At 37.5% G+C, this 57,795-nt stretch overlaps 1 protein-coding gene across 1 annotated transcript; it reads right to left on the reverse strand.

Annotated features, from left to right (window-relative positions):
- Positions 1-2,851: 2,851 nt before the first annotated feature.
- On the reverse strand, positions 2,852-17,061 carry AMTN (amelotin). The gene is made up of 8 exons (XM_034670947.1): positions 17,001-17,061; positions 16,830-16,898; positions 14,458-14,544; positions 12,628-12,693; positions 11,623-11,712; positions 7,736-7,771; positions 3,626-3,962; positions 2,852-2,931 (listed from the first exon to the last, which is right to left on the reverse strand). Exons 2-8 carry the CDS (start codon positions 16,881-16,883, stop codon positions 2,921-2,923), a joined length of 681 nt encoding a protein of 226 aa, XP_034526838.1. The 5' UTR covers positions 16,884-16,898; positions 17,001-17,061; the 3' UTR covers positions 2,852-2,920.
- Between the last annotated feature and the right edge of the window lie 40,734 nt (positions 17,062-57,795).

Genomic DNA, 57,795 nt, shown 5'->3' on the forward strand with positions numbered 1-57,795 from the left:
ACCCCGCCCCCCGTGACTCCACCCACCAAATGTTGGCACACCGAAGTGAAAGGCAAGAGTTGGTATTGAAATATGAACTTGTCTTGTGGTGCTTGGAAGCAGAAGTATGGGTAATGGGAGAGGAAAAGCTTCCATCGAATGTTTAAAGCCAGAAGCTGGTCTGTGGAAAATTCCACCAATCAGAGAGGAAAGTTGCAAGTGGAGGTTTCGGTTTTCATTGGTGCCTTGTTTAGAGGGAAGATCTCTTTTGCCAGGAATATATTTGATATTGCAGTGCATACAATTATACATTTACTATAGTTTTTCTTTTTTTTTTTTTGGTGGAAATTGAATGAAATTGATTGTGGCATAATTACTTTGTAGGGCACAGGCCATAGCAGTACAATAAGAACGAGAGGTCTTGTGTGTGAAGTCACACACATGTGACAGATCAGCATGTACTTTCAATGTATTTCCAGGGAAAAGATTTTAAAAACTGGATACGACATTGCTCAAAGTTGTTCTCAAAGTGTGGTGAGGATTCTTGGGAGGTCCCTGATATCATTTTGGTACATCAGTGGGTTAAACTACACTTAAAATAATATAAAGATCATATGTTGCCTTTTCATCCTCATTTCTCGAGAGTATACAGTGGAATTTTCCAGCAGCTACACATGTGATATTGTGACAAGTACAGATTGAATGCAGAAGCAGATATGAGAATCCTATCTTTTGTTAAGTCAGACATGAGAGAGATTTCAAAGATAAATCTATTCTTCTCACTAAATTTTGTTCATTATATTAAACACTCTCATTAAATTTTATAAAACAGTATTTTTAATGTAAAATATGTTATTCATATCATCTAATTTATTTATTATTGATATCTTTAAATGAATGAATAAACATTTTTAATTTTGTATTCTTAATTTCTAGCATCAAAAATGTTTTCAACGATTAAATACCTGATAATTCCATCAGGTCCTCATTTAATTTTGTTGAAAGCTAGGAAGGAGAAACTACTGAGTTGCAAAAGGTTATTTTCATTCTCAACACCAGCACCAATATTTGAAATTCTTCATTTGTTTTGTGTCTTTGAGATTTTCTATGACTGAACAATTTTCTTTTCTTTTTTTAAAAGATTATTTATTTATTTGACAGAGAGAGAGAGAGAGAAAGTGCAAGTAGGGGGAGCTGCAGAGAGGGAGAAGCAGGCTCCCCACTGAGAAGGGAGCCCAACGTGGGGCTCGATCCCAGCACCCTGGGATCATGACCTGAGCTGAAGGCAGACGCTTAACTGAGCCTCCCGGGTGCCGCAACTGAGCAATTTTCCACAGTGATATCTGTGGTAGGTGAGACATAGGCTTTTTTTTTTTTTTTTTTTTTTTTGGAAAAGAGGCTACATAAGGAGAGAAGGAAGAGGAGACATGTTCTTGGGCAAGGTCAGTCTTGGAAAGAACACATGTGGGGGTTAAGAATGAAGATTGTACCCTCAAAGCCATCTGTTTTCCTGTAGTTCTAGGAGGTCCCCAGGTTCCCTCAGGAGTAGCATGCTCCAGGAGGACACCTGGTCTAGATGGTCTAGCTGGTAATCATACACCTAAACTAATAATTAAAACACAGTGAGGAAGTATAGGGATGAAGGGTGAGGCTGGAAGGACAATAATTTCAGTTGGTTAGAAGGCTACCGAAAGTCAAAAAATGTCTCTAGTGGTGCGGAGTTTGCAGAGCACTTTCAAGCACTAGCTACTTTGATAATCATGTTAACTTGTGGGGCATTTATAACGGGGTTTTGCTCCCATTTTATAGATGAGAAAAATGAGTCTCAGAGAGAATTTTTTTGACAAAGGGTCATCTAGGAAATCTTTTGATAGCACTTTTAATTAGTATCATATGACACTAATGGAAAAATATTTTTGGAAAATTGAATCCTGATTTACCCTCATTTGGCCATGAAAACCTTGACAATTCATAAATATGTTATTCAGATTCAGCGAATCTGGAACACTGTGGCTAACAAATGTTTAACCATTAAGAGATCTTCAATACCTGAAAAACTTACATGGAATATATTTTGTGGGTATATATTTGGATTTGTTCCATACGTATGGAGCTGAGTCAAATATAGTGAGAAATGTTATTAAGTCCATCCATGTCTTTCCTTGGTGGGCGTTCTACTGGAGTTTGTGTCAATCCCTTCCACTCCCTCCCACTCTGATTGAACTGCAATTGTCTGAGTGATAAACTTAAATCAGATGAAATTCTACTTTTTAGACATGCTTTGAAGCAAGAGAATCACTTCTGGTGATTATTTCATGTCATTTCTCACTTTTAGATATACCTAAGTTAAACAATACATGCCCAAATCACTAATTCTGTACATGAGCAATCTAAGGAAAGGCAGTATGATTTATAATTCTTTGTTTCCACTTCATATTTTACATGTGCTTATAGAAAATTAAAGTTGTGGCTCTTATGGGAGAGAGTGGGTCATTAGTTGGGTGTGAGGAAATCAGAAATTATCCCTTCATCGTTGAACATCCACTCCATGACTGTAGTACTCCCTACTCCAAAGAAAGTCCTCCATCTGCAGCAAGATCTAAGTGTCCTGAGGGAATGTAGTTTCTGAAAGGGTCCCCCGTTCTATCCCCAAAGAAGAAAAAGGGTCAGTTTCAAAATACGTTTAATATGTATATCTTCCAGGTCCAAGGTGACATGGTGCTACATTTCGAAGGCAAATTTATCCATTTAATTATTTTTTTCAGAAGTCATTATTCTCTAGGAAGAGTATGTTTTCTGAAATTTCAAGAAAGTTAGGTAAACGAAGAGTTTTTTCTGATACTCTCTAGTGTGTCTCCAGCTAGTCCATGATGCGACCAGTGAAAAAGATTCGCATGGATCAGCCCGTGTGAGGCGGCTTAGTGGAAAAATTTGAAACAGCTTACTGAATTCCTGGAAGAAAATAAAACACTTTTAAAAAGTAGGTAAAAGCATATTGGATTTAAACATTTTTACTTGAGATGATCAAACTTCTTTTCTGGGAGCAAGAGTGTCAATATCATCAAATCATTCTTTTGTCATTTCCAAGGATGTTTGATTCTAGACATCCTTACATGTTAAATGATTATCTCTGCTTGTTGGTGCTTAAAGAGGTTAGTTTTGCAACATTTCTTAAGTCCCATCTTTAGAGAACAGCACATGTGTTCACCTATCGTGCTAACTCCCATCTACGACTAGTGGCTGCTTGCAACACTATGTTAAGAAGGTTCTCTGGCTCATCCATGATCAGTGAGTGGACAGGAGTATAATGATAGATTAACTGTGTCCTCTGTGGGCCTGTATATGTTTGGGGGTCAGAGGGAGATGAGAAAGGGAGAGCACAGTCTCTTTGCAAAGACTTCCAGATCCAACCTAAGATAGAAAATATGTTATGCCAGCAATGAAATGTCTACTTTCTGGGTTGATAAAAGTAGGATTGGTGGCCCAGTAAAAATATTCCCTCACATTGCAGGAATCAATTGTGAGTGTTAGGTAAAGGGGATCCCTGATTTTATTAGGAACTGTATTGGTCAAGACAAGAGAAAGAACTCTGTTTCCACTCTGCAGATGACTTTCCTGAGGCATTTTCCTGGCTCAGAGAATTTACCATTTGGAGGCCCAGCGGTGGTTTCCTGGGTAGTGTGCATGCCCCTTTGGATGCCAGCAGGGGCGGTCACTCCAAAGTCATCATCCGTGTCGCTGGGAGTTGGGGAGAAGCCCTCCGGAGTTCCCTGGATGGCAGGATTCGCTCCTGCTTGCCCTGCAGGAAGGATTCCATTCTGGGCATCTGGATTAGCTGGACTGGTGGGCAGGATGGCTCCCGGGAACAGTGGTTGAAAAAGGAGGCCTGTGAAGATTTGTGGGGCCACCGGCTGGAAGGAGGAAAGGAAAAGGCAAACAAAGTCAAAAGGACACATTTTAATGCTGGTCAACCAGCTTTTCTCCTTTGAGGGCAGCAAGCTGGGGCAGGAAAGACAGGATGGAAAGGTAGAGTCAGAGAAAATAATAAAGATTGGGCATTCCTCGGAAGAAATGCCTCCCTCTTCTGAGCAAGCCTGATGCTGGTTTCATGACTACAATTCGATGCTGTATTTTATTTTCCTCAGAAAGGGTAAGTCACAATCATGGGAGAAGGCATAATGAATAATTTGTTCATTTCAGGTATATTTGGAGGTAGAACTAAGGGAGGAAATCCACACAATTATGCTGGGTTATCGTTCTGCTATTGATTTAAATTATTGTCTCTCTTTTGCCCAGAATTTTTTAAAGTAATTTAAGAGACTAAAAATTAATGGAAAAATTAATTAGCCAATCAACCCTCATCTCATGATTTGCATCTCTTTGAGTTTCTTTTGATTTATTTTTTGAGGGCATTGGAATATTCAGTCCGAAATACTTCTCTCGTCAATTCAACAACTTGTATATTCCTTGAGGTTACTCAATGAACTCCTCTGTGTAGGTCTGTCAATGATTTGCATACAGGAAATAAATGTTGTTGCTGCCTACATTTATTTTTTTTCCCTAGAATAAATTACTGTAAGAAGTTCCTCCTAAGAAGAAATAATTTACACTGGATTTGGAGAAAGTTCAGGCAGGGACTTGTTTTCTGAAACCCCTCAGTTCTCATGATGTTGACAGAATAAAAAGGGTTGAGGGCTCCTAATTAAGATACAGGTCAGTTTCCTTGAGCATAGTTCCTAATTGTTAGTTTGCAAAAGAACCTCCTGAGAAGTTTGATTAAAAGGTAATTCCCAGGCTCCACTGTTAGAGAGATTCTGCCTGAGCTGATCTAGGGCAGGATCCAGAAATCTGCATTTTTTATCAACACCCTAAGTTGTCTTGATTTGCCGGTCCAAGACTGAAGTTTGGGAAACACTGACTTAGATTTGCCAGGTACCAAAGCCAGAATTAGACTTATGCCAGAAGATGTTTTCAAGCAGGGGGTCATGGCATTCATAGATTTGAAATAAAGAAGGTGGTAATGCCCATTATTAAAAAATAAGAACAAAGAATAGACTCTAAATTACCAAGGGCATTCTATACAGTAAAGGTAAATACTATTTTATGAAGTGTATGTGTGTGTATGTTAGCTGCATGAAAAATACAGCTGTTAATGTGTGTTTTACTTTAAAAAAAGCTTGAAAACCTCTGGTATAGCGGATAGAAAAATGACTTTCTATCTGAATCTACTATTTCTTGACCTTGGGGCCTAAGTAGCTTAAGTTCTCTGAGCCTCAGTTTCGTTATCTATAAAGCTGGGTTAAAAATCTATGCTTTTTGGTGGGGACTAAGGAGGGCACATGTTGTGATGAGCCCTGGGTGTTATATGAAACTAATGAATCATTGAACACTACATCAAAAACTAATGATGTACTATACAGTGGCTAACTGAACATAATAAGAAAAATTAAACAAATTAAAAAACCATCATTAAAGAGGAAAAAATATATTTGTTTTGCTTTAAAAAAAAATCTGTGCTTTGTGACTGGCAGACTCAGTCCACAGAGCATGCAACTTTTGATCTTGGAGTCATGAGTTCAAGCCCCACGTTGGGGTAGTTTACTTAAAAAAAATTGTAGTTCATAATTTGGTGAGGATTAAAGGCAATGTATGTAAAAGATCTACCAAGGTGCCTGTTACACAAAATTGGCTTAATAACTGGCAGATGTGGGTGTTCATGAACCATTGTTGCAAAACAGCCCCATTACTTGATTTTATTTGGGTACAATCTAGCAAATTTCTACCTTTTTCATAATAGAACGATTTAAAAGAAAACCTGTCTTCCCAGATATTGCCTCGACTCTTAACTTCAGTGTCATGTTTAGATACCACATTAATTCAAGTCATTGTTTCCTAAAAGTGACTTACGGGGAAATGTATAGAAGTGTCTAATAATGGTAAGATGAGTTTTATTTAAGTTCAGCCCTCTAGTTATTCATGTGTACAGGCAAGAGGTCATCCATCACTATAAGATGCTAGAAAAATAACATGTTTTCCTATAAAATTTAAAAATTCAAGCCAAGAAAATTAATCTTTCCTGCAATAAATACTAATATGTATATTATTCTACATTGCATGCTTTTTAATAATTTATAATCCTAGAATTTAATCATATACAGTTTAAAAATATTCATTGAATTTGTGGGTAGAACTGAATCTAATATCAATATGTGGAAAACAAAAGCTAAATCAAATTAATGGAAAAGTAGCTGGAGAAGGAGAGTGAAATCCTCAGCTAGACAAATGTATCTTAATGCAAGGATCTATAAAAAATGCTTAGTTTACAGTACAATGCTCCAGGTTTAGGGGTTGTGCTCAAAAGATATTGTGTGGGGACAGAAAGCAGGACTGTGATAGCAGTGAGAAGAATTTGAAATGCTAGTTAATTTTTTTTTTACCAATTCCTCTGAGCTTAGGATAGCACCCTAAAAGGAAAATAATAACACAAGTTATTAGACAAATTTTAATATATTTGAGGCAAAATGCGTATAACATAATTTAAAAACTTAAAACACTTGTAAAATTTGTAAAGAGAGATTTTAAATTTTTCGACAATATTTTAACTGCCTTTATGACTTGTTTCACGTATTTCAAGTCAGCATATGATATTGGACTGCTAATACCTAATATCTGAGTGATGTGAAGTCTTCCACATTTTAAAAGTTATACATTTTTCTATTATTAAGTAATACAAGCGCATTGGAGGAAACTTGGAAAATTCAGAAAGCAACAAAGAAAAAAAATGCCATCCCATCATACAGAGTTCGATGGATTTTCTTCCAGATGTTTTTGACACGTTTCTTTTTTACATAATGGAAGCTATTTATATAATTTATAGAAGTCATTTACATAATTTGGGTCTTACTTTTTCTTTTAATAATACACCCACAATCATTTAAACTTACTAGTGGCAAATTCAAATAAATGTACTTTTTGAATAGTCACAAAGGATTTGCTTTTACATTGCACCATCTACTCAATCATTTTCCTTTTGTTTAAATTTAAGTTGCCCCTGATTTTTTTCTCTACCACAAATATTATTATTTTGAGGAATATATTTGTAAATAGACGTTTGCTGCATTTCAGATTATTTCACTAGAATGTGTTTCCAGCTGTGGAATTAAGACCTGATATGAACTTTATATCTGAGTCTGCTTTCAGAAGTAAAAGCTACCACCTGATGCGTGTCCTATGTGACCTTGAACCTCGGTAATTTTATCAATGATCCCACAAAAGAAAATAGAGAGAGAGGAAAGTGTATCATTTTTAGGGAAAAGAACATAGTTAATAAATAAATTTGAGATTAAAAAAGAAATCCCGGAAATCATTAATCATTAGATCAGTCCCATTAATTTATTTTCTTCTTAGCTGTATGCTTTAAAGGATTGACTGGTTCACCTGTGACATTTCCTAAGTGGGTGATTGTAACTGAATAGCTATATCTCTAATTACTTGTCTTCAAATTAGAAATAAAAATATTACCTTCACATGTCGTTTTGAATACTGAGATTGTATATAACAAATAATACAACACAATACCTCAAAGAGTGCCTGGTGCATAGTAAATGTTCAGTCAGGGCTAGCTCATTGTTATCAGTGTTCATACAGTACCAAGTAAACAGGAAACTTGGCAACTATCTGGTAAACTGAGGCAGGATGACATATTTCACACAAAGATGATTTAAAATAAAAATCACATTTTACAAAATAATCTTACATGGGTTCCAAGGTGTGCTACAATAACTGGCAACATCTGAAAAAGAGTGAAAAATTCAATTAAAAATAAATTCAAAGGTAAGTTCTAGCACATGATACAAATACTGAGATTTTCTTAAAAGTATATCATATTCATTGAACATGTCTTTGTTACCAGTGTATCAACTGTAGTCATAGATAGAGACCCATAGAGTTGGTTGGGAATTGGAATTCATCTAATTTGTAAAAAGCAGATTAGACCCAGAGAAATTTAGAAACTAGTCCAAGGCAGCACATTCAGGAGGTAGAAATTACTGAATAAGATGAGGAAAAAATAATTTTGGTCTCAATTATCTCCAAACTGAAAGTTATTACAAGTGATGATAGTAAAATGCATGTTTCTTTTATATGGCATCTTAGAAGATTAAAAATGGATTTTTAAAATACAAAGGTTTATCAAAGAATATATGTTTAGTCTCATAATGATGACCTGGATATTTTGGGGTTAACATAGAGCACCAGTAGAAAATTATGGATGATATTCTATCATCTTGATACTGGCAGAGTTCTTAGACCTAAGTGAGAAACACTTCACTGGTCACTGACAGCCACATAAATGTTAGGAAGTTTAAGTTCAAAAGATTTGGGTGAGGTGCTGGCATGCTCTGATACTCTAGGAACTAACCTAGAATTTGTCCAAAAGAACTAGTGTTTTAAAGTTTATTTTATTTCTATAGAAATTCACATAATATCATAAAAGTCATCCAAATGGGAATTTTAACACTAACCAACCCAAAAGATGTGAAAGTCTTATGAAACAGACTCTTAACTTTATTATTTCCCAAGACAGTTTGTACAGTAATACCCATAATGCTGAAAGGTACATACATTTAAGTATATACATTTAATAAAAAGCCTTACCATCAGTCAGATCCTTGGATGCTGACAATAAAAAAACCGACTAATCTTCAGAATCGTGATTGGAAAGTAGGGTGAAGGGAAGGGGCACTCAGGATGTGGAAAAGAGCGTAATTGAGATTTCTTCTTTAAAGGCCAGTTAGAAGGAACAAAAAGATGTAAAGAGGAAACCACACATGTGTAAATAAAAAGTGTAATAAAAGATAATTTAGTTATTCACCAATGTAACAATAAGGAGAAAAATTTTTATTAGTTTTTGGTAGAGAAATTGTTTTGAAATAAAAATAGCGAACACTGAGTGCTTACTGTGTGGTAGGCACTGTTCTAAGTGTTCTATGTTTATTTGCTCATTTAATTCTCATAACAGCCCTAGAGGTAGGTTCTATTTTAATCCCTATTTTAAATCATGAGGAAAATGAGTCACGGAGTGGTAAGTAATTTGACCACACACGTAGTAACTAGAGAGCTGGGATTCGACCAGAGTTTTGCGGTTCTAGATTCACCCTTAACTACGTTGGCCTTGGTTTGATGAATGAGAGCTGTGGACAGGTGCCCAGGTTTCTGGCTGAGGATGTAGGCCACTCTGCCTAGGGAGACACAGGATTGGTGGGGCTGAGGCTGTATAGGAGGTCAGGTATGGGGACCCTTGGTGGGGGCATATCCTGGAGACACTGAAGAAACCCTACTGAGAAAGAGATTGATTTACATTATTGCATATTGGGGAGCATGCAATATCGAACTCTCTCTGCTGAACCTTCAGTGACATCTACCAATGCCTTTGACGTCAGTAGATATTCTTTTTTTTTTTTTTAAGATTTTATGTATTCATTTGAGAGCAAGAGAGAGTGAGAGAGAGAGCACAAGTAGGGTGAGGGGCAGAGGGAAAAGCAGACTCCCCACTGAGCTGGGAGCTCGATGAGGGGATCCCAGGACTCCAGGATCATGACCTGAGCTGAAGACAGATGCTTAACTGACTGAGCCCCCCAGGAGCCCCTCCAGGAGATATTCTTCGGTGAATATGAAGATGCACTAAACTGGGCTTCAAGGTTAGAGCAGGGCAACAATTGAGACTGAAGCTGAGGAATTAGCATAAGGATTATATCAGGGTCATGTGTTAAAGAGATTCTCATTTTATTTGCCTGTATCTCTAATCTTTTTCAGAGGATCACTTTCATTATTAAGATATAAATAAGCAGCAAATACTTTGAGTGAAGGCTCTAAAATATCTGTAAGAAATAAACACTGATAGACAAGTATACATCTCAATATTAAAAAAGAAATGTAAAAAGTAGTTACGTCACAGAATTTCACAAATATGAATAAGTGAAACAGTATAGAGTTTCTTGTGTTGCTACTTTGGACAAATGAAAGTACAAAGAGAAGTATTAGTTGCATATGATACAGAATTTAGATTGAGTATCTTCAAATTGTTTTGTCAGTTAAACTCAGCTTTGATTAGAATTACTAATTAGACAAGCTTGCTCTTATTAGACCTGGAGGTGTCCACAGTGGTAGGAAGATGGTAAGAATATATTGGTTCATTGCTGTATTCGTGTTCCATAATTTGGGAATGTGTATTAAAAGTCTTACACTTTCGTATGTCTTTGGACCCACAAATACTGTTCCTAAGAACCGATCCTGAGGAAATAATTATTGACATGGTCAAAGACTTATTTAAAGGATGTTCACTGTAATATTGTTTACAGAAGCAAAAAGTGATGAAAAAAGACCAATTTTTGCAATATGGTGGAATTTTAAGCAATAAATAAAAACAATTTTATAAGTGAATATTTCAAAATACAAAGACCATTCAAAATGCATTAAGTAAAAAAATTAGGTTATAGAACATTAGACATAGTAAGAACATAAATTTTCTTTAAAAAATATACTTACATGTGTAGAAAAAAGGACTGGAAGGACATACCCTAGAATGCTGACCCTGTTTAGTTCTGGCTGGTAGGATTATGGGTGAATTTTATTTTTCTTTTTGCTTTTCTGTATTTTCTTAATTCTCTATAATTAACACACAATATATGTAATACATAAAAAAGCTTCTACAAAAAATTAGACCATTGTGTGGGAATGATAGGGGCTGAGTTCATGTGTTAGAGAGAAAAAGTTATCTATAAACAACTTAGTCTGACTATAAAGAGATCATTGTGCTTTTCTCCAGTCTTTAAGCTATTTAGAGAAGTTTCAAGAAGGTAAAACTTGGGCTTTGTCTGTAGTTAAAATGCAACACTTCTGATAGGAATGATGCCCTACGTATACCATTTAAAACCTAGTGGGAGAGGGTTTTTCGGGTTTCTTCCTGAAAGCAAGTAATGATGGGAGGGGAGAAGGAACCAGAGAGTCGTTGGGGACTTGAGAGGAGGCACGAAGCAAGCGTACAAGAAAGGAGATTAGATTTGCTGGAAATAAACTTTACCCATCTCTTAGTTTTTTCTTTGGGATATTTCTGGTCATCCAGAAAGTCTTCTATCGATAATAGCAAGGTAGAAAAGAATCCTGCTACCTCTCAATTTTCCCCCTTATATTCTTAACTTTTTAATCTTTCCCAGCACCTCACATTTTCCTGTTACCCATTTCAAATGTATTCTAGAGAGGTTATGGGGTGGCGTGCTCAGCTTTCCCGGTGAGTTTTCATCAAGGACTAAATTACCAAAGATGTTCTATGTTCAGTTGAACATTCTTCTGTAAATTTCTGGGTAAAACTTTTTTTTTAAGATTTATTTCTTTATTTTAGAGAGAGAGAGAATCTCAAGCAGACTCCCCCCTGAGTATGAAGTCAGATGCCTAGCTTGATCCCAGGACCCCGAAAACATGACCTGAGCAGAAACCAAGAATGTGACACTCAACCCACTGAGCCACTCAGGCACCCCTCTGTGTAAAACTTCAAAGAACTTTAAAAAAATTCTTTCCTTCCCTTTAAGCTTCTACCTGAGAGAAAATGCTCCCCAATGTTAAACTGAACTCCCATCTTGAACTTACTTGGGGTTGCAGCTGCTGTTGTGCGTTCAGTGACCCCAGGCTCAGTGGGAGGGTCTGGATACCAGGTGCCATCCCTGCGGCCGGATTTAGCTGTAGGACAACAAAAAAGATTGTCATTGTGTTGTTTCAGGTTGAACATTCAAGAAACTAAAATGTATTTACCAAATGTAAAATATGTTTAAAGGGACGATTTGCTATGCGAATATGTACATTTACTATGCACACATAAAAAACAGTAAGTGATATACTATTGCATTAGGAATTAGGAATAGAGATGAAGTTCAGGGTCTCATTTAGTTTACTAGTACAACCGTGAGGTCCAAGAGTAACTTTTCCCATATGAATCCATTCTCTTGTGGATTACTTTGATGATTTTATCCTCACTTTCCCCTTTTGACCATAATAACTACAGTCCTTGAGATTTTTTTGATAGCTTTCTTATAAAGAAATTAATTTCTTCATAGGCTTCCCCATAAAAATGGTGAGGGTCACAATGAAATATCTAGTCTGAATACAGTCTAGTACTATGTTTAAATCTGACCACCTTAATCAGGAAAGGAATTTATTGCGTTTCCTCTCCCAAACAGAGTAAACTATACAGAGACTCCATGAGAAGAATGAAGATCTTTCTACCCCTTCTAGTTAGTTCTAGTTGGGGTGATGATAGTGGTCACAAGGTTTGTGTGGGTGTGTGGACATTGTAGGGGCAGTGAGGAAAATATGTTGGAGGAATGTGCAGCAGAGCTTGAAGAAGAGTTAAGAAGAACTAAAGTGGTTAAAGACGTGAGAATTTGATTAATTCCCTTAGAAGCCCTTTTGCTAAGAAAAACTTTTTATGATGTACTAAATAGCATCCCATGCTCTGACTTTTCTGTATTCTCTTTTAACTTATCTACAAAGAATATGTATGTGTGTGTGTATGTGTGTGTGCGTATTTGTGGATACACTCAACATTAGGTATTGTATTTAACAGTGGGTATTCAAATGATATAAAAGAGTACTTACCAGCTGCAGATCTGACCCCAGTGTGAACATTTGCGTCAGTGGTATTAGACTTAAGGAGGGGAATACCTGTAGGGGCATTGAAATTGATGTGAGACCAGAGCTTGTCTGTTTCCACTCCATCATGCTGTTAATGGCAGATGTCCTCAAGTGTCTATACTCCTGTCACAGGTGGATTTAGCATGAGGGTAAATGGAAGTGAAGTTTTGGGGCCTCTCACCAGCATTGACCCCTTCTGTGGCCCTCAGTGATACCCTAGCAATGTGTTGAGTTTAAAAATGTGTAATTGGCCCTTATTTCTTATCTCGTAATAAATTATCCACAATGAGATACCACCTCACACCTGTCAGAAGAGCTACAAGTAACAAGTTAGGAAACAACAGATGTTGGGGATGATGTGGAGAAAGGGCAACCCTCTTACACTGTTGGTGGAATGCAAACTGGTGCAGCCACTCTGGAAAACAGTATGGAGGTTCCTCAAAAAGTTAAAAATAGAGCTACCCTATGACCCACCACTTGCACTACTGGGTATTTACCCAAAGGATACAAACACAGTCATTTGATGGGGTACATGCACCCCAATGTTTATAGCAGCAGTGTTCACAATAGCCAAAATATGGAAAGAGCCTAGATGTCCACCAACAGATAAATGGATAAAGAAGATGTGGTGTATATATACAATGGAATACTACTCAGCCATAAAAATGAAATCTTACCATTTGCAACAATGTGGATGGAGCTAGAGGGTATTATGCTAAATGAAATAAGTCAATTAGAGAAACAAATACCATATGACTTCGCTTATATATTTAATATAAAAAACAAAACAGATGAAGATGGGGGAAGGGAGGAAAAAATAAAATAAGATGAAACCAAAGAGGGAGACAACCTTAAGGGACTCTTAACTATAAGAAAACAAACTGAGAGTTGCTGGAGGGGAAGTGGGTGAGGGGATGAGGTAATTGGGTGATGGGTATAAAGGACAGCACTTGACGTAGTGAGCACTGGCTATTATATGCAACTGATGAATCACTAAGCTCTACTTCTGAAACTAATAATACACAACATGTTAATTGATTTTAAATAAAATAAAAATAAATTATACATGTTAGTACTTAATTTTACATATCTAATTTTGTCTTCTTTTTCTTAAACAGCATCCTTAAATTGTGTAAGCTTCAGGTTCCTTAAGGAGTGAGATGGGGTCCTGTCTTGAGTGTTCTCTAATGTCCATAAACTAAAAAGAGAACTTTAGACCTTGGTGTTACTGTACTATTTCACAAAGTCTAGATGTAGGTAAGGAGGTATCCTTTAGCGTTGGAGTGGGAAGTGCAGAGCTAGTGTTGGAGTGAGAAGAAGGGGAAGCCAAGAGACAAGACAGTTTTCAAAAGTCTTTATGCTTTGAAGAAACAGATTTTACAGTAGCATCATCTCATCAGTAGAATGGAACTGAAGAAAATTGTAAGGAAATCCAGTTATTTTTGTAGAAGTATCTTAATCCTGCTCGCTGTGGCAGATACCGCATAGGCTATGTCACAGTATTTCAAGGGCATTGATGACCAAGCTTTGTCAGTAGGTGTAGCTATTGCTTTTCAGAGTTTACTACTGGTTGCTAAACCAAATTATTACTGAGACAAAAAGAAAAAGAATGAAGATGTTTTGCTTTTCCTGCTCAAAATTTTCAAAAAGTGTGTTGGCTTCTTTTCTTCCCAAAAGAAAGCCTTTCTCTCTTGTTTAGCCATAAGACTGTGTGTAAATCTTGATTTTAAATTCGCTAGTCTTACCATGTTTCCCTTGTTGGTCTGCAAATGTTCCCCACTGTAGGACTCTTACCTGATTTGGCTGCTGCTGGTTTAGTAGTTTTGCCTGATGTGGAGCCGGTTTGGTTGGAGGAAGTCCCAAAGCAGGGTTGAGCTGCGTCTGTGATAACAAATACTAGATGAGGCAGGGATGGGTCTGAGGTTTTGTATCCATTTATTTCCAGGATGTAACAAGCTGTCCCAAATGCAGAAATGTCTGCCTTTAGGCTCTGTGTGTTTCTGGAGTAGTTTTAATTCCCTGGGAAGTTTCATGTATGACGGAAGATGGAATTGTAGAGTGGAAAGATGCCAGAGCAGAGGGGTGTGGTGGGAGGGATATAGGGTGGGGCTGGGCACATGGACTCCAGGGCACAGTTCCTAGGCTTCCTTCTCTTTTCTGTAACCGCCTTCCTCCTTTTCCAAGACATGAAATACATAATCTGCACCGCAGCTCTGTAAACATTTGCTTGATCCCCATGCCTGAAGACAAGCCGCCATACTTCTCCTGCAGTTTCATGAAGCTTCCTGCTTCTGCCTTGTGCCTGACAAGTCACTTCCTGTAATGGAAATTCAATCTCCTTCCCAGCCTGGGTATTTTCCTAGTATATTAAGAACTGAACTTTCAGGGTGAAATTGTCCTTGACACCCATATCATCTATCTAATCACCATTGATTCATTTTTTATGCCTTTATGATAATTCAATAAATTCATTTACAAATAATAAAAAATACCTTGTCCATGTGTCCTGAGTTTTCATGTGATAAATATTACTACTATACCTTGTAGGCATGTCAGTGTTACACCCCACATCCCTGCCCACTAACTCTCCAGCTGCTCTCACATCATCAGCTGTTAGCAATCTGCTTTAACCTGCATGCCACTCCTCAGTCAACCTTGAATGATAGCTGTGCGCCTGGAAAGTTTTATTTATCTTGATTTTTCACAAATTGTATGGTAATTTCAATACGCTAAGGACACCCTATTTAGAAGAAGTTTTTGGTAAATTTGTTCAAAGTGAAAAATCCATGTTTTACAAAAGAATTACTAATTTACCTTGTTTCAATATATATATTTGCAGACAACTTCTTTAAAGAAGGACATAGGTATATTTGGAGTGAAATAAGAAGGAGATTGGTTTTATCCCCTCCCCATAAGATCACCCTGTTCATTTTCATAGAACTAATCATGGTTATAATTTATAGTTTAACATTTCTTTAAAAAATCTTTTTTAGTATCTATAATCCTTGCAAATACTATGAAGGATCATATCTTTTTTCCTCCCCACTCACCATTGTATTTTCAGCACTAGCACAGTATCTAGTACACAGAGATTTCAATAAGTATTTGTTGATTGTATGGATGATTATAGACATGTCAAGGGAATTTAACTAAGAATGGTCTCTGCTTCTTCTTCTATTTCATAGAAGATTCCTTCCAATTTTTTCTCTATGTTCACACATAAGCTCCTCAAACGGCCAAAGGGAAGTCCACTTAGAGATCCAAACCACCCACATCTAGGTCTATAAAATATTGGAGGACAACTGGAGTATGTGTTCAAACATTAGTACTCCTTTCTTTCAAACACCTGTTATATGTTATATTTTTCAACGTTCTAAGTAAAAAAGTTGGCCACTGTGTAATATTCCCTGGCTGTTCTGCACTTTGATTGTCTTCTTAGAGTTTATATAGTCACATAATTTGGTGACATTTTTAGGGTTTATATAGTCTACATGTTTCATGCTTCTCATTAGGAGAGTCAGAAAATGTTGCTTACCTCTTTAGTCATGAGAAAATAACTGGTTTCCAAGAAAATCTTAAATTCTTTTTGGAAAGTAAAATAATTATCCTCTTTGAGTAGATTTAATTTAAGGCATTCCTTTTTTCCCCTAGTTTCTACCCCACTGTTCTGCCAAAATAATTGAAATTCTATCATGTTAGAGTGGATGCTTTTTAAAAATCTATGTATGTTGATAGTATTAGCATTAATGATTTTTGGATTTTCTCTTTTGCTGGGACACAATGCAAGACAAGACTAAAATGTGTATGATGCAAATTATTTTTTAAAACTTGGACTGACAAGATAATGAATTTGAATTTCAGACTGTGTCACAGTAAAACCTACCCTGAAATCTTTAACCAGCAAATGAAGATGCATGATAAGATGCGAGGCTGGTTGGCACCATTAAAGTTTCCCTTAATGTTCAAAAAAAATAACAATCTAAGTATGTTGAAATATGCACTGTCACCTTATTAATTTATCATTTTTCACCTTGGAAGATAAAAACAGAACTAAGGGGTTGGGTCACAGGACAGAGCAGTGTTGTAGAGGGCAGGAAGAAAGCTGGGTCTATAAGCAGAGGTGCTGCTGAGGCTGGCTGGTGATAAAATAAACACATTGCACTTACCGGTAATGACCGAGTTGATCCTAGAAGATAAAGTAGCAGAATCATAGTCTTCATGCTTCAAAATGCTGCCTATAATAACAAAATAGTGTCACTCTTTCACTCTATTTTTTCCCTTTTCAGAGAAGATATTTTTTAAGAAGTTCTACTTGAAGTATGATCAATTAATGTTACCTTTCTCCCCACTCCACAAAATGTACAGGTGAAAGGCTATTCAAAGTCCAGTTGATTGCTCCGGTGTCTGTGGTGAATAATTTTATCCTTTGATGAGTCGTAAGTTTGTAGAAGGAATTTAAACTCAATTCCAGGAGGCTGGCAACTGAGAGTCCAATCAGGACTTAGCTGTCTGTGAAATCATTTGGTTTCTTTCATTTCCCAACATTTCATTAGGTGAGTTATTAGCTGCAGACATCATATTACCCAATGTCTACCATTTGAATAGAGGGTATTTCAGGAAGACATTCCTTGTGCAATTAAAAAAAAATGCAGACAATTAAAAAAATTACAATCCTCTTTCACCTCCTCTCCTTTCCAAATGACTTCCCAGATGTATCTGTTTTGTCATGTTTCTATGAACATATAAATCAAACATCAGAATGTATAGCTTTGTGCATAGTTAAAAAAATTAGGCCTGTTATGTATTGCTTTGCAACTTTATTTACTTGACAAATAATGGACAACTTCATGTGTCAGTACATACAGATTTATTTCATTTATTTAATGTTATGTTATATCACATAACATTTCTTTTAGATGGACATTTCATCCATCTCCATTGTATTTTATAATAATAAAAATGGAACAATGAGCATCCTTATAAAACTTGTCTCACAGATGTGGGGGTATTTCTGTAGGTTTTACTCCTAGAAGTGCTGAATTAAAGGATATCTGCTTTAAATTTTGATAGATAAGGCAGAATTTCCGTCCAGAAATATTGAATGGTATGCTTTATTTTAAATGAGGAAAAAGATACTGAAACTTGAGCAAAACGCAGGTGCCCACGGAGGTCTGTTTCACAAGAAAAAAACAACTAAGTGCTCACTGTGGGTTTTCAGGGCCCCAGGCTGCATCGGGAGTTTTTGAGATCTGCTACCTGTTTAATGATGTTTTTATGGAACTTGGTTGGGTCTATTCAACAACTTCTGAGTACAAATCAATGATGAATTTGTGTCATGACAGAATTTCTCATGGAAGGCCACTGTAGATTTGGCTTGTTTTATGGTCCAGAAAGTCTGTCAATGGAAAATTGTCTAAGACAGTGAGGCATTCCAAAGAACTTTTCTGTAATTATTCCCTTCACGACACAATCAATTTTTGTTATTGTCAGGTAGGAATGGGAATACTGTCTAGGAGGGGAAACACAAAGTTTAGCAAGTATATGCTTGGTAAGTGGCAATGATAGGAGCATACACAGGTACGAAGGAGAGCATGGTTAATTTTGTTGGGGGCAGAAAAGCACAAAAAGCTTCACAAGGAGGTGATTGTAAGTCGTGTTTTGAAAGATTAAAAAAGTTCATTGAGAAGGCAAGCAGAGTGTCTGGGCAGACCAAGCGTCCAGGTATGGAGGGATGATGTTATTGTTTCCTATTACTGGAGCAAAAATGGAGGGAGGGTAGAAGTGGAAGACGGGGTTGGAGATATACCTAATTTTAACCTTCTGTAGCATTTTGTTTGTTTCTACTACTCATGTTGGCACTTAATTAGACATTATCTTATAGGGCTCCTTCATTATTTTCCAATTGTGTGTTTCTCTTGAAGTGGGTGAAGAGTCCTTAAGGCCTTGTCTTATTTGTTTAGTGTCTTTTATGTTAATAACATTGCAAAGCACCAGATGGTCACCACATGTCAATGAATACATGGTAGAGGTTATACCATAGGAAGCCAGAGCAAGGTTGAGGTGAAAGAAAACTTCAGAGAAGAGATGGGGTTTTAAATGGATTTGGAGAATAAATATAGTTGGTGAGACAGAGAATAGCCTAGAAAGGAAGTGAGAGTGAGAGGAGCAAAGGAACATTAAGGATTAAAGGATGTGAAAGGGAAGCAACTTTATATTCTCACAGGCTTTCAATACATTTGTTCATTCCTGTATCCAGTCAACTGGATTATTCCAACCCATAATTCAGCATGTACTCACTCTGTGTTCTGCTAGCATCGTTTTAGTCCCTGGAAATGGAAGTGAATGGAAGGGGCAAAAATCCCTGCCCTCATGAGCTTACATTTTGGTGGTGGTGGGGAGCACTAAATGTTCAAGCAGCCCATGTGACACCAGGGAGTCCACTTTCCCTGGGCATTATTTTCAATGCGTGTGTGGGTGGTGGGTGTCCTTGAATTTTTTTAATGTTTCTTTTGGATGGAGGCCGAGTTGCGTTTATGGCACTGTTGTTTTTGGACTTGGGTGTGGGGACTAGAGCTCCATCTCCAGCCTAGAGTACAGGGCTAGTGAACAGCTCATTGGGGCTGAATCACTGTGACTGTCTGGGCATCAGGTGATTCAGGGAACCGACGGTGCATCCAGTTCCTATTGCAGACATGCCTCCAACCCCAAGTGGGAACGGGACACGCCCTAGCTCAAAAGCTGAGCAGTCAGTGAGATTTGGGAACGGAAACATGGGAAATTCAGAAGGCTGAGTAATTTCTTAGACAAAAAATTTTAAGTCTGAAAGCAGATAGCTTACAATAATATAATTATGCGGTTGAGTGTCAAGAAATATGTACTATAAAAGGGAAAAAATTCCTAAATCATTATAAAACAGAGACATCAGCAAAAACAGTGAAATGATTTATTTTTCTGAAACAACTTAGGATATCAGGATTCATTAAAGTGTTTTATGAGCTGCAGATGACATCTTTTGGACCTGTAGGTCTAGACACTTCTTGATCTTTCTAATTGGTTTTAGTTTTATTTCTTTGGGTTATGAACCTCTTTGAGACTCTGATTGAATCTATACACCATCTTCTCAGAAAAGTGCACATATGCTCATGAACACAGTGTATATCAGAAAACTTTAGAGGTTTCATGGGTCTCCTGATAGCTCAGATTAAGGGTCTCTGGTTTATTTTTTTATTTTATCTTTTTTTTTTTAAGAGAGAGAGTGCGTGAGCCGGGCAGGGTGAGGGGCAAAGGGAGAGGGAGAGAGAGAATCTTAAGCAGGCTCCAGGCCCAGCGTGAAGCCCCATGCAGGGCTCGATCACATGACCCTGAGATCACGACCTGAGCTGAAACCAAGAGTTGGATGCTTAACCAACCAAGGCACTGAGGCACCCCAAGAATCTCTGGTTTAGAAGAATCTTTGTGGAAATGTCTAGTGATTTATGTGATCCTTGAACTTTTTAGGTTCTCTCTAGTCAAGCAATGCACTGTCTTCCCAACTCCATCATACCCAGTATGTGGGAAGATCTGAAATTACCCATACCCTAGGTTCTCTTTGTGCATTCCAGTGTAAGACCCTGTTTGGCAGTGAAAGAATAAGGCAAACTGGAAACCTCTCTCTCTTACCACCACTTGATAATTCAGCCACAGGGTTAAAAGGATTTGAGACACATGATGGCTATTAACTCTATTGATAATTTGACTGAATAAATCAAGTAAATGAATAAGTGGAAACTAGTCAGCATTCCCTGATGCATGGTAATTTCAATGATACGTATTAAATATAAACCTAAATTTTACTGGGCCAAACGTTATACTAGAAGCTAGGACACAAAAGTGAATAAGACAGAATCCCTGCTTGAATTCTTATGGGAAATACACCAAGTATCTGATCACTGTCCTATGTACAAGTGAAATGGAAGTGTGCACTAGAGGTCAGAAGACAGTCTTAATGCATTTTCATCTTGTTTCTCTGCACTTTTTCACGGTATTCCCTCTGCCTGGGGTCTCACTTTTCATCCCTGCTGTCAATGTTCTATTCATCCTTAAAGATTCTTCTTTATACTACAATCTCCATCAAGTCTCTCTTTCTTCCCTAATTTGGAGTCAGCCTTTTCCTTTTCTGAAAGCTTCTGGGAATTTGTGACTTTCTTATTTATTTTATTCTACTTTGGCTGATGCTATTGTTATTTGTGCTTATGTTTCAAGGTATTAGATTCCAAGTTAAATCTTGTCACTGTAGCATCCAGCAAAGTATCTTGCATGTGGTAGAATAATTAATATGAGGTGAATTGAATTAACACTTGCTTGACTTTGTCAATTTACACAATTCTTTATAATTGTTGACCAGTTCATACTATCCCAGACCAGTTCATACTATCCCAGAAGAAATTGGGGCATATACTTAGAAATCTGCAGAAGAGGCACTTTTTAATAGAATAGTTTTGTGAATGCCAGAAGGACAGCCACTAAATTAAGTATACCTAAAATTCCGCTAAATAGAATATAACTATATAAGTTTTTACTAATCTTTTGAAGTTCTGTTCAGATTAGGCATCAGAAAAATATGTCCAGACTTCTTGGCAGAGTGGGTTGTCCCTTGTCAGAGGTAATAAAGTTCAGTATGTAATGTCATTATAAATGCTGGATATGTTATATCAAATTTCTATATTCTATAAGGTTGAGCTCAATGGATTATGGTAAGATTGTACTCTGGTTATGTAGAAAAATTTCAACTAAATATTAAAAGTATATACTTAGGGATTTAAAAAAAGTAAGCTTGATTGTAGATGATTTTCAAATGGAAAAGAATGTCCTGAAAATGGCAACAAACGGAGATGCTGAGGCGGGATAAGAGACACAGTACTAGTGTCGTGGATTAATTCATAATTTCAGAGTTTGGATGGTATGATGGTTTAGATAAGGTTCTGGGACGGTGTTGGGAATTTATGTAGTTTCAGACTCCATAAGATACTGCCAATTGGGTAGTTACTTTCAGTTTTGTCAAAGTAATTAGGAAAATACATAGTTTCAAAGTCGAATGGGAAGTAAGTATATGATTCTGTGATGCCATATGGAGACTCTGTGTTTCAAGAGGCTGGTGATGGGTATTAAGGAGGGCACGTATTGCATGGTGCACTGGGTGTTATACGCAAGTAATGAATCATGGAACTTTACATCAAAAATTAGGGATGTACTGTATGGTGACTACCATAATATAATAAAAAAATATAATTATAATTAAAAAAAACAAAGTTAGTTGCAGAATCAGTGTAAGGTTGGGTGCCATTACAGAGAGATGCTTTGTTTCAAAGTCATTGGTGCCAGCTTCTGGGCTGGTTTGCTTTATGGTTATAACAGACGTTAGTGTGGGAATTATAGTTGGAGCTGAGTTGCACATGTGGTGTTGATGGTAGAAGTTTCTTCAGAAGTAATGGTAGCAGAGGCAATGAAAGTCATAGTAGTGGTTTGTGTTTGAGGGAGAGAGTTGAAAATGAAAACAATAGATCCTAATGCGGGCCTGGATAGAGGATCACAGGAGGGAAAATTTCATTCTGATAATGTTGAGTTTGTCCAAGTCTCTTGTTGATTTGTGGATTTGGATGGAGTTTGGTGAGATCAGATATTTTTTGAGATAGCTTTGAACAAGACTGAAATTTATGAGTTTTTTTTTAATGAATAACAGATTTTAGAAAATAGTTTGGTAGATGAGATTTTGATTGACTACAGGATTTTGTATGAGTTTTTGTAGAGCAAGTACCTGATTAAATAGCTGGTATAAGAAGAACTTTGGACAAGATAATTCTCTGCTTAATAGCTGTTCTCGGATGACAATAAGGAAAGGCTACGCCTGACAAAACAACTGCTTTTGGATGCATTTTAGATGGGTTGGCTCTTTGCTTATTCGTTATTCTTCAGCGGTTTTGTGTACATCCAGGTCTTAACTAAACATCTGTCTTTGGACCAGCTATGGACACGGGACCATAAAATACGGGAATGTTTTCTGATAAGTTGGTTTTAGAAGAGTTTATTTGAGGCAGTTTGTTAGAGGCAGCTGTTTTTAGGATGAGTTTTGGGTGGTACAGCTCTTTGTATATTAACTTGTTTCAGGTGAGTTTGTTTGAGGTAGCTCCTTGCTGAATAACTTCTTTGGGAAAGAGAATTCGTTGCAGATCAGCTTGTTTTAGATGAATTTGTGTTGATCCAGGTCTGGGCTAAACAGCTGCTTTGGATGAACTTTGGACAAGAAGCTCTTTTCTGACAAGTTGGTTTCAGATGAGCTTGTGCAGAGCTAGATCCTGAATGATAGTTGTCTGGGAGGAAGTTTGGATGTTGATTAGCTGGTCTCCAACAAATTTGTATAGAGCCAAGTCTTGGCTGACCAACTATTTCTGAATGAGTTGAGGATGGAGCTATTTTCTTCTCATGAGCTGGTTTGGGGAAAAAAATCCATACATCAGACATGTATTGAGATGAATTTGGACTGAACGCAGATGAATCAGATTATGCTCTGTGTTTGGTTCTAGCTTTCCTTTGCTTATTATGATGGGATTGAGCACAGAGAAGGATAACCATAAGAAACTATCATTAAATCTTAGAGGAGAAAAAAGTAAGTAAACTGATGGCAGCATTTTTTATTTGACCCTCAGTTTATGAGGGGACCTATGCTAGCACTCATCTGTCTATTTAATTTAATTTTGTAGGATTTTCTTGATCCAATACTCCAAATAACTTTTTTAAAATACATTTTTTAAAGATTTTATTTATTTACTTGAAAGAGAGAGAGCAGAATCCACAGCGAGCAGGGGGGAGGAGCATAGGGAGAGAGGGAGAAGCAGGCTCCACGCTGAGCAGGGAGCCCGATGAGGAACTTGATTCCAGGACCCCGGGATCATGACCTGAGCCAAAGGCAGATGCTCAACTGACTGAGCCACCCTGGCACCCCTCCAAATAACTTTTTAATTGTGTTTTTAAATCACCAGATATCAAGGAGGTGTTGAAGTGTCAATTGTTAACTTCTTGACCAATTGTTCAGTCTAGGTAGTTTATGTTAATTGTTTAAGAACCTATCAATGTGGGATGGGGAGGAATCTCGTCATGGGGCTTATTTTAGTGGTTAGTTTCACCATGTGTCCTTATCCCCTTACCCTAAGCCCAAATGAGTTCTAGTCTTACAACTATTTAAAAATATCTATTAGGTATTTACTATTTTTCAGACACTATGCTAGACAGTGAGGGTTGAGCTGGTAGATTCTCAATTTGCTCTCCCTGATGTACAGTGAGAAAGATGAGGCCTAAGATTCGGTCCTGCCACAGGCCAGCATCTTGAAGTGTGGATGGAGGTAGAGTACAAGAGATTGAGAAGGAGCAGCACCTTAGTAGAAAAACTTGGAGAGGGTGGTTTTATACAAGGCAGAGTAAGAGAGTTTGCAAAAATGACAAAGTGATCAAAGTGTGGGGAGTTGCTAAGAGGTCAAGAACAGCAATGACTGAAATATGTCCGTTTAAATTAGCAACAAGTAGGTTAATGGTGAATGGAGGAATTGGTCATGGGGTAAAAGCTGAATTAGAGTATACTGAGGAGTGGGAGATAAAGAGGTGGACACAGGGTGGTGTGATGTCTGTAGACAACTCAGCCTTTTGAAAACTTTACTGTGAAGGAATGAAGAATAAAGGATAAAGGCCCTGGGAAGGTAGGATATTTTTGTATTTGGAGCACAAACGGAGGGATTGGTCTTTGACTAGGTCATTGTAACAGAAATAAAGGAGAAAAACATGGGAACAGACATAGGTATTTGTAGATACGGTGGCAGTAAATCGAGGGAATCAATTTGATGAGTTCTTTTTGCTCTGTGAAATAGTAGGCAAATTCATTTACCAAGAGTTGGGGGAGAGGGGGAAGAGACCGAGATTTTAGGCTGGAGAACACCTAACACAATCTTTTCCAGTGTGAGTGAGCACGCTGACCAGAGACTAGTGGTCTGGAGCATTGTTCTGTTGTGCGATCATCTCCAGTAACTGTCAGCATCTTGGTTATATGGTTCAGATGGTGGTTTCCAGTGGGGTGCCTGCATTACTGCGGACACTTAGCCCAAGCATTGAGGACAGTCATAGCTTTAGGACAAATATGGAACTAGCTAGGGATCCTGACCTGGGATTCTCTCACTTCTGATCTTTTCTCCTTCCCCACTCCTTCCAGCTGACAATCTCACCTTCCTTAACTGAAACAACAGGGAGAAAATAAAGGCCATTTTAGGAGAACTCTCTTATTTTCTTAACATAGATGCACGTGGACTCTTTTTCTTCTTGTTACAATACTCGTACTAATGGACAGCTCCTCTACTTTTGTTCTGGATCCCATTTTTTTTTTTAACTTTCTTAAGGATTCCCTTTTCCAGTTATCTTCCCATCTCTTTTTCTTGGATCATTTCTACCAGCATACCAATATGGTCCACGTTAATAAACACAACACAACTCTCTTGACTTTACATCTCCATCCAGCAGCTGACTTATTTCTTGACTCTCTTTCACAGGAATTATTTGCATTGTCTCGTTTCTTCACCTTCCACTTACTCATTTCACAGTGGCTTCCATTCCCACACTTTACTGAAACTGCTCTCTCTTCAGGTCTCTAGTGATCCCCATGCTGCCAGTGCTGAGGGACAGTATTTGGTCTTCATATTATTCAGCTTTTTGGTGGCATTTGTATCATTAACTGGTGCCTCTTTCTTTAAATACTTTCCTTTCCTCTCTTGGCTTTCATGATACCACTCTCCTGTTTTTCCTGCTATCTCCCTGATTGTTCCTTCTAGTTTTCTTTATTACCTTCAGAAAAGTTAGAGTGCCTCAAGGTTTACTGCTAAGCATTCTTTCCTTGCCTTCTCTTTCACTTTTCCCCTTCACTTCCTTTTTCATCTCTTCTCCCACCTCCCTCCTCATGTGATCTCACCCGTTCTATGTCTTTGAATACAATTCAAATGCTGATAACTCTCAATTTTATATTTTTGCCTAGATTTTTCCAATGAGTTCAAATCCTTATACCTAATAGCTTACTTGAGATCTTTATTTGGATATCTAATAGTTATCTTGAACATAATATGTTTCAAACTGACTACTCGATTATACTCTGTATTCCTCCCAAACTACGTTTTTTTCCAAATCATTGCCATCTTGGTAAATGACACCATTAACTACCCAGTTTTCCAGGTCAAACACCTAGGATTTACACTTTAACCCACTTTGTCACGTACCATCAGTACTACTTCAAAAATACATCCCAAACTTCTTGATTTTTCTCCAATCCTATTCTTTCCGCCCAAGTTTCATCTAGTTCTAGGTTTTACAACCTTGGCTCCCTTGGCATCATGGATTAGATCATTCTTTTTTTTTGCAAGGAGACCATCTTGGGCATTGGAGCATGTTTAGCAGCATCCTTGGCCTCTACCCACTAGATGTCAGTAGCATCCTTCCAGTTGTGAAACAAAAGCATCTCTAGATGTTGCTAAGTGTCTCCTGGCGGGGGCACTATTGTACCCAGGTAGAAACTCCTAATCTAGTCTAAGACCCCATTATCTCTAACATGAATTGGTAACCTGCAAACGAATCTCTCGGCTCTTACCCCTGCCTCCTGATCTCAGGTACCATTACCTGTGCATGGACTACTGCAATGGCTTTTTCACTACCCACTGCCGCCACTCTGATCCCCCCAGTTCTCTCTCCACGCGGCTGCTAGACAACATGTTGATACTGTCTTGCCCTACTTAAAAATCCTCAGTGGCTTTTCACTGAATTGTGAGTGAAGTATAAGCTTGTTATTATGGTGTATAAAATCTTTTTAAATGTTTAAATTTATTATATTAGAATAAGTCTTAATAAGCACTAACCACCACTTCCAAGGACCTTGTTTACTGCAACTTACTTGCATATTCCTCTGGTTAGAATACAATATCAGGATCAGACACATTTGCATTTGAATCCTGACTTTGGTACTTGCTGGCTGGATATCCTCAGGCAAATTAAGGAATATTGCTCATCTTTAAATTCTTCATGTATCAAATAAGCATTTTCATCTTCACCTTATACAGTTGAAGGTTTTTATGGCTCTGAACACCTAACATTATTCTTGGCACATAGTAGATACTTAGTATTTATTTTCTGTTTAGGGTCTGATACCCAAGGATAAGCTGACAGCAGATTGGCATCTATGGGAAGGACATGTTCCCTGGGTCCCTTTGCTACTGGCTTTAGGCATTAATAGGTCACTTCATAAAAGTTTAGAGCTTCTCTCCCTCCATCCCCTACCACTGCTGGCTCTCCAGTACTTGTTTGCAGGTGTCTGTGTTCTAAGCATGTGTGGGTTATAGCCTGTCAGTATTCCCAGTCAGTTATACTAGGGACTCCTGTATTGCCTGGGGTCAAAAACTCACTAGAGAACATCCACAGATTAGATGGGTCTGGGAGTAGTTTAGCTAACCCATCTCCAGGTCCCACCCCTCTCTCTTGCAGACTAGTAGCAGAAAACTTTGATGTTTCAGGTATATTATTATGCAGAGTTATTTTTCCCTCTCTGCTCACACCCCAGGATACAGATTAGCTCTCAATTCTATCTTTGCAAAATCAAGAGCGTTAAAAGAAGGAGCAGTTCTTTCTCTAAACGGAATGCTACTTCCTCTAAGGCTCACACTGTAGCCAGATTGGAAAGTGACACATCTTTCCCCTTCTACATTTGTCATTCAGTGAAGAAATAAAAATCAATCAGTGATGAGTACTGTTTCTAACAGATGCTCAACATTAACTTAAAGTGGAAAAAAACGAGAAGAAAAACAATAAAATACCCACGTGTTCTCCAGGACTGCTTTGGAAGCTATTGGACAGCCTTGTGGCATTTGTTCAGGAAGCGGAGTGAAGATGTTTCATATTGTTTCTTGTTCAATAGTCCTTGGTAAAGCTAAAGGCTTATTTACCCCCAGGGGGGTCCTAGGGTTGATCTGTTTGTCCTGGAAGATTATCTGTGACCTTTTCACTTCGGAAAAGAGAACCTTGCCTGTAACACAGTTGCTTTTTAGAAACCGTGTCCGGATAATGTCTTTTTATTTTGTGTAAGGCTGTGCTGATGATATCCACACTCTTTTAGCATAGCCACACGCTTCTATATTCTTTGTAGGTGCTACTGTGCATTAGTAATGTAATTAGCAAGTTAAAGAATGAGATTAAAGTACATCCTGTGTCACAGGTACTTAAAATATGATGCAGCGTGCTGTTTGCTGTCACTTCTAAACTACAGATTTCTAGATTTTTTATATTGTACCGTTTAAAGAGACATGGTGACCCCTCAAATAAAATAGCAAATAAAGTAACAAAGCAAATGAGCCGGTGAGCAAACCAACCGCTCCACTTCAGGAAAGCTGCCAGCAGAGGGCGCCTCTGTCAAGGCCATGCTTTGTAAGAGGCTGATGGGCTGTTTTTCTCAAGCCTTGAATACCTGGTCCCTTCTTGTCAATGGTCAGAAATAAAATTCTCCACAGAAAGTGAAATTAAAACAATAGTGGTCAGCCTATTGGTAAATAAAAATGATGCTGAAGAGAATTAACTTTTAAGGAAAAATTGGTCATCTTTTTACCAATATTCTGTAATGGTTTCTGACTCCATATCAGATTTTCTGGAACTCCTTGATTGGAAACTTACTGTATCATTTTTAATCTATTTCTGTATTATTTTTAATCTTAGTAGTGAACAGACTTGACTCTAAAAGTCCAAAACCAGATAATTTACTAAAAAAATTCAAGGCTAGGTTACTCAAGCGTATTTTAAGGTTATTAATTTGTTTAGAGACTTTTGACTACAAATTACTCTCTGGTTTTAAAGCTCAAAGTCACCAGAGGAGCCTCTTTTTTTTCTTTTTTTAAAGATTTTATTTATTTATTTGACAGAGATAGAGACAGCCAGTGAGAGAGGGAACACAAGCAGGGGGAGTGGGAGAGGAAGAAGCAGGCTCATAGCGGAGCCAGAACGCCAGGATCACACCCTGAGCCGAAGGCAGACGCTTAACCGCTGTGCCACCCAGGCGCCCCCAGAGGAGCCTCTTTAATTTTATTTTTCAGTGTCTCAAAAACAGTTTTTATATAGTTAGTATGGATAAATGTTGGAAACTGCCTTACCTGGCCCAAGTATAGCTCAGCATAGTCTAAATTAAACATTTCTCAGGATCACTGCTAAAATAGAACACAAAGACCCTCAGTAATAAATAACCTTTTCACTCACCCACCTCATCCTTCTCAGACTGCCACAGCCTGGTTCAAGTACAACTTAACAGTCACTTGCTATTGAACTAAACAAGGGTTAATTTTCCAGACTTATCCAGAAGTCGTGGATAACAAACTCACTGAGCATCTGAGGAACCTATCCAACAAAAGGTGAAATAGTAAAGATAATAGTATTTATAGGTTTTCTGATATTTTAAATATTATCATCATATTATTTTCCTAATCACCATCAAAAACACTTGTTGATTTATAGTACATAGAACTTCATGTCATGCTCGGGATAAACAAAACAGTGTGAGAGAATCTAGAGCCTCTAAGGGTATAGTTTGAGGATAGACTTTTTATTTTTCCTTTTCTCTGAAGATGGCTTAGCTAGTTGATTTCTTAATTTCTTCCAAAGAAGTGACCTTTGCCAAAGATAGGATAAAAGTAGTTTGTTGAACTTCAACTGTGAACTCATTATAACTTAGAAAATTTCTTGGGAGCAATAAAATTGAAAGTAGAAGTTTGAATAGATTTTCTGGAAAAAGTGAACCTTAACTTGAGACTTGGCTTTTGTGAATCTACATGTGGTTTCTTTTGATCATATATGGGTAAGCAAAAAAAAGAATCTCCTTAAAATGCCTTTATTTTAAAATCTATTTTTATTATTAATTTCTCTAATAATGGAAATAATGCATGCTCATAGTAACCATTTTTTAAATAATCTGGATATTAGAGAAGTATATAATGTTGTAGAAAGTTGAAATTCTCCATAAACACCTCCACTTCTCAGGATAATTTTTTTTTAAGTAGGCTTCACGCCCAGCATGGAGCCCAATGTGGGGCTTGAATTCACAACTCTGAGATCAAAACCTGACCTGAGATCGAGTCAGTCGTTTAACTGACTGAGCCACCCAGCTGCCCCAGGATAATTTTTAAAAATTTGATATATATTCGTGCATATTTTTAAATTTTTTGACAACGGTATTAACAGCAGTATTTTAGGAAAATATAAGATTAGAGTACACATATTTTTTTTTATAATTAATTTTATTTTATTATATTATGTTAATCACCATACAGTACATCCCCTGATTCTGATGTAAAGTTTGATGCTTCATTAAGGAGTACACATATTATTTTTAAACTTGCTTTTTTTCATTTCACAATGTCTTGGACGACTTATTTGAGTATATAGCTAAAGCCTGACTCTTTCTGAGTTATTTAAAGATTAAGTGTATGGCTTTGCCTTGATTTCATATTAAAGTCTACTGATAACAGCATTATCACTTTCCTTTTATACAGCTGAAAGGAGCTAAAATTAAGTGAACATCTACCGTGTGCCAGTATTGTTCCAGGCTATTTAGGTACTATTATCCCTTTTTTCTGATAGAAAATTTCTGATTCAGGGGCGCCTGGGTGGCGCAGACGTTAAGCGTCTGCCTTCGGCTCAGGGCGTGATTCCGACGTTATGGGATTGAGCCCCACATCAGGCTCCTCCGCTGTGAGCCTGCTTCTTCCTCTCCCACTCCCCCTGCTTGTGTTCCCTCTCTCGCTGGCTGTCTCTATCTCTGTCAAATAAATAAATAAAATTTTTTAAAAAAAATTTCTGATTCAGAGGAATCAAGTAATTTGGCCAAAATAATTCCAACCTATATGACCAGAAAGACCTTAATTTTTCTGTTACATATTTCAAAGTAGGTTGAATGGGTTGGCTAAATGTGAATGTAAGTATTAGAAAAAAGAAACCATAAAAAGTACAACTATTTTAAGTACAATTTGCTGAAATAGGTAATTCAAATGGTAGGTCATGATCTACTCAAAGCTTTTAAAGTTCTGTTTGCTAGAGACTCTATCATTTTGCAAATTCCCATTATGTTTCTCCCCATGATTGGCCTGGACTCTCAGTGGGGAACCAGTTGATGATAGGGTCTGCCATGCACATAGCTAATGGCTTTTATTACTAACATTTCTTTCACCCAGTTAGAACATTGGGGGTTGAAAGAAAACTTTCCTTGCTAAAAATAAGAAATTCTCGGCTTAATGACTCCTTTAAAAATTTTAGGCTTTTCCTACTTAAATACATATTCTGAATAGCTTAATTAAGAAGTTCAAGATGATGTGTTGATAATCCCTATGTAGGTAAGATTTGTGGTTACTAATTTGATATGATAACATAGTAATCTGATGTCTCCTTAGAGTATCTCTTTTTTTAAAAGATTTTATTCTTTTATTTAACAGAGAGAGAGACAGCCAGTGAGAGAGGAAACACAAGCAGGGGGAGTGGGAGAGGAAGAAGCAGGCTCCCAGCGGAGCATGGAGCCGGATGTGGGGCTCGATTCCAGGACCCTGGGATCATGCCCAGAGTTGAAGGCAGACGCTTAACGACTGATCTACCCAGGCGCCCCAGCCCTTAGAGTATCTTAACTATGGGATAAAGAAGGTTTCTCGAGTTATAATGGAAATTGAAAACTAAGAAGATATATACAAATACTGATTTTCCTTAACATGCAAAGGAAGAACAACGCTTATCTTCAATAAAGCAGGGCTAATGGACTGACAATAAGCAATGTTGGCATTTCAATCATCTTTGATGAGTATGTTAATAAGAAGGTTAGATAAACACCCATGCTTTATAGTAAATGGCTCATTAATGATTTTCAGTCTTTTTAGTCTGTTAACCTTTCAACTGACATTAGTCTGCTTTTGTATCAGGAAGGAGATCCGAGGTTTATTTGCCCATGTAGATTCTTTGGGTAAGGTAGTGAAGGTAAGGACAAAGTGTTCTTGATTTAAACCTTTAAATGTGTCATTTCCTTCTTGCTTTTACAACAGTGACTTAATTTTAAACTGGACTCAAATATCACATGTGCTCTTGAACTAGTATTGTTTCTCATCTTTGGGAGCTTGCTGGGTGAAATCTGAATCTGGCTTTGACACACGGAGGGCAAGGAGAGACCAAAGAAAGAGGCAGGTCACTCCAGACGGGTAATGGCAGGTTTAATACAGGAACTTAGGTATGGGGCTTATCTTGGGTGGTTGCAAGACAAGGAGACCACCACGCCAGCCTACCTGAATCTTAAAAACTTCTACAGAGGCCTTAACTAGGTTTAGTCACATATACCGTCAAGGTGATTGCAAGAACACGTTGGCTTCCAGTGTGGAAAAGGCAAGCAGAAAGCATATTTCAAGGGCAGGGGAGAGGGTGAGGAGTCTCTAATTGGCCCAGGTCCATCTTGCGGGTCAACGAGTTGTCACATCCCCTTGGTAACCTCTTTCAACCACTAAATTCAACAATAAATTTGAGTAATCTTAAATATATATTTTAATGTTCTTTCATCATGGAATTCTATGATTCTGTGAAGTGTATGGGTCACATAAAGAGTTCAACATTAATATGAGGCTTTGGCCTTTTGCCTTGCTTATTTGAGTTAGACCTGTTACATTGGCAGTAGGTCCAAACCACAGAAGGTACCAGGTATCTTGGTTGAGAACAGAGATGGAGACAATGGAACAGCTGCAGAAGGAGACAACCTTGGGTTCTGGCAGGAAAAAGTAATATTTGTGAGACTAACCAAAGAAGATGGTGATTCAGAGGGTAGGGGAATAAAAGGAGTAACTGTGCACATCTTCTTTTCCTAATTTCCTAATTGTTTCAATGTTTTCTCATGGAGAGTTTATGCACCATTCTTTCCTGGGAAGACTGAGAAGGAGGGATGGTCAGCTTAGGTATGTATTCATTTGAAAGCTGATTTTTCATTGCCTTAAATAATTTTTGGAGGGGTTGTCCACAAAGCTCATTTTGTTCCTTCATCGATCTCGATCCATCTATCCACCCATTCTATCTATCCACAAAAATTTGTTGAGATTCTGCTCCACTCCACTGGGGATGTAGTAGACAGCAAAACAACATGTTCCTTGTCCTTGTGGAGGTTACAGACAGGTGAAGGAGAAAGACAAAGCAAGTAAACATACAAAAAAAAATCTATAATTACATTTTTATTATATTAAGAAAACATAATTGTGATAAGTGCTGGTGAGAAAATACCAGGTACTATGAAAGTAACAATCCCTGTTTTGTTCTGCAAATAATGCTTAAGTTACTAATCTGTCCTCGTGGTTTTATATACTTTACACAGATTGAATCTCCATTTTCTTTCTTAAAATCTTAACTTTCCAGCTTCAGCTCTGCGACTTCCTCGAACATCTCCATTTGAATATACCATCAATACTAAAAATATTTTTGTAAACTCTCCCACAAGCAAGCACTTGTATCCAACAGGGAACTACCAAGTATTTGTTGGGTATGTTTGGCCTTCTTCTCCATCTTCAACTTTGACCTCAGTCTTGTTAATTTCCCCTGACATTTTCCTTGTTCTAGACTTTGTTTTGTGCTTTCGTGCTCCTTCCCCTCTTCTAATTTTGCTTTACTTTCCATCTTGTTTGGTAGATACTTTTACTCTCCTTCCATACTGTAGCTATAAAATACACTCAGGTGGTGGAATTATTAGCTCCCGGCTCTATTTTTTCCACATTATTTTCCTGTTTGAAAATATACTTGTTTTTTGACTGATATCCATGGGTCAGCAACATTTGTGGACATGTTGCCTTCCGTGAAATTAAGCAATAACCCAGGTACAACCACCAGGTTCAAGTTATACACACAGGAGAATATCTTGATAGGTTTTATTTTTTAGATCCTTGATGCCTAATATTTCATCACACTCTGGTTATGATGTATATGTGCCTGGAAGATTCTGAATTAGAAAAGAAGGGCATATGCAGTGATGTTGAAGTTCACCTTATGTTTGTGCAAAGTGGGAGTTTTGTGTAAAAATATGCATACATAAAAGAAGGAGTTCAGTGTATAGAAATAAAAATGCTATATTAATGGGCTGTAAGTTGGGTAAGAAGAGAAAGAAGAGAAAAAGGGACAGGAGGGAGGTGATGGACCTTGACCCAGCTGGGGAGGTGAATTGATTAAAGACCAGATATACCAAAGAGTTATTGAGATTGGTAGTACTGGAGCTGGAAAGATAGAAGATGGTGATTACAGAGAAGAAAGCTTGAAATTGGGATTTTGGCAGGGGTCCAGTAATTGACTGCTGGGTTTGACCATGAGAAAGGGTGAAGAAGTGAGGTGGAGGAAAGGATCATTAGATGTGAGGTGAAAGAAGTGAGGCCAGGTTTTAAGCAAATATCCTACATGATCATTAGAGTCACCAAGCATGATAAAGCAAGAAATGGTGGGGAAAAAGCCAGTAAGCTGTGAAATAAAATATTCAGTGCCTGGAAGAGTGACGGGAGAAGAACAGGTAAGCAAAAAGGGAGAGTAGTGTTTGTAAACTCTGATGACACACACTTTAAAGGAGTTATGGGTTTTGAGGGAAAAGGAATGGAAATAATCTAGTTGAGGCTATGAAGTGCCCATATATCCTATCTCCAGGTCCTGTGCTTCACGAGGGTGTGAGAAAAAAACATTCAATACTGGAAAGTCTACTTTGAGAAACTCAGTCCCAGCTAGAGAAAGAGGATGACAGGAACTTTCTGAATAAAGACTGAAGACCATGGTATAATGCTCACAAAGGACCTGCTCTTGTGTCTGGACAGCACAATGGAAAGACAGGGATTGAGGGGAGGGTGGGAGATCTGGTTCTAATAGGGCATATATAGATCTATATGGGAATGAAAGTCCAGATGGTGGTCAATTATTTGGGAGTCCTAACCATCTTTCATTGATTGACATGAAAAAGAGAAATACTTTAATCTCTAGAGGGGAAGAAAATAATTTGCCACTTTGAATGAGCCCTATCCAAGTAGAGAACATTTTAAATACAAATAACCCAGAGGAGAGAGAAATGTCTTCAGAAATAAAAATAATTTTATGCCTCTCTAATTTAGGAGAATTTCCATGTATTTTTTCTAAGAAACTAGGTTAATATGTCAAAAATGAAATTTTCAGTGCCTTGTGGTGCCTTGGATGCATGTACTGACATTTTAGCCACCTATTTTCAGAAATAAATTTAGTAAAAATTTAGAAAAATTTCTTTTTCAGTACTGTATTTCATCCAGTTTACATAACATGTGACATAACAACATGACACAAATCTTTTCCAAAATATTTCACTTTATTGTCCTTCCTCAAAAGCAGAATCAATGACATAGAGGGTAAATTTGATATAAGTCTCAGGAGTGAAGCTTGAATTCCTATGATTTGAATTCTCTAAGTGATATTTTGCTTTAATATCCAATTTTGCACTGAATCTCTGAAAGACACACTGAAGAAACTGATAAAAATCCAGAGCTAATAAAGACTGAAGAGTCTATCTACCTAATGGAACTCCCTGGCTTTTAATACGGAGCAAGGCAGCCTGGTTTCCCAGATTTAACAGATGCAAATGAATGGGTTCTAAGGAAGCCAAGGTCAATAACAACCTGTTCCACTGCAGGGATACTGTCTGCCAAGGGCTAAGCTAATGTGGAATGATAATAGCAGAGAAAGTTCTAAGTCATGTATAGGAGGGCAGTAAGGAATAACTCTACATGATTTTCTGACAACCACAACTATTTAGTGGTTACTCTGTGTCAGGTACCATGTCAGGTACATCACTGAATTTAAATTTCTCAGCTATTTATAAAATGAGGCATTACTATCATTTTAATACATGAGGAATTTGTAGACTGGAAAGATTGCTCAAGGTTATTCCACCAATAAGTGGCAGGAATAAGACTCAACACTAATCTGACTCCCACACCTATACTTTTAAGCAATTCACAATATTTCCTTTATCCTTTTCTATCAGAACAAATTAAATTAGAATTTTCAAAGAAATCCCTGAAACTCCACTAGTTTCTTCCCCCTCTCCAACCCCAGTACTAAGCTTTTAGCCTTAATGACTCTAGAAGTGTTTGTATTTGTACTTTAAATTATCTAATTTTCTCACTGAGCACTTAGTGGAGTCAGGCAGTGGTGGAAAAGGAGGGTAATATTTTAAAATGACTAGAGAGTTCTTTTCTAATGAAATCATAAAATACTTTATTGTCTTTCTAAATACTCTGGAAAATTATTTTATAGAAAAAAGGCATAATCATGGAGTTAAAGAGCAATACAGTTTAGAAAATTGTGGTATTTAGTTGGGGGTAGAGGCAGGTTTTGGAGTGGGGTAGGTAGGTGCTGTAATTTTAGAATTAGAGGCATCAAATTATTCATAATAGTAATAAGATTCTGTAGTTTCAAATGTGTAGTTATTATCAGGGTTGGTGCTGTCGTAGGAAATTTCTGTTGTTTCATATCCTGACTCAGTGGTCGTCCTGAGGGCCGTGATCCCTTCTGTATCAGCTGCAGATGAGGCGTTGGTGGGAGCAGTGGCATTTTGCACATTAGAGGCAGACAATGTGGTGGTAAAGAGAGTTGCAGCTGTGAATGTGATGGTTGTGTTGGAAATTATAGTTGGAACTCCAGCTGTTGCATCTACAGTGGTAATCTCTTGTGTGGTAAAAGGAGTTGTTCGTATGGTGGCTGTGAGAGGAGTGGTAGTAACAAGAGGAGTTGAAATCTCGGTAGTTGGGGCATTAGACGTGGTTGCAGCAGTGGGTGGAATGGTGGCTGGAACTTGGATTTTAGGACTGGAAACTGTGATATCAGAAGGAGTTGTACTTTCAGAGATGGGAGCAGATGATATTTTGTTTGTGGTTGTAGTGGAGGTTGTGTGGGAGCTGATAGTGTGGGGAGTCGTGGTGGCAATGGCAGCAAATGGAATTGTGTTTAAGACTTGGGTTCTGGTGCTTATCACCTTGCTGGTTGGTTGCACCTGTGGTTGCGGGGTGGGAATGTAGGGAGGTGGATATAGCTTGCCTGGGGAAAGAGGTATATGTGGATGATGGTGGTGGGATCCAGGTTTATTTTGAATGTGTGGCCTAATACAAGGCTTAATTTGTCCAGGTACTTTAATTGGTGGATTTGGTATCTTTTGATTAAGTGGATGTGGGTGTTGTCTTCGACTAGATGACTGTGGATGTCTTCCTTGACTCGATGGTTGTAGACACTTTCTTGGATCAAGTGCCTGTATATATTTTCTTCCACCAGGTGATTGTAGATGAGTTTTGGTGTGGCGTGGTGTCTTTTGAACAAGTGCTTTTGGATTAGGCTCTCTTTGTTCTTCTTTTAGCAAATTCATTTAGATGTGGCTTGTTTAGGCTAGCTTTTTGTAGAGTGTGTGGATTAGGATTACGTTTGGTTAGTTGAGGTTTTTGCTGAAAGACTGTATTTGAAGGAGATTTGAATGGCTTGATCACTCTTTTAACAGATGAATTTGGAGGAGATTGGGATTTTTGAGGCTGTCTTTTAGAGTATGATAATGGACCAGGATGTAATGAATTGGGTCTATTGTAAATAGTTGACTTGAAATGGGGCCTTTTTTGAATAGGGTTATTTTGATAAACTTGTGGCTGCCTAGATCTACTTTGGGTTTTTGAACTGTGCTCAGTTGGACCTAGTTTTGGCTGGGTAGCTTTATTTGAATGAGTTTGTAGTTTTGCTAGGTTTTTTGGGATAGATGACTTTGAAAGAAGTTGCTTTTTAGGAGGAAGTAACTTTGAATTGGTTGATCTACTTAGTGACTGGCCAGCTAAGTTTTGGTGATATTGAGGCAAGTTGGATCTTGGTGCATTTGGATTTGGTAAACGCTTGACTTGAGCAGATTGTGATCGAGCTAGCACTTGACCAGATGAACGCAACTGTCGTCTTTGATTGAACCCATTATTCCTTTCTTGACTCTGACTGGCCTGAAGATAGACATAGGCAAAATCAGTCATACTTAATATCTCTATTGCAAAATATTAAATTACAAAGAATTAAGAACATTTGTTCCTAATAGTTATGGTTCTGGCTCATAAAAAAAAAACCACTGTATTTAAACAAGTGAGTCTTTCTTTCTTTCTTTCTTTCTGTTCAATATCTCTTAGTGAGATATATAAGATCTTGTCACTGGCACATATGAAGATGAAGCCTTTGGCCATTTGTGCATATAATGTGTATGCGTGTACTCAATGTTGTTTTTCTAGAATCTTAAAAGAGTCCCTCAATTTGAATTAATTTCTCCCTCTTCTGTAGAATTTTGTTTTTGTTTCTATAATAGTAATCAGGACCTCATGTTACAAAATTAAGTATTTATCTAAATTATAAAGTTCTAAAGATTCTACAATAAATTTAAACTCCCTGGAAGAAATAATTGTCTTTTTTGCTTATCCTTATATCATCTTAAGTCTTAGTATAATTTTTGGTACTTATCAGACCCTGAATAACTTAGTCTTGAATAAGCTATTCTTTCTTTACTGAAAAAGAAGTTTAATTTAGGATAAATTATTCATATTATTTAACAGTACAATATTCAAGAAACTCTTACTTACATGTCTCAAAAAAATTGCTGCTGATATACTTGGACCTTGATAGAGGAACTCATATATGTTACTATAATCATTCACAGTTCGCCATTCAAAGCTTTTAAAAAATTTCATATGATCTCAGTCTAACTCATTTGTTAAATAAAATTGAGTGTAGACAATTTTCCACAAGTGGAGCAGTAGCTGGTAGAGATGTGAGGAGAGTTGATAGAGGTTTTCTTTGTTAAAATAGAAGAACAAACTTTCATGTTGTTGTGAATAATCTAGTTGAGAGAGAGAAAAATGATGAGAGTGGAAAGAAAGGGAGTTTTAGGGGTGATGCCCCTGAATAGGCAAGAAGGCATGAGATCTAGTGCATGAGTGGAAAGGTTGGTCTTAGCAAGGAATTTGGACTGCTCAGAATATATAGGTATGGCTAAGAGTAGGTGTATAGATAATGGTGATAAGAACTTGTGAAGGTTCATTTTTAGCTGTTTTTATTTTCTTGGTGAAATGGGAAGTAAGTCACCAGCTGAGAAAGAGGATGGAGGAAGAGGTTTTGGATGTGTGAGAGGAGAGGGAAAGGTGCTAGTTATCTAGAAGAGTTAAAAAGTGTATGGATGGGAGGAAAAGCAAGGAGGGCTAATACTGGTAGACCATGAACTCTAATTTGGCTAAGGAGAAAAGTGAGGACACAATGGAAGTTTGGACACCGATTTAGGCTTAGAGGATTTAGAGCACAAGAGGGAGGAGCCTGGAAAGACTGAAGTGTTTGTTGGGTGGATAAGATCTTTTGAGATGGCAGGATCAGCAACTGAGAGGATAGGGTTTGAAAGGATTTTCAATTGAAATCACCAAGAATTAAGATAGTAATAACATCAGAGAGTGATAATGAGCCAGGTGCTAAAACCCTGGAGGAATGAGGACCAGCAACCTGGGTCAGTTGATGACTGAAGCTGGACAGACTGGTGGGTCGTATAATAGATGATGGGAAATTCAAAGCTAGTGGTTTTCAAGAATGTGGGAAGGAAGAACAGGCTGGAACAGTGATCAAAAGCAAGGAGTTCAGTCATCACAGCTACAGGTCTCGTGGAGTGAAGGAAGAGGGAAAACACCAGCCCCCACTTGAGAGAGGTACAGGGGAAGCCAGTCTCTAAGGGAAGAGCCTGATTTCAGTTAGCATGAGAAAGGATTGGGAACATTTAGAGAAGATGTTTGGGATGTAGGGTCTATCAAATTCATAGCTTCTACTATGATTTCTAGCCCATGTGCTACGTACAGGCTTTTATTTATTTATTTATTTTTGTTGTTGTTGTTTATTTTCTTTTTTTTATTATTATATTTCTTATTATATTATGTTAGTCACCATACAGTACATCCCTGGTTTTTGATGTAAAGTTCGATGATTCATTAGTTGCGTATAACACCGAGTGCACCATTCAATACATGCCCTCCTTACCATCACCAGCCTATCCCATTCCCCCACCCCTCTCCCCTCTGAAGCCCTCAGTTTGTTTCTCAGAGTCCATAGTCTCTCATGCTTCATTCCCCCTTCTGATTTATTTTCTTAAGGCAGGTTAAAAATGTCATTCCATTATCTTATTGCTCCCATTATTTCTATGTACAGGCTTTTAAACCTGAACGGCCTCACCAGCTTTCTCCTGGAGTTCTGAACTACTGCCAGTGTGATGAAATGAGGACAGGTGGGAAAAAAAAAGGAAGAAAAGAGAAACACTTAGAGGGGTGGCTCAGTTGGTTAAGCGACTGCCTTCAGCTTGGATCATGATCCCAGGGTCTTGGGATGGAGACCAGCATCGTGCTCCCTGCTTAGTGAGGTGCCCACTTCTCCCTCTCCCTCTGCTGCTCCCCCTGCTTGTGCTCTTTCACTGTCTGTCAAATAAATAAATAAATAAATAAATAAATAAATAAATAAAATCTTAAAAAAAAAAACCCAACACTTAGATGCTTTTCCCTTAAATAGTTATCCCAGAGCATATATATCTAAATGAAATTCTGCTTTAAAGTAGTCACTTGATACTTTACTCCTGTTACAACAGTGCTATTGTTCCAAAGTAATTTTTGGAGCCTTTTTTCTCTTTTTCTTTTTTTTGGCTACTTGCTCCATGGCTGATTTATTAAATTCATGCAAAAATTTGTATCCTTTTAAAAAATCATCATATTGATTATGCATGGTTTTACTACAGTGTTTAGAGTCAAAGATAAACTACAGTGGAAAATTTAAAAAGATGATTGCAAGTCATTGTTCACTACTAGAGTTAGATAAGGTTGAGGAATCATTGTGATTAACGGGACTTACCGAAAAGCAGAGGCTCAGAACCCAAAGAATTTGGAATATGATTTTCATGTTTAATTGTTATACTCTGCAAAAAGCCAAAATGATTATTCTGTTAGTCACATTGATGCAAGGTTGGAGCAAAATTTTTATTTTCTCAAGAGGCATAGCTTGGAAAAGTTTTAATATTTATGATAGGAATGAATCTTTTGATGATGAAGATGAACAATATTTATAAATAAATGCAAAGATCAGCCCTTTATTTTCTTTTTTAGGGCTCATGAAATAAGAGCTCAAATAATTCAAATACTGATATTTTTGTAAAGAGCATTTTTCCCCCTGCAACTAAAACCTGTGTGTAAACTATACTCCTTTTATCTTATGAGGACTCCCGTATGTTTGCAAAGAAGTATCCTCCAGACAAAGTTAGAGGATATTTGTGCAATACATCCTACCCATCTCTGAACAACCAAAAAAAAAAATCTTTACAAAAAGTATTTAAGTCCTGGAAGACTATTAGTAAAGTATTGATTTTACTGTGTGGTATAATTTTAAATTATGCATAAAATTTCTGCTATCCACCAGACATTTCTAGGCAGATATGGCTATCTACTACATAAACAATGAAATGCATCATCATTTTTTTATTTGGGTTGAAAATGAAAAATCATACCTAAAGACTGATACTGGAGTAAGAATTTTGGAAATAGCTTATATGCAAATTTACCTTCCTATGTTCTCCCAAATTAGTTTAGATTTTTACCCATGTAAAAGACAATTCAGTTTAGCTAATTTTGGACAGAAAAAAGTAGAAATTGAAATGCTCACTCACTTTGTAAAAAAAATTTATTTATTTAAGTAATCTCTACAACCCAGTGTAGGTCTCGAATTCACAACCAGGAGATAAAGAGTTGCAGGCTTTTCTGACTGAGACAGCCAGGTGCCTCTGCTCACTCCCTTTTAAAAGTTAAACACAATGAGGGCAGCTGGGTGGCTCAGTTAAGTGTTTGACTCTTTATCTCAGCTCAGGTTTGGATTTCACAGTCATGAGTTCAAGCCACACACAACATGGAGTCCACTTTAAGGTATATAATGTATATACAATGTATATAAAATTCTAATATAGTTAAGAAATCATTAAAACAAAATTTATATAATGGGATATTATTTAAGAAGTACAGAGAGATAGAAGTTGTGATGGGGTGCCTGGGTGGCTCAGTCGTTAAGCATCTGCCTTCGGCTCAGAGCATGATCCGAGTCCTGGGATCGCCCCACATCAGGCTCCTCCACTGAGAGCCTGCTTCTTCCTCTCCCACTCCCCCTGCTTGTGTTCCCTCTCTTGCTGGCTGTCTCTCACTCTGTTAAATAAATAAATAAAAATCTTAAAAAAAAAAGTTGTGAGAAGAGGATAGAGGAAGTGTAGGAGAAAGCAGAGCAGGAAAAAAAAGGGGAAAAGACTAGAAAGAGAAAACAGTGCTTTCAGTAGGGTCCTGTCTTCCCATTGTATGTGTCCTCCTTGAGCAATCTCATCCAAGTGGGGGCTTCAGCTGCCAGCTGTATGCTCTTGCCTCCCAAATCTCTATCTATGCAACAGAGCTCTCTCTGAGCTCCAAAACTGTATATCCTGCAACCACAGGATTTTCCCTTCACATTTCGAACAGGAACTCCAAACTGATATCTGCAAAATTAAACTAGTAACATGTCTATGTCACCCCGCCTCTTGTCCTTCTATAGCCCCTTCTGAAGGAGCGACACTACCATTCACACACTTGCTTAAAGAAGAAATTTGAAAGTCATTTTTGACTCCTCACTTGTCAAAACTCTTCTTCATTCCATACTTCCGCCTCACATTTCAACAGGATTCACCAATCCTTCTCTATTCATTTCATTAGGTTTCCTGATCCTTTCTGCCATATTCCGTGTTCCCATCTGTAGTTCAGTTTTTCACAATTTCTTAATGTACTGTGTAATAGCTTCCAAACTGAAGCCCTCCTACTCTACCTTCACCCTTCCTGCAACTCCTTTCCCTTTGTAGCCAGAACGTGCTTCCGAAAATGTGAATGCCTTCATGGTGCTTCTCTGCTTAAAATCCTTTACTTTCCACAGCGGCAGGATGAACTCCAAACTCTCCGGGTGTACAGGGTCCTCCGCATTCTGTCTAATATTTTCTAAAAACAGCTATGCCAGCATAAAGGACTGGCAGTTTTCTAAATACGCTACGTTCTCACTGCACTTGGTGCCCTTACCTGGAATCTGCATTGGCTTCTCTGTCTCCCATTGCTCCCGTGAGTAGATAACTTCTCCTCATCTTATAAAATTTTGTTTGGCTATGGCCCCTAAGCCTTCCTGTGTCCTCACATTACGCCCAATACTGTGCCCTGAGCTATACTGTATTATCCACTCTTCTCCCCAGACCACCCCTGTGGACGTCCAGACTGAGAGTTTCTTCTTCTTCTTTTTTTTTTTTTTAAAAAGATTTTATTTATTTATTTGACAGAGATAGAGACAGCCAGCGAGAGAGGGAACACAAGCAGGGGGAGTGGGAGAGGAAGAAGCAGGCCCCCAGTGGAGGAGCCTGATGTGGGGCTTGATCCCAGAACGCTGGGATCACGCCCTGAGCTGAAAGCAGACGCCTATCGACTGCGCTACCCAGGCGTCCCTGAGAGTTTCTTCTTAAGATTGGAACTTAAAAACCCCAAATCTCCGTATTCTTAGTGCCTGGCAAAGTACCTCACACATAGCTAGCACTACAAAATGTTTCCTCACGGAGTGCAGGTTGAGAGGGAGAAGAAGGTTGGTAGGTTAGGAAGAAAATATTTTAAATGCTCTTCTACTTTTTATTTGAATAACGTACCCGACTCTTTGAGGTAAGTTTCAACTCTAGACTAAACATTAGTTTTTTTTTTTATTTTTACATTGTAAGATGTTCATTATTTCATTTTAAAGTTGAGTTTTTAAAAATGAAATGTTTTTTTTTTTAAATTGAATTCTGAAGATTTTGCACACACGAAGAAATGACTGGGGTCCTATACATGACTTTCTAACTTCAAATATTTCAGCTAGTTAGTTCAGTTACTATGAAATCACATTTATTTTTTGAGAGATAACAGCTTCCTGAAGATTATATTTAGATAAATGTTTAATTATTGCAAGTGTTTGGTTAACTAAATTCATTTTCGATCTTGTAGACATCATAAATGATGGGAATAAAAAGTCACAGTGAAAAAACACAGTAAAAAAGAAAATATTTTGTTCCTGTTCACTTCACGTTTGGCTCAGATAAAAGAAGCCACAGGACATTTTGGAGGTTTTTCACTATGACAAGTGCTAACTTAGTTTGCTTTCTATTACCTGTCCTTTCTGGTGAACATTAAGCTATCCTGGGAAGAACATTTTATTTAAAGGAAAATTGGATGAAACTTATTGCAAGTCTATTACATGGCAGGAGTATGTGATGCACTAAGAATCCACGAGAGAGCAAAGCAGATTTCTTCCATCTCACAGAACAAGTTAGGGAGCCAAGCAATAATTAAATAAAGACACAGATACCCAATTAGAAATGGTGATAAGTGCAATGAAGAATAAGTACAGGTGCTATAAGAAGGTATGTAATGGGACAATTCTGATTGAGATGAGTGAGGAATGCAAAGGGGAGACCACTTTGGTGAAGTGACATTCATGCTGACATCTGTAGAGTGAGTAAAGTTAGCTAGATAATGAGTATAGGAAGAGGGTTAGAGGCAGACAGACAGCTAAATTTCAAGAAGGCCAGTGTGGCGGGAGGATAGTGGTCAACAGGAGGAGTGGTTGAGATAAAGCTGGAAAAATGCCAACAGTAAGACATTACTTATTACACAGGGCTTATTAAACCACGGTGAGGCCTCGGATTTTGCATTTCATTTTAGTTGCAAGAGTTGTTCCAATAGAACTGTTTCAAAATACAACAAAAGCTCTTTTCTTAGCCACATTCAGTTGAAAACTTTAAATCTTTTTAAAAAATATTCGTTTATTTAAGTAATCTCTATATCCAATGTGCAGCTTGAACTCACAACCCCGAGATCAAGAGTCACATACTCTTCTGACCGAGCCAGCCAGGTGCCCTGAAAACTTTAAATCTTAAAAAATATCATGTCCCACCTCTTTCTCTTAGGGCACATTTGAGTTTTTGGATCGGCTGCAATTAATGTCTTCTGGAATTTCTTATATGTACCCTTTATTAAGGACTCTATTTTAAACTGAGGAATTTTAGGTAAATTCCAAAATGGACTGGATATGTCCAAATAGCCACATACTTACCCTGTTAGGAGCTCCTTCTTGTCAGGTTGGTTCTTATCAGCTACTGTATTTGAGCATCCTCTTGATGGTAACTAGAAATAAAAAATGAGATTAAGAAGGAGAATTTATAGGAAAATACTGGTTTTTATGCAAAGTCCTTTCACTGGATTTCTCTTGATGACAAAAAAAGTTTGATGAACTTATTTCTGGTCTGATGATCTTTTCTTAAACAATGGATAGTTGTGAGTAGATATTGGCAGGCATTCTTTTGCATATATTTTTTTTCTTAGGCAAATAGACACTCATATTCTTCTGATGAACAATTGTACATTCAAGTCCATTTTGAAAAGTATCTCAACTTTTTTGAATCCCTGGGCTGTGTCTATGGGAAGACCTTTAGTTGATGGAAACTTACTGTCCTTGGTGTCTTTTATTTATTTTTTATTTTTGAAAAGTATCTCAACTTTTTTGAATCCCTGGGCTGTGTCTATGGGAAGACCTTTAGTTGATGGAAACTTACTGTCCTTGGTGTCTTTTATTTATTTTTTATTTTTTTATTTTTTTTAATGATTTTTTATTATATTATGTTAGTCACCATACAGTACATCCCCGGTTTCCGATGTAAAGCTCGATGATTCATTAGTTGCGTATAACACCCAGTGCCATGCAATACATGCCCTCCTTACTACCCATCACCGGTCTATCCCATTCCCCCACCCCCCTCCCCTCTGAGGCCCCCAGTTTTAATATTATTTTACATAGTATCTAACATGCTTTCAGGAGAAACTAAAATATCAGGAGAATTTAAGATCGTCCATTCTCTGGAAATTATGTCAAGGGGTTAAGTTCATTGATATATTTTTTTATTATTAACATATAATGTATTATTTGTTTCAGGGGTACAGGTCTGTGATTCATCAGCCTTACACAGTACACAGTGTTCATTGGTATTTAATATTAGTAAGGTAAGCATGCTTAAAAGGGATAGTAAATATAGATAGGAGCTACTTACCTGTCTCAGATCTTCAGCCATTACTTCAGGCTAAATTCCAGAGACAGTATAATGTCTTATGCAATGACGCAGGGTCTTGACTCTCTAGTCAAATGTTTGAACATCCGGTACTTGTGAAAAATTAACGTGAAACGAACTGAATGAAATAGGTGGGTTGTTTATAATATTATGTTTATAACATTAAATGCCTAAATTTCTTGAGGCAGTTGTGTGGGAGAGTTAAATTCAGATAGATTTTACATTAACACAAGTTATTTCTTCCTGTTTAAAAAAGTGTGATTCTTAACCATAACTTTTAGTATATTTTTAAGTTCTTTTTTTGTGTTATATGCATATCTCTGGCACTGTAAGGAAACTTAAAGGGAACAAATTCGATCAGTTATCCATGTTTTTATCTAGGATGGATTATTTTGAGAAAAGAGTAAAATCATTAAAATAAGCCAGACTATTTTCTATCCTGTGACCTCTGTTCATGGAGACATTGAGAACTAAGGATAAATTATAAGGAACATCACAATAGTTTCTATTCCACTTTCCGTGGTAGGGTGGATTGTAGAAAGGTTAGACAAACAATTTGTACTTTAAAGTAGGTTCATCTGGGACAAGCATCTCAGTTATTGATTGATGCTAATATGTTTTTGTGTCAAATGACTATTGAACTTGGAGAGGCTGTTAACAAAACTTTATAGGTTTTGCACTAAATCTAACCTTCACATTGGCATTTCCTTTTTCTTTTTTGTACAACTCCAAAGGAATTCTATACAACTCTAGGAATTCTAAACAACTCAAGGAATTCTAAAGTTCAGACAGGCCCTTCTTCATGTTGGAAGTTGTTTTAACAATTGTGGGCAATGTTTCATTATTTGTTCAGTACATCTGTGCTCAGGTGAGAGAGAAGTTTCTTAAATTTAGCAGAGGAACCTCAGAGAAGTCATGACACTAACTGAACCTCCTTAAAATCTCCAGGGTGGAGTGCACCCACCCGGAGCTATGTGTAAGATGATCAATTAAATGTGGAAAGAAAATTCTAGAACTTAGCCTTTAATTAAAAATAAAAAATGAAATAAGCATTACTGGTATCTAATGTAGGTACTAATAGGTCCAAATGTCAAAGATTCATATGTCATGTTTCTATCGAGGAGCCTTGCTTTTTGTTGGTTGACTATTGAGTTAGTACACTAGGGGGCATGTCACAGTATTTTGTTTTATTTGGTAATATGCATAGTGAAGATATATGTTGAGAAAAGAAAGAGAGTTTCGTAGCACGGAGTGACTAATTCACTTTCAGTGTATTGTAATGTAATATGGTTTAGGTGTGTTAGATGAAGAAATTTATCAATTATACTGTTTTAATTAGTAAAATCTTTAGAATGCCTTTTTTTAATGAAATATAGTGACAATGAAAATCTTTCGGTCTGGGTGGCTCAGTTGCTTAAGTGTCTGTCTTTGGCTTAGGTCATAATCTCAGGGTCCTGGGATCTAGTCCAGCATTCAGCTCTCTACTCAGCAGGGAACCTGCTTCTCCCTCTCCCTCTGTCCCTCTCCCCACTGGTGCTCACTATCTCTCTCTGTCAAGTAAATAAATAAAACCTTAAAAAAAAAGAATCTTTCTTATGGCACAGAGGTTTGATAGTAAAGTTTTAGCTAAGTGTTTAAAAAGGCTGTCAAACTTAAAGTTGAGATGCATTTTCTTTTACAAAAGGCTTTAGACTTTCTAAACTTTTTCTAGGTTGCTGTTGGCAGTAAGCAATGGTTTGATTCTTTGAAAAATTAGAAGCATTATTAATATGTCTCTACAAAGTAATTCTTAAAATGAACATAAGATGATGAAAGAAAAAGTAACTGTTTCTTGAGTACAACTTGTTTTATGAAAAATACTGTTTGTAAAATATGTTTGAGAAATATTTCTATAAGTTTTGTTGTCAAAAATTATTTGTGTCACCTACATAACCTCTAATATATATATATATATATATATATATATGCTTAAAAAACTAGGAAAATAATACCCTAAACTATCTGAAAACCTCCCAAAGGAAGAGTTTCAGTGGGTTTTGAAACAATTTGTTAAAAAATGCAAGACCATCTCACTGGTTTATGAGTAAAACTGATTGATATTAGGAAAAGGGATATAATTAAAAACTTACAGACTTGGTGTATAGGATGGAAAACAGGTGTCATGGGTCAGCAGTCATAGCCAATCAAAGCTGGGTATGAGAATTTGTAAGAACAGCCCAAATATTCTGTTTGGATCTATACTTACTTGTGAGGTCATATGTGCAGCTGTGACTGCCTATAAAGCCTATTATTAAAATAAGCTAAACATAAAAAAGCAAACTTGAATTTCTGTATTGTATAGTATTAAATAAATATTTTAAAAAAGTAATAGAGTTAATTTCATTGCTCCCAGTAAGGTAAACTTCTTAAAATTATGAATGTATTTATGAAAAGTATTTGTTATAACTAACAAAATAAAAATGTAAACTTTGGGTTTTCTTCCCCATCTTTATCTCATTTTTTTTTAATTTCTTCTTCCCTCATTCTCAAAGGAGACTATTAACTTTATTTGCCTGGTTCCTCGCCTTTTATAATTCAGAATCAGGAGGACCGTTAGAGAGAAACAGGACCAGTAGATCAGAAAAAGGGGTAAGGGGAACTCAAAATGAAAGGACTCTTGGGCTAATATATTGGGGAAAGATTTTTGGGGCTGGTAGAGAGTACAAGAGAAGCCTGGGGTAGGGATGATATCTTCCTCAAGGTTCTTCTCAGAGCCAGGCCCGTGCCTGGCACATAATGGGCGCTCAGTAAATATTAGGATAAATGATGCACAATTAACTTGCAGATTAAAAACAAAACAAAATGAACACTTTAACATTCTCGTTAGCCTAATTGAATTCAAAGAAATTTTTTAAAAAGAAAGTCTATAATTCGATGTTTTGAAAAGTGGGGTGCAAAGAACCTAAATAAAAATATGTTTCTGAGTTGATGTGTATCAGAATTATCTTTAAAAATTCATGACAGCACTCTCTTCTGTTCAACAGAAATTCTACTATGCATTATTTTTGATGCTCTTTTTAAATAATACTCTACTTTTCTAATGAGAAAATCAGAAGGATTACAACAAGGGAAATGTTTCCCCTTGCATAACCTAGTTATTGCTACAGTGCATTACTTTGGTGTAATGGTGGCCTCTTAGCACACAACCAGAGGTCACAAAATCAAAAGACTCACAGACCAAATTGGAAAGTTCAAATCCCAGGGTTTATTAAATCAATTTAAAACACTTGTTGAGGGGCACCTGGCTGGTTCAGTTGTAGAGCATGCGACTCTTGATCTCAGGGTCGTGAATTCAAGCCTCACATTGGACATGAAGCTTACTTAAAAAAAATGAGAAAAAAAATAAAACACTCGAGAAGAAAGAGATGGGGCAGGTACAGCACTTCAGATAGGGTTCAGGTAGGTGGATTCCTGTGTCACACAACACTCATCTATCCTCTCTTTGACACACCCCTTTCCAACTGATGGCATTGTCACAAAACCAGAGTTGAGGTTTGGGCCAGGAAGCTCAACAGGAGAGTGACCTGGGGTGGCTGTGCCCCTTTCCTTCTCAAAGAGAGGCAGGGAAAGTATGCCTGGCTATTGTGCAGCTCACCAATTAGCCTGCTGAAAAACTATGGAGTGTAGGACATATGGGGCCCAAATGGGATCATATAGTGTCACCAGGGGGTGGCTGAAGAAGAGATGACAGTTGTCAGCCTAGAAGTACCATTGTCATGACTTGGTCTATACATCTTTTTCTATCTCTAAATAACATTCTTATTTGTTCCTCATTATTTCATTTATTCTACCTTTTAGCATGTCTCACAGGTTACTAAGCTGTTTGCTATCTATATTTAACACATTTTATGAATTCTGCCCCTATATCACAAGCCATTTACTTTTATCTATATTTAATGTAGGCAACAGACCTCAGAGATGTTGTAAATTTGATTCCAGACCACCGCAATGACGTGAATATTGCAGTAAAATGCATCAAACGAACTTCTTGGCTTCCCAGTGCATATAAAAGTTATGTTTACACTCTACTGTAGTCTATTAAGTGTGTAATAGCATTATGTGCAAAAAAAATGTACATACCTTAAAGAAAATACCTCATTGCTAAAAAATGCCAGCCATCATCTGAACTTTCAGTGAGTTGTAATCATGAATCACAGATCACCAGCAGCAAACACAATAGTAATGAAAAAGTTTGAAATATTGCAAAAATTACCAAAATGTGTCACAGACACGCAAAGTGAGCAAATATTGTTGGAATAATTGCACTGATAGTCTTGCTCCATGCAGGGTTGCCACAAACCTTCAGTTTGTAAAAAACAAGGGCGATAAAGTGAAGCCCAATAAAAGGAGGCATTCCTGTACTATGTTTTGCCTATAAGCTATTATGCTAAATACTGCTTATGGATTTCAACCACTTGGTTTGTTTTTCTTGTCTTCTATGGCAGTATTGAATATTCTTAAATAATGCAGAAAACACAAATTACACAATCCCTTTTTTATGGGTCCCAAATATCTATGCAGTTGACTTTGAACAACATGAGTTTAAACTGTGTGGATCCACTTATAAGTGGATTTTTCCTTTTATAAATACACTACAGTATTGTACATGCATTTTCTTTTTTATGATTTTCTTAATAACGTTTTCTTTCTCCTAGCTTACTTTATTGTAGGAATACCATATCTAATACATATAACTTACAAAAATATGTTAATTGACAGTTTATGGTATTGTTCAAGGGTTAGCTGTAACTTCCTTTATGATTGTGTAATAACTAATGTCTGAGAAGGTGCAATTAGATGATTTTAAGACTGTACCTTTGATTATTACCTTATTGTCAAGAAAAACTGTTGGAATTTGATCATCCTATGACTTTTATGGGTGAGTTGCTTTCTTGGGCAATACACAGATATGGATGGAGCAGGCACTGGTTCTCTGCTGCTTGGGAGTCCAAGTTTTCTTTTTCTTTCTGGCTCAAGGGAATGTCTTCTGGTGTGGGGCAAGCTTTTCTCTTTCAAACTCCATTCGCAGTGACTTAGGCTTTTGGAAGTAAAAGCCAGTAAGACTTATGGACTGTTTCTGCTGTCTAGCTATACACCTTATTCAGGTGATAAAGCTCACAGCCTGCTACCTGACTGAATATGCAGCAAGGGAAAAGAGAAAAGAAATATAAATTGATAATCTGAAATAATGTCTAGTTGGTGTCCACTGAGGTGAAGTTGTAATCATCTGGTCTGAAGGGTCTGAGGAGGCTTCTCTCATGCGTCTGATGTCTGATGTCTGATGCTTGGGCAGGGACGGCCGTAAGGGGCCGTCTTCCACAGAGTCTACGTAATCCCTCTCCGGAGCATGGTGGTCTCAGGGAACTCAGACTTCTTTATTTCTAGATACATATTTTTCTGATATTCCTGTAAACTGCCTTTCCTTTTTTAACTGTGATTTCTTCTCGATAGCTGCTGCCTCTTTCGGTCTCTGGCGCCTCAGTGACAGAAGCTGCCGCCACGGCTGCCTATTTGCAATGGGCGTACGTGCACAACTAACACATTTTCCTGATCAAGAGGAATAACCCGACCTCCGCACAGCACCCAGCCCAGTAATCTGCAGGCCTGGAACTCCTTCAGCTACATTGGGCTATTTCACCGCAAGACTGTGGGCTCAGAGCTGGCAGCCGAGGGCAAAGGCGTCCGAGGGCAAAGGTGTCCTGGTGGTCACGAACTGGAGATGGGCCAGGAGAGTCTTCCACCTCCTGCCTTCCACCACCATCAACAAGAAGGCATGCGCAATGCTAGCACCGTCTGTCACGTGATCGGCAAGATCAGCAGGACAGGTACCGCCCCTGCACATGCCTGCTATCCCTCCTGCGCAGCCAGTGATGTCCTGCATAGCCCGAAGCGGCGGGTTTTGTGAAGAGATGGGCCGCTTTTGGAGAGGCAGGTAATACCCTTGCTCCCCCGGAGCAATAAAGATGTCAGTTTTTCTCAACAACAAAAACAAAATATTTGGAAATGCAGGTAAGTCTTACTCTAGGCACCTTGCTAAGTTTTCCCATTGTTTTAAATAATTCGCCCATAGTTTAGTTTTTCAATAAATATGACTATGCCGTGTGTAAATAATTTTATTTCTTCCTTTCAGACTTAGGTCTAATTTCCTTTTCTGTCTAATAGCACGGGCCAGACCTTCAGTGCAGTAGCACACTTGTATAATACTGAAATATAAAGCAGGTGTATCTAGGGGTGCCTGGGTGGCTCGTGGGTTAAGTGTCTGACTTTTGATCTCAGCTCAGGTCTTGATCTTAGGGTGGTGAGTTCAGGCGCCTCTTTGGGCTCCATGCTGGCGGGAGCCTACTTAAAAAAAATAAGTAATGTTTTCCACTTACAATGATTTTTTTTTCTAGATTAAAAAAACAGATATTCTCCAGCTTAAGGGAGTTCCTTTATATTTCTACTTTAATATAAATTAAAAAAATAAGCCGTGTTGAACTTATTAAATGCTTTTCTCCCCTCATCTATTGAAATTATCATTTGGTCTTTATTTTAACACCTCTGTCGCATTGAATTACGTTTATGAATTTTGTTTCACATTTAACCGTGCTCTTTTTGTAGAGAAACTCAATTTGGTTGTTTCTTTAATAATTCTTTAATGGGATTTTGGTTCCTAATGGGATTTGGTTCCTACTGCTTCCTCCCTCCTCCCACCCCCATCTCTTTATGAGTGAAATAAGCCTATAGTTTTCCTTTCTCTATTTGGTTGAATCATGGTTGAGTTGGGGAGATTTCCCTCTTTTTATCTTAATGTCTGGAAGAGTTTGTATAAAATTGGACTAATCTGTATAACTGACAACTTTGCAGACTTATTTTCTTCCCTGTAAAACCTCTGGGCTATTTTTTCTCTTCAATTTATATAATAGTTATAGGGCTATTTGAGTTTTTTCTTTTTGAACAAATCTGCAAGATATATTTTTTAGGAATATCTCCGTTCAGTAAGTTTGAAAAATTGTTGGTATATATTTGTTCATGGCATTTTCTTACCTTACTTTTAATGTTCACTTTATGTGTAGTTACTATGCTTTAACTTACAATATTGTTAACTTGTGCCTTTTCTCATCTACTCTTGGTCTGTCTTACTAAAGATTATTTTTTTAGTTTTTGCTAAGAACTAACCTTTGGCTTTTAAATCTTCTCTGTTTATCCTTATATTCTATTTAATTAGTTTTGACTCCTATTTATTGTCTTTTTTCTATGTTATTTGGGATTATGCTGTTGTTCATTTTATAATTCCTTAGGAAGGATGTTTAATTCATTTTAAAAGAGAGTATGAACTTTACTACAATATTTGACCATTTTTACTTCATATATCTTATAATATCTCTTGGGTTTTTCTCTATTCTTATTTAATTTTTTTATTAAAAACTTTTTTTGAACAGTGTCTTGCATAGTAGAACTCTGTGTAACAAAGCCTTTGAGTCTTTGAATACCTGAGATTATTGGCCTCATGCTGATGGCAGTTTGGTTAAATATAAAATTCTGGGTTCTCTTCCATCAGTACTTTGGAAACACCACTCCATTGTCATCTTATATCCAGTGTTGGTAATGAATTATGTGAATATGATTTTTTTCTTTCTTTTGAAAGCTCTTATAGTTTTCTCTTGGTTTTAATATTAGGTCTTTTAATGTATCATTTCCCTTTTACTCTGAGGTCTCTCGTCTTTTTAAAGAATTTTTTAAAAATATTTTATTTATTCATTTGAGAGAGAGAGCACACACACAGAAGGGGGAGGGGGAAGAGGAGAGGGAGAAGCAGGCTCCCCACTGAGCAGAGAGCTCAACGGTGGGCTCTGTTCCAGGACCCTGGGATCATGACCTTAGCTGAAGGCAAATGCTTCACTGACTGAGCCACCCAGGCGCCCCCTTTCCTCTTTTAAATCTGAGAAATACATCTGTATTTTCTCTTCAAATATTGTTTTTTTTACCCATTTTTATTTTTCTTTTTTTCAGGGAATTCTGTTAGTTGGATATTAGCATACTACTTCTAGCCTCCATATCTCATACTTTTTTTTTTTTTTGTTAATACTTTCTATTTACGTGTTCTTGTTTTTTCCTTTTGGGAGATTTCCTCAATTTGTTCTTCCACTTTGCTAATCCATTCCTCTACTATATCCATTCTCTATATCCCAGTGTTTGGGCTCTTTATTTCAATCATCATATTTTCATACATAATATTTCTGCTTGCTTTTCTGTTTTTTTAATTTTTTCATATTGCTAACATCTTTCCTTCTTTTAATAATTTTTTCAAGATAATTATTTGTCCATTGTTCTAATAGTTCTGCTTCTGATAGATGAAATATTGCAACGTGTGTTTTTCTTTTGAAGTAGTTGTGGTCCTCAAATATTTTGTTGATTTTTCTAATGAGCTCAGTTTTCCCTGGTAGTATGAGCTTCTTTGCCAGTCAGTGCTCAGTCCCTGCCAGCCTGAAATTGCTCAGTGTGTTGGGGGTGGGGTGGGGTCACTGGCCTTTGAACCTGTCACTCATAAAGCAGATCTCAGGCTGGAGAGCCACTCTTCATCACACAGAGGAGCAACATTAGGAGGAAATGCATCTCAAGTTGTAATTCACAGCCCTGGGCCTTGGAGGGGAAAGGTACAACTCCCCAAAGTTACTTAGTTCCTATTGTTTTCTTCTAACTTTTCATAAACTGCTTTAGATTGGGTTCCCCAGGTAACAGGCTGAGATGAGGATTTGTTTGCAGGAATTTATTGGAGTGTGGTCTCAGGAACAATATCTGTAAGGAAGTAGGGGAAGCGGGATTGGGCAGGGGGAGGAGTGAACTGTGATGCTATTGCAGCAGGGGCTTTAGCTTATCCCACAGTGAGGAGAGACCTTCAGAGTGTTTAACATTGAGGCAAGGGGGCTGGAATTTGGTACCATCCTCTCATCCCCATTGACCAGTAACTGAATGCAGGCTATGACTGTGTTTTCTGGTATGTTTTCATGTTCAGCACTGTTTTCTGGGGGTGGTTTCAAGTTTGGTTGTGGTCATTGAGATGGCTTTAGGTTGAGTGATGATCTCAGGGTGGTTTTGGTTCAGTGATGGTCTCTCTCTGTCTCTCTCTCTCTTTTTTTTTTTTTAATTTTTAGAGAGAGAGACTAGGAGCACAAGTGGGGAGGGGCAGAAGAAGGAGAGAGAGAGAATCTTAAGCAGACTCCTTGCTGAGTGCGTAGCCTGATGCGGGGCTCGATCTCATGACCCTGAGACCATGTCCTGAGTGCAAGTCAAGAGTCAGACGCCTAACCCACTGAGCCACCAAGGCATCCCCAGTAATGGTCTCCTGAGTGGTGTCATGTTGGTTAATGATTTCTGGAGTGGTTTTGGGTTTTGCAGTGGTTTCTGGGATTGGTGTGTTTTCAGGTTTAGCAATGTTTCCTAAGGAGGTTCAGATTTAGCACTGGTTATTGGGTAGTTTCAGGGTCAGTGGTTGTCTCAGGTTTTTTTTTTTTTTATTGTTTTTTGTTTTTTTTGATGGTAAGGTTTACTGGTGATTTCAGCTTCAGCAGTAATCTCTGGGGTAGTTTTAGTTTCAGGGTGGTCTCTGGTGATTTTAGGATCAGCAGTGTTTTTTGGGTAGTTTCTTTCAAGCCGTGGTCTCAAGGGTGGTTTTATGTTCAGCAGTGATTTTTGGTGGGGTTTCAAGTTTAGTGCTGGTTAATTGGGTGGTTTCAGGTTCAAGGGTCTTATGAGTGGTAGTTTTGGGTTCAGTGGTGATCCCTTGGCTGTTTTCAGGTATAGGAGTATTTTCTGGAGGTGGTTTTAAGTTTGGTGATGGTCACTGAGGTTGTTTTGGTGTTTTGAGTTCATTAGTGGTCTTTGGGTTTGTTTTTGGTTTGGTGGCAGTCTCTTGTGTGATTTTGTGTTTAGTAGTGGCCTCCGGGTTGGTTTTGGGTTCAGCAGTGATTTCCAGTATGGTTTCAGAGTTAATAGTGGTGTCTGGCATGCTTTCATTTTCAGCCACAGTTTATGGAGTGGATTTGGGTTCAAAGGTGGCTTGTGTGGTGTTTGTGAATTCAGCAATGGTCATTGAGGTGGTTTGGGGTTCAGAAGCCACCTTTGGGGTGATTTTGCATTCATCTTTAGTCTCTTGTATGATTTTATTTTTCAGCAGCAGTATTTTCTGTGGTGGATTCATTTTCAGAGGTGATTGAAGAAATTTGTAGATTAGGTTCAGTAATAATTGGAGTGCTGGTAGATTTATGTAGAATGCTAATAATATCTTGGCCGCACAGAAAGGAGGTGGTAGGTGCTTTTGAAGGGATTTTTGAAGCAGTTATTTTATTTTGATTATGAAAGACATAGTTATCAAGATAAATTATATGACCTGAAAATGGCATTCGATATGGCTTCTTACGAATTTTTTTAGGTAGATGGTTCTTTTCTGGTTTAATTTTTTTTGTAAAAGTAGCAGTCATTTTCCAATGATGTTTGTGTGATATGTGTGGGAGTCTGTGAAACTGAATAATTCCACTTTTATGCATAAGACCATATTTTGAGAAGAATAAAGTGTTTGGTTTTGTTTTTCACTGAGGACATCCTGTGTTTTCTTTCTTACTCTCACTAGGCTGTGAGAAGAGAAAGGAGACTATTATTCATGAATAAAATCATCATTGAAATTTAGATGACTCAAACACCATTTACATTTGAATTATATTTTTATTATTTTCGTTATTGGTGAAGTACATCACACATACATAAAACATAATGTACGTATATTTCAATGAATTAAGAATGCAAATACCTGTGTAACTATAACACAGATAAAGAAATAGAACATTGCTATCATTCCAAAAGACTCCTTTGGCCCTTTCCAATTTTTATTTTTCCTTTCTCCTCAAAGTTAATCATCATTCTTACTTCTAACACTTATGTAGAACTGTTTTTGAATTTTGTGTGAATGTAATATACAATATATAGTGATTCGTGTATGGCTTCACAAAATTTATTTCTGTAGATTTGTATTAATTAATTAATATCTTAAAAGAAAATTTTTTTTGTTTTTTTTTTTTTTAAAGATTTTATTTATTTGACAGAGTTAGAAACAGTCAGTGAGAGAGGGAACACAAGCAGGGGGAGTGGGAGAGGAAGAAGCAGGCTCATAGCAGAGGACCCTGATGTGGGGCTCGAATCCCACAACGCTGGGATCACGCCCTGAGCCGAAGGCAGACGCTTAACCGCTGTGCCACCCAGGCTCCCCTAAAAGAAAATATTTTTTATCCTTGTTTTTCCTAGTTTTGTGTAATTGTGTTTTTTGCCTTTATCATAAGTGAGATTAAAAGACTTACGTTTTTAAATAATTTTTTTCAAAGAATCCATTTTGGACTTATTATATTAGTTTTTATTTTGTTGTATCATATACTAACTTTCTTTTTTTTTAAAAAATTAATTAATTAATTAATTTTTAATGTTTTTTTATTACATTATGTTAGTCACCATACAGTACATCCCTGGTTTCTGATGCAAGGTTCGATGATTCATTAGTTGCATATAACACCCAGTGCACCATGCAATATGTGCCCTCCTTACTACCCATCACCGGTCTATCCCATTCCCCCACCCACCTCCCCTCTGAAGCCCTCAGTTTGTTTCTCAGAGCCCATAGTCTCCCATGCTTCACTCCCCCTTCTGATTATCCCCCTTTCTTAATCCCAACTCATCTCTTAGCTTAACTTCCAGGGTCTGTATCAATTTCCCAGGGCTGCTGTAAGAAAGTACCACAAACTGGGTGGCATACAGCAGAAATGTGTTCTCCCACACTTCTGTAAACAAGAAGGGATGGTTCCTTCCAGAGG

The sequence above is a fragment of the Ailuropoda melanoleuca genome, chromosome 11 (genome assembly GCF_002007445.2).
Source record: "Ailuropoda melanoleuca isolate Jingjing chromosome 11, ASM200744v2, whole genome shotgun sequence".
Taxonomy (NCBI): domain Eukaryota; kingdom Metazoa; phylum Chordata; class Mammalia; order Carnivora; family Ursidae; genus Ailuropoda; species Ailuropoda melanoleuca.

Coding starts and splice junctions, on each gene's coding strand:
- AMTN (XM_034670947.1), bottom strand. CDS start 16,883: ATGAAGACTATGATTCTGCTACTTTATCTTCTAGGATCAACTCGGTCA. Junction 12,694..14,457: donor ACCAGCAGCAGCCAAATCAG/GTAAGAGTCCTA, acceptor ATGCCCCTACAG/GTATTCCCCTCCTTAAGTCT. Junction 11,713..12,627: donor TGGGGTCAGATCTGCAGCTG/GTAAGTACTCTT, acceptor GTTGTCCTACAG/CTAAATCCGGCCGCAGGGAT.